Source organism: Triturus cristatus, chromosome 2_2 (genome assembly GCF_964204655.1).
Source record: "Triturus cristatus chromosome 2_2, aTriCri1.1, whole genome shotgun sequence".
In the NCBI taxonomy this organism is placed as follows: Eukaryota; Metazoa; Chordata; class Amphibia; order Caudata; family Salamandridae; genus Triturus; species Triturus cristatus.
The window spans coordinates 450,037,064-450,109,152 of NC_140582.1; positions in this window are offsets into that span (position 1 = coordinate 450,037,064).

Genomic DNA, 72,089 nt, shown 5'->3' on the forward strand with positions numbered 1-72,089 from the left:
TGTGGCATAGGCGTACCCGCCGTCGCCACTACATTTTCCACAGTCCTTTGGGGCAACTTGCTGGTGTGACGAGCGGTGTGCGACCTACTTTTCCTCAATTTAAACGGCTTCCTTAAGCTAACGGGCTGACGAGCCTTGAGTCTGCACCTGCGCGCCAGGAGAGGTACTTGACCTGCTTTTAATTACATTTGGCAGTCCACGCGGCACCCCTTTACATTGACCTGCTCCCTGCTGACGAGAGGCAACTACCTCGAAACACGTGTCCAGGGATGGCTAACGCATACACATACTGTTCTATTTACATTTTGTGGCATAGGCGTACCCGCCGTCGCCACTACATTTTCCACAGTCCTTTGGGGCAACTTGCTGGTGTGACGAGCGGTGTGCGACCTACTTTTCCTCAATTTAAACGGCTTCCTTAAGCTAACGGGCTGACGAGCCTTGAGTCTGCACCTGCGCGCCAGGAGAGGTACTTGACCTGCTTTTAATTACATTTGGCAGTCCACGCGGCACCCCTTTACATTGACCTGCTCCCTGCTGACGAGAGGCAACTACCTCGAAACACGTGTCCAGGGATGGCTAACGCATACACATACTGTTCTATTTACATTTTGTGGCATAGGCGTACCCGCCGTCGCCACTACATTTTCCACAGTCCTTTGGGGCAACTTGCTGGTGTGACGAGCGGTGTGCGACCTACTTTTCCTCAATTTAAACGGCTTCCTTAAGCTAACGGGCTGACGAGCCTTGAGTCTGCACCTGCGCGCCAGGAGAGGTACTTGACCTGCTTTTAATTACATTTGGCAGTCCACGCGGCACCCCTTTACATTGACCTGCTCCCTGCTGACGAGAGGCAACTACCTCGAAACACGTGTCCAGGGATGGCTAACGCATACACATACTGTTCTATTTACATTTTGTGGCATAGGCGTACCCGCCGTCGCCACTACATTTTCCACAGTCCTTTGGGGCAACTTGCTGGTGTGACGAGCGGTGTGCGACCTACTTTTCCTCAATTTAAACGGCTTCCTTAAGCTAACGGGCTGACGAGCCTTGAGTCTGCACCTGCGCGCCAGGAGAGGTACTTGACCTGCTTTTAATTACATTTGGCAGTCCACGCGGCACCCCTTTACATTGACCTGCTCCCTGCTGACGAGAGGCAACTACCTCGAAACACGTCTCCAGGGATGGCTAACGCATACACATACTGTTCTATTTACATTTTGTGGCATAGGCGTACCCGCCGTCGCCACTACATTTTCCACAGTCCTTTGGGGCAACTTGCTGGTGTGACGAGCGGTGTGCGACCTACTTTTCCTCAATTTAAACGGCTTCCTTAAGCTAACGGGCTGACGAGCCTTGAGTCTGCACCTGCGCGCCAGGAGAGGTACTTGACCTGCTTTTAATTACATTTGGCAGTCCACGCGGCACCCCTTTACATTGACCTGCTCCCTGCTGACGAGAGGCAACTACCTCGAAACACGTGTCCAGGGATGGCTAACGCATACACATACTGTTCTATTTACATTTTGTGGCATAGGCGTACCCGCCGTCGCCACTACATTTTCCACAGTCCTTTGGGGCAACTTGCTGGTGTGACGAGCGGTGTGCGACCTACTTTTCCTCAATTTAAACGGCTTCCTTAAGCTAACGGGCTGACGAGCCTTGAGTCTGCACCTGCGCGCCAGGAGAGGTACTTGACCTGCTTTTAATTACATTTGGCAGTCCACGCGGCACCCCTTTACATTGACCTGCTCCCTGCTGACGAGAGGCAACTACCTCGAAACACGTGTCCAGGGATGGCTAACGCATACACATACTGTTCTATTTACATTTTGTGGCATAGGCGTACCCGCCGTCGCCACTACATTTTCCACAGTCCTTTGGGGCAACTTGCTGGTGTGACGAGCGGTGTGCGACCTACTTTTCCTCAATTTAAACGGCTTCCTTAAGCTAACGGGCTGACGAGCCTTGAGTCTGCACCTGCGCGCCAGGAGAGGTACTTGACCTGCTTTTAATTACATTTGGCAGTCCACGCGGCACCCCTTTACATTGACCTGCTCCCTGCTGACGAGAGGCAACTACCTCGAAACACGTGTCCAGGGATGGCTAACGCATACACATACTGTTCTATTTACATTTTGTGGCATAGGCGTACCCGCCGTCGCCACTACATTTTCCACAGTCCTTTGGGGCAACTTGCTGGTGTGACGAGCGGTGTGCGACCTACTTTTCCTCAATTTAAACGGCTTCCTTAAGCTAACGGGCTGACGAGCCTTGAGTCTGCACCTGCGCGCCAGGAGAGGTACTTGACCTGCTTTTAATTACATTTGGCAGTCCACGCGGCACCCCTTTACATTGACCTGCTCCCTGCTGACGAGAGGCAACTACCTCGAAACACGTGTCCAGGGATGGCTAACGCATACACATACTGTTCTATTTACATTTTGTGGCATAGGCGTACCCGCCGTCGCCACTACATTTTCCACAGTCCTTTGGGGCAACTTGCTGGTGTGACGAGCGGTGTGCGACCTACTTTTCCTCAATTTAAACGGCTTCCTTAAGCTAACGGGCTGACGAGCCTTGAGTCTGCACCTGCGCGCCAGGAGAGGTACTTGACCTGCTTTTAATTACATTTGGCAGTCCACGCGGCACCCCTTTACATTGACCTGCTCCCTGCTGACGAGAGGCAACTACCTCGAAACACGTGTCCAGGGATGGCTAACGCATACACATACTGTTCTATTTACATTTTGTGGCATAGGCGTACCCGCCGTCGCCACTACATTTTCCACAGTCCTTTGGGGCAACTTGCTGGTGTGACGAGCGGTGTGCGACCTACTTTTCCTCAATTTAAACGGCTTCCTTAAGCTAACGGGCTGACGAGCCTTGAGTCTGCACCTGCGCGCCAGGAGAGGTACTTGACCTGCTTTTAATTACATTTGGCAGTCCACGCGGCACCCCTTTACATTGACCTGCTCCCTGCTGACGAGAGGCAACTACCTCGAAACACGTGTCCAGGGATGGCTAACGCATACACATACTGTTCTATTTACATTTTGTGGCATAGGCGTACCCGCCGTCGCCACTACATTTTCCACAGTCCTTTGGGGCAACTTGCTGGTGTGACTAGCGGTGTGCGACCTACTTTTCCTCAATTTAAACGGCTTCCTTAAGCTAACGGGCTGACGAGCCTTGAGTCTGCACCTGCGCGCCAGGAGAGGTACTTGACCTGCTTTTAATTACATTTGGCAGTCCACGCGGCACCCCTTTACATTGACCTGCTCCTTGCTGACGAGAGGCAACTACCTCGAAACACGTGTCCAGGGATGGCTAACGCATACACATACTGTTCTATTTACATTTTGTGGCATAGGCATACCCGCCGTCGCCACTACATTTTCCACAGTCCTTTGGGGCAACTTGCTGGTGTGACGAGCGGTGTGCGACCTACTTTTCCTCAATTTAAACGGCTTCCTTAAGCTAACGGGCTGACGAGCCTTGAGTCTGCACCTGCGCGCCAGGAGAGGTACTTGACCTGCTTTTAATTACATTTGGCAGTCCACGCGGCACCCCTTTACATTGACCTGCTCCCTGCTGACGAGAGGCAACTACCTCGAAACACGTGTCCAGGGATGGCTAACGCATACACATACTGTTCTATTTACATTTTGTGGCATAGGCGTACCCGCCGTTGCCACTACATTTTCCACAGTCCTTTGGGGCAACTTGCTGGTGTGACGAGCGGTGTGCGACCTACTTTTCCTCAATTTAAACGGCTTCCTTAAGCTAACGGGCTGACGAGCCTTGAGTCTGCACCTGCGCGCCAGGAGAGGTACTTGACCTGCTTTTAATTACATTTGGCAGTCCACGCGGCACCCCTTTACATTGACCTGCTCCCTGCTGACGAGAGGCAACTACCTCGAAACACGTGTCCAGGGATGGCTAACGCATACACATACTGTTCTATTTACATTTTGTGGCATAGGCGTACCCGCCGTCGCCACTACATTTTCCACAGTCCTTTGGGGCAACTTGCTGGTGTGACGAGCGGTGTGCGACCTACTTTTCCTCAATTTAAACGGCTTCCTTAAGCTAACGGGCTGACGAGCCTTGAGTCTGCACCTGCGCGCCAGGAGAGGTACTTGACCTGCTTTTAATTACATTTGGCAGTCCACGCGGCACCCCTTTACATTGACCTGCTCCCTGCTGACGAGAGGCAACTACCTCGAAACACGTGTCCAGGGATGGCTAACGCATACACATACTGTTCTATTTACATTTTGTGGCATAGGCGTACCCGCCGTCGCCACTACATTTTCCACAGTCCTTTGGGGCAACTTGCTGGTGTGACGAGCGGTGTGCGACCTACTTTTCCTCAATTTAAACGGCTTCCTTAAGCTAACGGGCTGACGAGCCTTGAGTCTGCACCTGCGCGCCAGGAGAGGTACTTGACCTGCTTTTAATTACATTTGGCAGTCCACGCGGCACCCCTTTACATTGACCTGCTCCCTGCTGACGAGAGGCAACTACCTCGAAACACGTGTCCAGGGATGGCTAACGCATACACATACTGTTCTATTTACATTTTGTGGCATAGGCGTACCCGCCGTCGCCACTACATTTTCCACAGTCCTTTGGGGCAACTTGCTGGTGTGACGAGCGGTGTGCGACCTACTTTTCCTCAATTTAAACGGCTTCCTTAAGCTAACGGGCTGACGAGCCTTGAGTCTGCACCTGCGCGCCAGGAGAGGTACTTGACCTGCTTTTAATTACATTTGGCAGTCCACGCGGCACCCCTTTACATTGACCTGCTCCCTGCTGACGAGAGGCAACTACCTCGAAACACGTGTCCAGGGATGGCTAACGCATACACATACTGTTCTATTTACATTTTGTGGCATAGGCGTACCCGCCGTCGCCACTACATTTTCCACAGTCCTTTGGGGCAACTTGCTGGTGTGACGAGCGGTGTGCGACCTACTTTTCCTCAATTTAAACGGCTTCCTTAAGCTAACGGGCTGACGAGCCTTGAGTCTGCACCTGCGCGCCAGGAGAGGTACTTGACCTGCTTTTAATTACATTTGGCAGTCCACGCGGCACCCCTTTACATTGACCTGCTCCCTGCTGACGAGAGGCAACTACCTCGAAACACGTGTCCAGGGATGGCTAACGCATACACATACTGTTCTATTTACATTTTGTGGCATAGGCGTACCCGCCGTCGCCACTACATTTTCCACAGTCCTTTGGGGCAACTTGCTGGTGTGACGAGCGGTGTGCGACCTACTTTTCCTCAATTTAAACGGCTTCCTTAAGCTAACGGGCTGACGAGCCTTGAGTCTGCACCTGCGCGCCAGGAGAGGTACTTGACCTGCTTTTAATTACATTTGGCAGTCCACGCGGCACCCCTTTACATTGACCTGCTCCCTGCTGATGAGAGGCAACTACCTCGAAACACGTGTCCAGGGATGGCTAACGCATACACATACTGTTCTATTTACATTTTGTGGCATAGGCGTACCCGCCGTCGCCACTACATTTTCCACAGTCCTTTGGGGCAACTTGCTGGTGTGACGAGCGGTGTGCGACCTACTTTTCCTCAATTTAAACGGCTTCCTTAAGCTAACGGGCTGACGAGCCTTGAGTCTGCACCTGCGCGCCAGGAGAGGTACTTGACCTGCTTTTAATTACATTTGGCAGTCCACGCGGCACCCCTTTACATTGACCTGCTCCCTGCTGACGAGAGGCAACTACCTCGAAACACGTGTCCAGGGATGGCTAACGCATACACATACTGTTCTATTTACATTTTGTGGCATAGGCGTACCCGCCGTCGCCACTACATTTTCCACAGTCCTTTGGGGCAACTTGCTGGTGTGACGAGCGGTGTGCGACCTACTTTTCCTCAATTTAAACGGCTTCCTTAAGCTAACGGGCTGACGAGCCTTGAGTCTGCACCTGCGCGCCAGGAGAGGTACTTGACCTGCTTTTAATTACATTTGGCAGTCCACGCGGCACCCCTTTACATTGACCTGCTCCCTGCTGACGAGAGGCAACTACCTCGAAACACGTGTCCAGGGATGGCTAACGCATACACATACTGTTCTATTTACATTTTGTGGCATAGGCGTACCCGCCGTCGCCACTACATTTTCCACAGTCCTTTGGGGCAACTTGCTGGTGTGACGAGCGGTGTGCGACCTACTTTTCCTCAATTTAAACGGCTTCCTTAAGCTAACGGGCTGACGAGCCTTGAGTCTGCACCTGCGCGCCAGGAGAGGTACTTGACCTGCTTTTAATTACATTTGGCAGTCCACGCGGCACCCCTTTACATTGACCTGCTCCCTGCTGACGAGAGGCAACTACCTCGAAACACGTGTCCAGGGATGGCTAACGCATACACATACTGTTCTATTTACATTTTGTGGCATAGGCGTACCCGCCGTCGCCACTACATTTTCCACAGTCCTTTGGGGCAACTTGCTGGTGTGACGAGCGGTGTGCGACCTACTTTTCCTCAATTTAAACGGCTTCCTTAAGCTAACGGGCTGACGAGCCTTGAGTCTGCACCTGCGCGCCAGGAGAGGTACTTGACCTGCTTTTAATTACATTTGGCAGTCCACGCGGCACCCCTTTACATTGACCTGCTCCCTGCTGACGAGAGGCAACTACCTCGAAACACGTGTCCAGGGATGGCTAACGCATACACATACTGTTCTATTTACATTTTGTGGCATAGGCGTACCCGCCGTCGCCACTACATTTTCCACAGTCCTTTGGGGCAACTTGCTGGTGTGACGAGCGGTGTGCGACCTACTTTTCCTCAATTTAAACGGCTTCCTTAAGCTAACGGGCTGACGAGCCTTGAGTCTGCACCTGCGCGCCAGGAGAGGTACTTGACCTGCTTTTAATTACATTTGGCAGTCCACGCGGCACCCCTTTACATTGACCTGCTCCCTGCTGACGAGAGGCAACTACCTCGAAACACGTGTCCAGGGATGGCTAACGCATACACATACTGTTCTATTTACATTTTGTGGCATAGGCGTACCCGCCGTCGCCACTACATTTTCCACAGTCCTTTGGGGCAACTTGCTGGTGTGACGAGCGGTGTGCGACCTACTTTTCCTCAATTTAAACGGCTTCCTTAAGCTAACGGGCTGACGAGCCTTGAGTCTGCACCTGCGCGCCAGGAGAGGTACTTGACCTGCTTTTAATTACATTTGGCAGTCCACGCGGCACCCCTTTACATTGACCTGCTCCCTGCTGACGAGAGGCAACTACCTCGAAACACGTGTCCAGGGATGGCTAACGCATACACATACTGTTCTATTTACATTTTGTGGCATAGGCGTACCCGCCGTCGCCACTACATTTTCCACAGTCCTTTGGGGCAACTTGCTGGTGTGACGAGCGGTGTGCGACCTACTTTTCCTCAATAAAAAATATTTTTTCTATTTTAACGATTTTTTTTTACATTTTCCGAATACTTTACCATTGGGTGCTCTCTGTCCCACTGGTGGAGATCTCTACCTACATGTGAAAAACTACTAGCAGTAACTTTCCACTATTAACTTCATTTAAATTAAATATCTAATTAAGCTACATATATTAAAATCAAATGAATTGTTTATTTATTAAAACAATCACACCTGAAGGAAATTGTTTGTATATACTTACTCTGTATTAAAAATTACAAAATATTATGCATACAACTTATCAAAATAATTAATTTATTAATTATGAATAAAAAGGTTAACACATTTCATCATAATTATAAAATATAAAAATATATTTTTAACATTAAATTAAATGTTATATTTTTTTAAGTTGAAATCTATTAATTTATTTTAACATTATTTGTTTTGGAGTTCACTTTTAAGTCCCGGCTTCTAGTAGTGTCTATGAGAGAGTGTTGCAGTGCCAGTGGTTGGCCATGTGTGGCGCTGGACTTATTCTATTAATTTGTAGTAACTTTACGCTCATAAATGTAGCTTCACCCCCCCCTGTTTCAGGGGGCGGACATGTAAGTCCACAGTTTGTAGTAAATTTACACATAGAAATGATAAGTAGCCAAAAGTAATAAAGGTATCACTAAGTATAAGAGTAAATCTACATGTGTAGATTTACTCATGTAAAAATGTACCTATGTGAACAGTCCCCTGAGTACCCATCTTAGGTTAAACACAATCACTTACACTTCTGAAAACTGTGAATTTTCAAACCCGTCTTCAATTAAGCACTCTTCAATGGGTAACTGTAGAAGGAGGTCAAATAGGAATACTGTCCTCCCAACTTCCCTACAAGGTTCACTTTATCAGCATTGCTTTACTGTACAGTGCAATGTATTTCTAACACTTCGTCCACTGCAAGGTGACAATGTAACACTTTACAAAACTCTGTTTATAGAAAACTAAAATACTTCTATAATGTATTCATGCCAGATAAAACCAAGTGGACCTGCTCATTTGTGGCTGTGTGTCACCACCTAATCTCTCAGCACATCCAGGGGCAAATGTATCAAAGGGTTGTGCTGTCATTGCATCATGCAAAGGGGTGCAAGAGCAACGCAACTCTTAAGTTAGATTTATCGAGTCATGCAAAGCGACCTTGTGTGGTTCTGTGTGGTTTGATAAATCTAGAGAAACATAACACAGCACAAATCTCTGAGATGCATGACTGTGCCCCAGGAGACATTCCATGGGTGGAGCGTGGGTTTTCCCATTCACCACCCATGGATATTTGAGCATTCCCAGATTTACCATTATTGATAGACCTGGGAATGCGTAAAATACTATGCATCCCCAGGAGAGGTGTAACAAGTAGAAATATCTTTAGTTCTCCTAGTTTTTTTCCTCTTTCAATACATGTTGCATTCTGCAGGACACATAGAAAGAGGAAAATGCCTCTGGGAAATGTTTTTGTATAGGAATGTGTCTGTTACCGCACAGAAACAATCCTGCTTACAGTGCAGGCTCCCTTGCGCAATTGTGCAAGGGTGCCTGTATTGGCGGCAGGGCGCACATTGTGCGCCAGCTCTAGGAAATGACAGGAATGTATAGTATAATGCTAAGTACGGCACATTCCTGCACTTTCCCTATCATGCAGCCCAGCGCAGCAAGGTGGCTTGCTGCACTGCATGATTATTTGATAAATATGCCCCATTATACAAAGACACACTGTGCAGACCATTTGACATGTGCCCGGTTTCTATTGGACTCTGTTGGCTTTTGATTAAGCCATAATTATACAACGACGCTTATGTTTTGCAAATGAGAACTTTTTCCATGCAGGCTCATCAGCTTTGTTTGCCTTTTATCTTCAAAGGCATGTAGCAGATTGTACATATGCATAACTGTTGCTTCCTTTGTTCCATGCCATTAGAATTTCATTGCAAACGGACCAGCAGCAGGAATGGGCAGGATGCAAAACAGGAGCCATCATCAAGGGTGGGCAATGGATACGTTTGGCCACTTAAAAGAAAATGTTAAGTCACTAAATTGTGGGCAGGGACAGAATAAGCTGTGAGCATTCACTAATGTGGAGAGGATGTGGCCTCACGGCTAGAGTGGTCGACTTTGAAGCTGGGGAACCGGGTCCAAGTCTCCACAGGAACGCTCAAAATCCTGTGATTCTGGTCAAATCACTTAATGTCCCTGTGCCAAACAAAAATGAATGTGTCCATCGTAACGCAAGTGGTGCTCATGAAAAGTGCTCAGATAACTTCGGGCAAAGTTCGCGATATAAAACAATCCGAAAAAACCCCAAAACAAATGGGTGACAATGTAAATGTCAACTGTTGGTTGATGCATATTTCTGGTCAGATTTGATATTGCAGTAACACAAGGAGATTGTGTCAGCACAGCAAGTGAATTTACTTCACTGCGCTGCGCGAAAGGGAAAGAGCAGAACTGCCATACCTTCAAAGATATGATACGTTTCTGCTCTTTCCTAACACTGGTGCACTTGTGGCTGCCTAGTGCCAATTCAGGAACACTTACTTTATTTTGCAAGGGTGGCTGCATTGTGGCCAGGATGGTTTGTGTGCAGGAAGGAATCCCTTCCTTCACAAAAGCTATCCTTTGAAGCTATTTTCTCTTCGTATGTGTAGTCCAGAAGAAAGCACACAGGTAAAGTGAAAAAAAACAAGTGAAATAAAGATATTTCTTCTCGCTACTCCAGCCTCATGTAGACGCACCATTTTTGGAGCAAATCCATGGTTATAAGTCTTTGTAAGTAAGGGTTTGCATCAAAATACATGGGTGGATGCAGGACACACCATCCACCACCCATGTAACACTTACCTGATGCAAAGGAATGCAAAGCGTTCCTTTTTCTTTGCAAAGCCACATAATTCAGGATTTGCGTGGCTTTGTAAGTCCAAATATAGATTTTTTGTTGGGGCGGCGCAAACCCAACACAAACTCTTAGTAAACCTGAGTCCGAATATTTATGTTCACAAATTTTAGAGGTGGAAATGAAAAATCTTGCAAACGTATTATTTAGGGGTAATATACTCATAAAACTATAAGCTGCTGCAGGTCATGAAAGTGACTTTATGCCAGCTTTGTCTCTTCCTCCAACAGCAATGAGGGCCCGATTCACAAAGACTGGATTACAAAATTGGATAATTGCGGCATTAGTATTACTCCTGTTCTCAGAATACACTGCTGACTGTTTTGGGAAGAGTAAAGAATTCCATGAATACTCCTGGAAAACTATAAGAGTCATTGGGGGATATTTTCGAGAATGTGTGATAACTATCGCAAATTTAGCTTAACGCAACTTTGCATATCGCAGTCTATCGTGGGAAAATAACGCCGTATTAACGTAGTGTTCTCAACCTGGTGGTACCATGCGATAGTCCCACGATAATGCGTCAAATGACCACGTTAAAATGAACGCGATGCCGCAAAAAGGCAAAACACGAACATGAATAAAGTTACGATGAGGCCAACCGCGATACAAAAATCAGCGATAACCAGCGACAGACCTGTAATTCCTACGGGTCATGCGGGAAAATGCACTATAAAAGCTGAACAAGAAAAACACACCATAAACAAAATAAACTGCGTAGCAACATGGATGCACCCGTAACGAGTGCCCAGGTCAACACAAAACCCACAAGCCTCACAGACCACAAGTAAGGAACCTCGGGTCGGGGGGCCAAGTAGAAGAGGAAGAGGAAGACAACCGGATTGTCGTCACGGAGGTGACAGAACATTAACACTAACTGTCCGTGACCTCCACAGTGTCATTGGCAACACAGACAGAAAAATGGCATTCCATTGTGAATGCAGTCGGAGTGTTGAGGAGGCCAAGATGCGCTGGCAAGATGTGAAAAGCCAAACCAAGCAGAACCCCGATGCCAACAGGAAGGCAGCAACGGCGAATGGAGGAGGGAGTCCTGCGCCACAGGAGGAGCTGGAGCAAATGGTGGCCACAGTCATCAGTGTGGCGACGGTGCAAGGAGTCGGCAGTCCGGACACTGCTGGACATGACCTGACACAACATCAACAGTAGCAAACAGGGACTGGGGGGTCGGGGGGGCACAATGGCACACATGCACAATGACGTATAGCACACCGCACACCAACAATGACCCTGGGTCATGTCCCTGATCCCTGTGGCACACTGCAGCACACATACAAACATCAAGTAGGCCCCCGTCCACCATGTGCCCAAAGGGGTCCCACCCCACACATCACCAATTCCACAACACACACATGCACCCGTGCAAAACACAGCAAAGATGCGCATTTGTGAGTCACACTGACAATGCAAGTTACACCTGGCTATTGGTTAGCAGGCGTGCTTACGAGTAGAATGGTGGAGCAGGTTGTGCGCAGCATAATTTATTTTATGGAGCCGTTATTGTGCGCGAAGTGCCTATTACAACCGCTTTTGAGCTCCTTCCACCGCAGGCGAGAATGGTAGGGAGAGAAAGAAACTGAAAGACTGGGAAGTGCGACTGTTCTGTCAGGGAGATGGAGCGGCTGGAGCAGAATATGAGCTGAATCACCTGACAAGTATTGTACATTAACAATCATCTGTGCCATTGACATTTTTCGTTTTCCTAAGTGGAATACAATTGAATCTACACATACTTAACTTTGAGCCCTGAAGAAGTCTCGATAAAGATGAAACGCGTTGGCTAAAAGATTCACTTTTATGGTCTTTGGATTTTAAGCATTTGAATACATTTGAATAAAGAACACTTATTTTCCACTACAAGCAAATTTTGGACCTGCTTCTTCTATTGGTCGCTATGGATGTTCCATGTCCTAATTAATTGCAATGAGACTTTTTCAAATGATGGGTGCTAATTCCGTTTTCTGTCATTGATTCTGTTTGGGTTCACCCAATAGGAAGTGGAGAAGGGTGCACTTCCTGGTTTTTTCAGCACCATCACAATATTATTAGACCACTATTAGTAATAGGTGCAGGATCTTTGCCTTAACCCTTTGTGTGTTTTGTTAATCACCACATGACGAGCAGCATGGCTGGTGTACAATCACCATGACATTGTGCACGCCACAAGACTGAGCTGGCTGAGTGTGGACCACATCCGAAAAGGAGCAGGTCACACTCTGACACATCCACATGCACAAACAACCCTGACGTCAACAATACATCTGCAGAAAAACAATGCACAAGAGTACAAAAACCGCACAAGAGCACAAATGACCCAAGTCAACAACATCTCAGCACCGTAAAGGCACACAAGTCAAAGGCACACCGCCTCAAAGGGATAAGGAGCAGCAAAATCTGAACTGCAGGGGCAACTCTCCCACAATGCAGCACACATACATAGCAATCACATAGCAATCACAGCACATCAACATTGACTACAATGTCGTACGAGGTGTAACTATTTCACTACAGAACAGAGGACACAACTGGTGCTGCTTGTGCGTAGTAACTGGCCAATCACATCTGGCATAGCAGGAAACTGATATAACAATGTACGAGTACAACCTCACATCCGTCATGTAGTCGAAATGTCCACTGTCTCCCATCAAATAGCCAGTTCCTCCAAAAAAGTCACAATGTACAGTGTCATGCTGTTTGTATGTAAAATTGAACAATGCGTCAACATACATGCCAACACAATGTCCACAAGCATCTCCCCTTCACATTGCAGAGGGACAATGAACACCTCCAGCAGAGCAGACCAGACAACTCCACAGTGATGCTGAAGAGGACCTCCACACTTCCGACACCGACGCCCTACAACAGTTTATGGACATCTTAGGCAATCAACCTCCAGAAGCAGGGCAGCCCAGCTGCATTGAGGATACCCCACCCCCTGCACAGACAACTCAGCTGGGCGCCCCCACCACCACGGCTGGCGCCCAGCAGCCCACCGAAGCACACATCGCATTCCAAGGCCAGGTGTCAGACTGACAGAAGGGGGTGGCCGAACAGTTGCGGGTGGGGTTCTACCTCATGGAAGCCAAACTAGATCACATACATGGGTGTCAAAGTCCCATCAGGGACCATCTACACTCCCCAACAGTGACCCACACTGCAACAGAGACACATGCCTTTGCACATTTCCAGTACTGAACCACACCCAGAGCCACCGGATAATCAGCCACACCCCCACGCTGGACTGGCGTACGCTGGCCCAGTTCACTCCTCTTACGTATTGAGTGTGGGGCGACAAAGCTACTTGTGCAAGATCTCATCCGCTGCCTGCGGTGACATGGCTGCGTCCGCTGTACACAGCACAATGTAATGTTGTAGGGCCCGGGGCACTAATGCATACATAATGAGCACACGGACACATTCAGATATTTCATTAAACTGGCTACGGGCACGTGCGCTCGACACCTTTATTGCCATGGTCACATGCACAGTGACACATGTGCTGGATGTGTGTGGGGTGAGTGTAAGCCAGCCTTCATGGAGTTGTTGGGGCTGGCAACAACTTGAACAGTGATCACAATTAAAGCAGAAACAGAAAACACCAGCATAACAGAAACAACTGTGAAGCATCATGGTGGTAGCCGGAGAAAGTACAGTGTTCTCCCAATATTTAAGCAGAATGGTCCATGATTTGTGGTGTACTGAGTTAGTGGCACCTGAAGACCTGAACAGGGTATCAAGATGATGATGGCACCCACGACAGGTGTGAGCACCTGTTGTCTGGAGTTGGTCCTGGTGGTGGTGGCGTGTGCATCCAGCCGTGATGCGACATCCCGGCAGGTCAGGACTCGATTTGATGTGTGAGCCCAGGTGGACCGCAAGTGAGGCTGACGGCAGAGGACAGCGCAGGGCCACAGACATATGGCCTTGATGACCCCCAATCCATTGACCCAGAGGACATCCAATATGCTATCAGACAGGGTCCATGACTTGAGCTGCACAGAGTTAGTGGCCCCGGATGCACTGCGCCGGCATAGGCACCCCGCCACGGGACGATGACTTGCGGTGCAGTGATATCGAGGCACGCGAGGTGAGCGGGTCCTCGTTGATGTCAAAGGTGAATGTAGCGGAGGTTTGCGGTGGACAGTGGAAGGTGTCCTCTGGGGCATGATGCAGAGGGCAGAAGCCGGCCGGAAGTGGCAAATGGAGGAGTGGAATGCTACAGGCTCGTTTTTGCCACAAAGTCAGTATCACCGACATGATGATGAAGACAACCTCCAGTCCATAGACTCAGTCGCCACCAAAGCTCAACTAGAAAGTGTCCATGGATGTCGGGGAACAGTCTTAGTGGGACCGGAGCTGAAAGGGGATGTAGTCTGCGATGAGGCCAGTACAATGAGATAAAATCTACCTTAAATAAATCATGACTGAGTTCCCAATGTGTGACCTACTCGACTGCAGTGTAGGCCCGAGGCAGCAGTCAGCAGGGGCCCACTGCCACGTGTCATTGGCTGGCGATTCACAGAGTTAGTGACACCATAGCAGTTGTTGGCAGTGTTCGATCACCTCCGTAACGATGATCCTTTTTTCCTCCAGACTGAACTGCGTCTTCCTCTTACTCGTCTCCTTGCGTAGAATGATATGTACTCCACCATGCAGATATCAAGACTCAGTTCCAAATGTGTGACCAACTTGACCGCAGTGTAGGCCGAAGGCAGTAGTCAGCAAGGGACCACAGACAGGTGTCGTTAGAATGCTATGCACAGAGTTGGTGGCACCACATCGAAGGGAGTACAGGGAGTACAGGGATATCAACTCAGCCATAAAGTGTGTACTCTGCCATTGCATAATCAAGACTCAGTTCCTAATGTGTGACCTACTTGACCGTAGTGTAGGCCGGAGGCAGCGGTAGAGTAGAGAAAGGAGTACAGCAGGCCTGGTTCGTGGAGGTCGTGATGGTCTGAGGAGGCTGCCAAGGTCGCAGACCTCAGGCTTTGGAGCTTGTGCCAGCAGGTGGTGGGCCCTCTTTGACACACGCCGGTGTCGGCAGGTGAGCAGTGAGGCCTGGCTGCTCAGGGGTGGGTATGACGGGTTCAGGGACCAGCGGCCCAGGGTGCAGCAAGCGCACAGGATCACAGGCAACACCGCTCACGGTGACGGCATCGGCCTCATGGCGGGGTCGGAGGCACCGCCCTGGCAGACACGTTGGGCATTCCGGAAGAGAACCACGGCCAGAGCTACGTGCTTTTTGTTCACACCCCTACACATGCCTGGCGTATGCCGGGCCATCCCACTCCGCACACGCTTACAGGGGGGACGTCACAAGCTACATTTCCGCAATCTTCCCCACTGGCTGGGGTGACATGGTTGCATCCACTGTCCACTACACTCCAAACACCAGTGGTGCATGTAGACATGGATGTGTCTGTGGTCTGCATACTGCAGTCTGTCCAGCACATCTCCGCCACACATGGCATTATGTCCAATCTGATTCATGGGTCACTTGCCTCCTTTGCACATGCTTGGTTCCCACCTCTCCCCACATTCCGCTAATGTGTGGCTGAGGTGGCATGCCGTTGCTGGCTCATGTACATGACTAGCCCAGGTTGCCACAGTAAGTTGTGCTGTCGTGTCTTTAATGTGTGCATTGCCAGAGTTCTGAGTTGCATGATTGTGGAGTTGAGGTGTGTGGTGTGTTCATTTGGTACTTACCAACGAGCAGTGCATTCCCATAGGTGCCATCCTGGAAGCGCTGGTTGATGATGGACTGTCGGAAGATGAAGGAATCATGCACACTGCCTGGGTAGTTGGCGACAACATTGGTGAAGATTCCCCGGTGGTCCACTATTGCCTGCACATTGATGGAATGCGTGTGCTTTCTGTTGCGGTAATTGTGTGCAGTGTTGGCAGGGGGCACAATTAGGACATGTGTGCAGTCGATTGTCCCCAACACGTGCGGGAATCCTGCTATGGCGTATAGTCCTTGCTTGGTCTCCAGCTGTTTCAGCTGTTCCTGCACATTGTGGGGGACGTATAGGTACTGGGGTACCTAGCTGATGATGGCATCCAGGACAGGTGTGAGGAACTTGGATAGGCTGGCTGTGAGACTCCTCCGACTCTGGCAGTTGTTGGTTGGGAGGTACCAGAGGCCAACAGGTGCAACCCAGCCAGCAGCTTTGTCAGAGGTGGGATGTTGGTTGTCCGCTGTGTTGGTACCGTCAGCCTCTGGGCAATGATGGTCAGGATGCGGAGGATGGTTGTCCTTTTGAGCCTGTAGTGGGCTTTGACATTGTCTGGTGTTAGGTCTGTGAGGCTGGTGCATTTCCAGAAGGTCCGCTGTCTTTGACTGCTCTGCATCTGTGGTGGTCTGGGGTGGGTGGGGGGTGTCCAGGGGGGGTGGTATTCCTGGGGGTGGTGGCGGTGGGTTTTGTTGCCCTCTTGGGCTCCAGGATGCATGGTCGGTGGCTCCATAGCATCTGTTGCTCTTCATGTGTGGCTCTGGGCTGGGCTCCCTTTGATGGTGCAGGTTGTCGTCCAACTTTGCACCAGGTCAGAGCAGGTGTTAATTTCCTGCTGCTAACTCACCTTATCACCTGTTTTGTGGTCTTATCGCCGATTTGGGTGGTCGTTGAGAATGTTGAGATGTGGTGCTGTCTCAGCTTTTTGCTCAGGAATGCCTATTCTGCATCTCATTAGCGATAGTTTCCCGGGTCATCTGTGGCGATGTTTTTTGCAGATGCGATCGCAGGTAAACTGGTGGTGTAGGCTGTTAGCACCAGCTTGTGAATGGGGCGATAAATTCATCGCGACTTTGGCTGTGATAAAGTGCCGATAACTCGGCAATAGATCCTTGAGAAAATGCCCCTTCGTTTTTCAGGATTCCTCACTTACGTAACATTTCCAAATTCAGAAATGTCCACAAGGTGGAAGTTATTGTATGTTGAAATGGAACACCACATTGCATTAGTACTTGCAACTCTTTGTTTATCCACACCTAAAATATTTTTCCCTTGGAAAAACCATGGGGCATATCAGCAAGGCGAGTCAATAGAATTATCGCCGCTTTTACGGCCGTTTTCGGCCGAAAAGAGGCGATAATTTTATCGCCTAATTAGCAAGCTCACGCTAACGCGTGAAAACTTGCGTTAGCGTAGGAATTCCTAACGCCCAGCTTTGCATCTCTAATGAGATGCAAAGTGGGCGTTCCTGACCTGACATGACAGGAGAAATGTCGCTAAGCGACATTTCTCCTATCATCAAGCCCCACACTATGAAGCATAGCGGCAAGAAAAGTAGCGATAACCCCTGTTATCGCTACTTTCCTTACGCCTGCTTCAGGACTGACTTAGCCATAATATCCTATGGAAGGTGGATATCATGGCTAAGTTTGTGAGTTCCTATCATCAAGCTAACGCCACATTGCGTGAGATTATCGCTGGGTTTCCAGCGATAATCTCACGTTAGGCAGTTAGCGTGAGGATTTTTATCGCTTTTGAGATAAGCGTTGCTAATAGCACGCTATCTCAGCGATAAAAATCCACACTAGCCGGCGATAATTATCCTAGTGCTAAGTGCGCTTAGCGATAATTATCGCCAGTTGTTGCTGATATGCCCCCTTATACCATGCTGTGGTGGCATTCTCTCTGCAGTGCCATCCTGGAACCATACTTACACTGTCCTTCAGAAAAGGACAGAACTAAATTTGGAATGGTGAGCATATTCTTGCATCTTGGTGAAAAACAACTTACGAGTCTGTGGGTGTTTGGCAACTTTTGCAGGATGAAACCCAGGAATGTCCAGAAAACATTTGCAAATGAGAAAGCGCTGCCATATTGGCAGCGATTCAATATTCACAAGTGCATTTTGTAAAGAGAAAATTATTTGATTCCTTTCTTCCATGATTCCTGATTCTGTGAATGAGACTGAGAATTTTGGTGCACAAAGATAAAACTACCAAAGAATAAACATCGGTGCCCTAAATCATACCATTGAATTCAAGCATCATATTAAACCTTTTGATGTGGCCATTGTCCAAAGGCCGAATGATGCACTCCTTCCTCGGTGCGGCTGTTGTCCATTGGCTGATACTGGGAAGGACTTCAAGGAATCCTCAGGTGATCGCACTGAGGATTCCCTTTTTCAGATCAAAAGGCAGGGCGATGTGGCATCACTTCCCTGTCATCTCTTACCCCTCCCCTCCATGCCCATTGGTGACATCAGGGCGCCATGAGGCACAGTGATGTCATAGATGCCCACCGGCAGCGTACAAGATACAGGTGAGTTCTTCCTCCACTGACCAGTGGGGATTTGAGAGCTGTGATGCCTCCCCAGGTGTCAGGGAGGTACTGTTGCATCAATGCTTTCCGCCATGTTTTCCTGGCTGTAGATCACGGATGCACTCCAATCCACACCTAGGAAGTCACAAGGCCACCAGGAATCGGCATTTGGGGGGGGGGGCTCTCATGGTGACGGGTCGACCCTCAGGGGAGCATAGTAAAAAATAAAAAGTTGTTGTACCACTGGGCGCACAATTGAGCACCCTGGGGTTTAGTAATTTAAATCGTCAGAGGGTCGGCCCCCATGCCATATAGGTGGGCCCCCTGTGGGCCCTAATTTGTTTTCCTAAAAAATACAAAGAAGAAGCAGGGGTCCCTAGGAGATATTTTGTTTTAAGAGATAAATCTGCAGATTATGCAATGATTATAGTTTATGTGGCATTTTTGTTTTATAAATGTTTGTTTTCCCCTGGAGGAGTCATTGCACCTAGAGGGGAAAAAACACATTTATAAAACAAAATGCCACATAATCTATCATCCATGCATAATCTGCACGGGAAAAGTGATTTCAAACGTGCCAGTATGTGTTCACACATAGTGCAACGCTCTGCTCAAAGGATGACTGATCATCATTCAGTTGCTTATTTATAAATGTGGTTGCTATATTGGTGCTATTGAGGTAAAATCTTTGCCCAGGCAGTATTATGTTTTCACATTTTTAATTGGAAATGGCCTGAAGCTCCCCCAACAATAAAGTTTTGCCAATGCAAAAGTATGCTGTGGTGTTGAGTATTTGGCAAGGTGAATTTATCCTGTGTCTTTTTTTTGTTTATTTACTTTTGCACATATCTCACAGATGCACACAACCACAGACTTATTTAGAACACTACTTCTGCCTTCTATGCAGGAAAGTGTTTTTGAAGGAACGTTTTAACCAGTCAGCAAAGATGGCGTCTCGGTGAATGACTGCTCCCCAGGCCCTAACTCATGTTATAAAGGTCAGCTCTGAACCAGGAACAGAGACTGAGACAGCAGATACTGAAAAATGTAAAGATATTTGCCGGCTGCTAGCTGCTAGCGAGTGTGAGCAAGATTTACTGACTGCTAGAGCCGCTTCCCAGTTGCAGCGGTGCCTTCTGCCACCATTTTCGTCAGGCTAGTGAGCACAAGCATTTTTTGGGCAATGACGTCTCAGTGGATGACTACTCCCCAGGCCCTAACTCGTGTTATGGAGGACAGTTCTGAGGCAGGATCAGAGACTGAGACAGATACTGGGGAGTGCAAAGAGATTTGCCAGCCAGCGGTTTGCTGCCCGCTAGCATGGCTTCCACTTGCCACAGCGCCTTCAGGTGCCAATTTTGAGAGGCGCGTGAGCGGCTGCGACTGCTCGAGCAGATTCTCTACTCAAAAAGCAGCTAAATCTACTCAAAAGTACTTTTTTGAGTTATAATTCTATTCCAACAAACTGTTCAGGATGTTTTTTAGTGTCAGAAGCAGTTTTTTATTTAACTTTTTTTTCCAACAGGAAGGAAGTGCCCCAGATACTCCAACTTCCTGTTCCTGTCCAGCCAGCTCCTCTCAAAGCTTTGTCCATCTCCTGGTCACTTTTCATTTGGATTTCGATGTAGAAATAGCACTCTCTTTTATTTTGCTGAATATATACCATTGCATTTAAAGACTTTGTTTATGAGATATCACAAGTAAGTTCAAAAACCTTTGTATAAGGGTGTTGTTTGTTTGATAGAGGGCTTGCACCAGTATTTATTTGTACTTTTGTTCAATTTTTTAATTTTGCTGTGGTGAGTGGCATGCAGTTTCTGTAGGGGCCTAGTTATTTTTTTCATTTAATTTTTTTATCTTTTGTAAGGGAAAAAGGTTGCACAGTTCAGAACATTTTCTCCATGTGTATTAAATTTACAATATTAATTTATTTTTCTATGTGGCCTAGTCTGCCCACGGGTTATCCAGACAGTAGGCCAAGTACTAGTCATGGGTACATGAAACAACTGTTTCTGTGGTATATGTTGTTTTAAAACATAATTTAGGGAATGAGATGCCATTCGATTTAATTACAAATTAGTGTTTTTTTGTATTTCACTTTTTGTCCACAAAATTGGTGGAGTAATATCTGATGCCTGGGAGTGTGTGTGTTGTTGTACATTTTTTATAGCTCACTTAGTTTTCATTTTTGGCATTGCTGAACGAATGGTAGTGTTTTCTTCAGTGTTACCATGCCTCCTTTGTCTGGCCAGTCTGTGTATGTGTGTGTGTGTGTGTGTGTGTTTGCCATAGGCCATGTGGCGGTGGGCCATTTTGTGTAGTCAGTGTTCATAGGCCTGCATGTGTTCTTTGGTGTCCAAGCCTCCTTGCTTGTAGGTTTACCATGTGGTTGGTGGCCATTTGTCTAGCCAGACAGTGTGGTTTTGCCCTAGGCCTTCATGTGTGCTTTGTTGGGGTCATGCCTCCTTGCTAGCTGATGTTGTTTGACCATGTAACCGGATACCATTTTGTGTAGCCAGCCAGCATGCTCTTGCATAGGCCAGCATGTGTTCTTAGTTTGGGCCATGACACCTTGCTTGTTTTTTTTTGTTTGATCATTTGGCCAGCGACCATCTTGTGTAGCTAGCGAGTGTGCTTTTGCCATAGGGCTGCATGTGTTCTTTGTTGGGCCATGACTTGTTGTTGTTGTTGTTTGACCATGTGGCCAACAACCATTTTGTGCAGCCAGCCAGTGTGCTTTTGGCATAGGCCTGAATATGTTCTTTGTTGGGGCCATGCCTCCTTGCTTGTAGTTGTTGGTTGATCAGGTAGCCGGCAAACATATTGTATAGCCTGCCAGTGTGCTTTTGCCATAGGCCTGCATGTGTTCTTTGTTGGGGCCATGCATCGTTGCTTGCTGTTGATGTTTGATCATGTGGCTTGTGACCACTTTGTGTAACCAGCCAGTGTGCTTTTGCCATAGGCCTGCATTTGTTCTTTATTGTTGCAATACCTCCTTGCTAGTTGTTGTTGGTTGACCAGTGCAGCCTGCCACTGTGTAAATCCTTTTTTCCTGTTTTCAAAGCCATTTTCTAGGGAGATAGATAGGAGAGAGATGTATGCTTTTTTGTTTTGGTTCATTTTCTTTACTTTTCCTTTATATCAGTTTAATATGCTTGAGGATCATTATAGTTCATGTATATATGAACAATGTTTAATATTAAATGGATTATTTTTTACATTTTTCCCCTGCACCTCCTTGCCTCCCAATGGGTTTCTCATAGTACTCTAGTACAACAGCGATTATTTTCTTTTATTTCTTTTAATTTTTTAACATTTTTGAATGGATACACTATTGTTGTTAACTATTGAGGATAATGAGTAACCACACTAAATTATATTGTCTGTACTATGAATAAATCAAACTGCAAAAATGCTATGTCTCACTAAATGTTTTTCTTGCTTGTTTGCTTTTAGGTGCACAAGAGACATCACCCACAGTCAAGTTCAGGTTTATTAAAGTTTAGACAATTGTCTTTAAAACAATAGTTACAATAATACACTTTAAAATTGTACATTTAAAGACTCCGACCCTTCAAGCCCCCCACCAACCAATCCAGATTCCAAGACTAGCCTACTGGCAAGACCCCACAGAGTCGGCTAATACAGGCAAGAATGGGTCCGCATGCATCACCATATCCTACTTGCACTCTAACCCTAGGATATGACAACAGCCCGTCTAACATGACTTAGAACTACAATGCATGCAATGCTAACCTAAGCTTATTTTTAAATATTTTGCTAGGGCACATGCAACATCAGAAAATTCTAACGTTTATATTATATTTCCTAAAAAGCAGTTTTAAAATCAAACAACAAGTCCACTAAAATGGATGCAATCTATTAAAAGAGGAACATTAACATTTTGGAACCGTAATCCACACGTACAGTTATTCTCAGCATCCAAAAGTGCATCAAATTTCTCAGGCCTTAGATACCAAAGATTCAAAGCAAGCTGAAATTGTAATAATAGTAGGTGGAGCTGGGCATCCGAAAGGGTTGATATATACAGGAACGCCCTCGGATTTTCCCAGGATTCCAAAATATAGTTTGTTGAGGGCTTCCTCCTTACGTACCCTACATCAAACAATTGTGACACTCTTCTGCAGGCCTTTTTTAGTTCAGCTTTGGAGAGAGAGATGCCTTAGTCAACTTAAATTTCTCCATTGTTAGGTCCGCAGTGATTTTCATTAATCTATTTCTGACCTCCGCTGGCCATTTAAGCTCACTCCTTATATTTTGTTATCTCAAAGGTCAGGTACCTTCTGAATCTCTGAGGCCCAGATTTTTTCCCAAAATCGCAGGGTTGATTTGCAGGCCAGGAAATTCCAGGCCTGCAAATACCCCTCCACTCTCATCACCGCGCCCATCACACTTTTTGGGAGACCTAACAATTTCTTCAAGCATTTACTCTCACATTTCTCGCAGCATGCCTCTGTACTCAGGGACAATAACTAATTCCCATAAAGGCATTGTATGGGAACCATCACATTATAGGCAATTAAAAGTGTCCCCCAAGATGGACCTCCAAAGATGTTCTTAAAACGTACTAGTCCTCCTGTAGTTAAAACAGCCCATGTCTTCACTAGTTCTTTATTTAGGGCCCAGTTAAACCTTTTAGAGAACATCATTTCTAGAAATCTGTATGAGGCTACCACCTCCACCTTCCTTTTACCCGGCTGCCATTTAAACAGTTTTGAGTAGTTCCCAAAGGCAACTATTTTTGTTTTTTACAGATTATACAGTTAATGTTCCTCACAATAAGTATTAAATCTATCCAATTTTTTTTGTAGACCCACTTGAGTCACATCTAGAATAGCCAGATTGGCTGCATAGAGGAGGCATGATATGTGCCTACCCCCCATTTTCGGAGAGAAGAAATGTATAGATGCCAGCACTCCAGGGAGGTCTGCAAGGAACACAGAAAACAATGTGGGTACAAAGACACAGCCCTACCTTGGCTCATTTTCTAAAGGAATTATTTTTGATAGGGCCCCATTTAGGTAAAGCTCAAGTTGGCTCAATTCTGTGAGTGTAATTCCTGCAAAATTGCAAGTAAATTGGAAGGTATTGCCTGCTGGTGTTTCTTTGCCCACAGAATTCTTTGATCCACAAAATCACCCGTTCCCTTTGGTGAGGTACTGCAAGTAAGGATGTTTTTAAACCCCAATGGTTGCTACCACTAATTCGTAGGACCTTAAAGCATGTACAGATGTCAAAGAACCATGCCTGTATCAACATGTAATCTCTTGGACATCTCTGATTCTGGTGCAGGAATGTTTGAACAGCTGGAGTGTCCTACCTGAAACAACCATTTAGACAAAAAATATCCGAGTGTGAAGAAAAATTTTATAAAGTGCAAATCATAATTAGTTTGAGTATACTGTGGGGATTCCATAGCTTTCTAGCATATCACTACCATGGATCTTTATCTGGGCGGGGGCTAGCCGATAATTAGAATCCCCTAGTAGGAAAATCAGGAGGCGCCAGGAATTCTGTTAAAGTCTTTAGATCCCTGTGGAAAGCTTCCCACGACTCCTTACTGGTCTCACACTGGTTAACATCAACATTAGCAATTATCAAACTATTTAGCCAGTGGCACCCATCATACAAATCCAGAGAACAAGCTAGAAGCTACTCACTACTCGTTTGTATGGCTCTTGCTCATTTGCTGTACTTGGTTGATACCAGTGTCATCAGTCCACCCTTTACACGCCCAGGCCCTATTTTTGTTCCCCCTTTTACAAATTACATAACACCACTCAAATTAATTTGATCACCTGCCAACCATGTCTCCTAAAAACAGATTATCGCATTCTACTCCCAAATTTTAGTATGAGATACTGTTCTAATTAAGTTCATCGGCCCATGGACATTCCAGGAGACAACTCCCAAGCTGGCGGGTGTGGTACCTACCTAATCCACCTGCCCCCCCCACCCCCCAGAGCATACGCTCTCCCTATCAACACTTAGAAAGGCAAATCTATTTCGAAGTGGGACTGGGTCTATCATTCCTTTTCTTCAGTGGGATAGTAGAGTTAACTCAAGGGTACCCCGATTATAACACACCAAATGGGAGTGGGATGGGATATTTCTGCTCCAATTACCATATTTAATTGCTTCAAATTGAGGTCAGCCTGATTAGCCAATAAAAGCAACTCTAATCGGGGGGTCTCTACCTCAGTTGCAATCACAATTCTTGGCCAAAAATATTAAGCTCATCTCTAGCCTTCAACACGAAGCCCACAAAAAACTGAAGAACTAAAAAAAACTTTCGTGATTTCTCTTCCTGCTTTGGATTCTCTAAAAGCTCCTTGCTCTATATTACTTGTCGTAACCTCCTCCAATGTCTTACAGGATGAGAATACTCTTACTAAGCTTGACCTGTCCAGCGGGTACCATTTACTTACTTTTTTACCCTTACGGGTCACATCCATTACAAAATACTTTGCTCTGGGATCCCTGAAAAAGATTGAAGCCTGTTCATAGGCCAATTCTAGTTCTAGCTGACTGGAAAGTCTTGGCACTTTGTTGACTTAAATCTCGTTTGTGTGTGCGGAGGCGGGTTTCTGAAGGATATATGGACCAATTCTGCTGTTCCATTGGGGCCCTTAATTTGCTTATTTTCGCATTGATTATTAAAACCACTGCTTAGGGACCTCAAACCTGATTGTAATTGGGAGGAGCCCTCTTTAGTCAACCTTTAGCTCATTTTAGCACACTCTTCTCCCCTAAACTAGTTTCCTTTTTTCCCGTTGGGACTGTACTTCTTGGTCTACCACTAACCTAGGATTCTGGTGAAAATTTCACGACTTTTTATTTATGCCTCTGCCTTTCCTCCCATAAAGCTGGCCTAGACGCCAGATACTGGCCCACCCATGATTCCTTCTTCTCACCAGCATTGGTCTTCTAGACACATACTCTCTAGAGCTACCCTCCCAGAGATCCAGAGTTTGCTACGCTACTGGCCTCACAAGTGTAGGCATACAAGAGTTAATAGATTTTAATTCACAGAGAATCTCCTTAAGTATAACTGCTTCTGCTGTTAGAGACTCATTTGTAGCAAGGAAGGATTCAAATAGACTGTGCAGTGTTTTCTGCATCTGAAGAAGAAAACACATCATCAGTGACAGATCTGTCAATATGTAGTCGATATTTACAGCTGAGTTTGCCATTGTCCCTAGGACCCAACTGTGAGGTGACAACCCGGCTATTTCAGGCATAGTCGCCGACACTGTCTGAGGCTGACCATTAAAGGGTACATCCTTATTACTTTTATTCCCTGGTGAAACCCCCGCTATCCCAGACCCCTCTCAAAAGCTTGCAAAACTCAACTCGAAGAAACGAAACAGACAGGGAGAAGAGGAAAGATGTGGTTGTATCCCTCCAACATTTTCAATCAAATCCAAGGCCCTTCTTTTTCTGAGTAGCAAATAACTCCAGGGGACCTTCTACATGGAAGACCACTTGACTCAAATTTGCAGAATCCTGCATCGCAACTGACCTGAAGTGCTTTCCCACAAAGTCCTTAATTGAAACCAACAGGTTGTTTGCTGATGATTGTACATTTCTGAATGCAGAGGAACATTCAGCACCCACGTGGCTTGCCTCATCATGGCGTGGAGACTGAGCAGACTCAGGGCCGTGAGAATTCCTAATTTCCAATGTGTTGACTAACACCTCACTGCCTTTTTTACTTTTTGCAGTTGCCGGGGGCTTGATAGCTTTTTTCTTTAGGGGATGCATCTCTAGTCAACCTTATCATAGGTTGCAAAAGGCTCCAGTCAAATTATAGAACACTTAAAAAATTAAATCAAGAAATAATCAGTCAAGAAACATTTGTATAGCACAGCACTATCACCCCAAGGGGTATCAGTGCTCTAAGGGTGCAACGACTCACTCAAAAAGATAGGTCTCGAAGTTTTTTCTGAACTCCTGCAGGTAGGGTGCTGTTCAGAAATGGAGGAGCAGGTCGTTCCAGGTTTTGGCAGTGATGTAGGAAAAGTAGGGGCCCTTGCTGAGACGGATGTGGGGGTGAGCACACAGGCTAACTTGGCGAAGTGTAGGTGTCTTGTGGGGTGATGGAAATTCACTCGATGGTTGATGTAGGCTGGTCCTAGGTCATGAAGGGCTTTGCAGGTGTGAGTGAGGTGCTTGAACTGGTATCTCTTCTGGATGGGGAGCCAGTGGGTGTGGCTGAGGTGAGGGGTCATGTGGGTCCTTTCAGGGAGGTTGAGTCTGTCTGCCGCATTCTGTATGGTCTGGAGTCATCTGAGGAGCTGGGTGGAGATTCCACAATAGAGAGCTTTTCTATAGTCGAGGCAGCTGGTGATGAGCACCTGAGTGACGGGTTTTCTGGTGTTGTAGGGATCCATCAGAAGATTCTTAGGAGAGTGCGAAGGGTGTAGAAGCAAGCAGAGGTGAATGAGATGACTTGCCGTTTCATGGTCAGTAGGCAGTCCCGTATGATGCCTAGGTTGCTTCCATGGTCTGTTGATGTAGGTTTGGGTTTTGTTTCATAAGCCAACAGCTGTGGTCCTAGATGAATGTGTTTGTCCCGAAGATCAGTACTTCTTTATTGTCAGAGCTGAGTTTGAGGCTGTTGTCCCTCATCCATTTGTCTACATTGATCATGGCGATAAAGGGGTCTTCGGAGAGTGAAAGGATGTGTTGAGTGTCGTCTGCCTAGGAGGTTATGTTGGAGCCATGGCATCTGACAATGTCTGCAAGGGGGTATGTGGGTTTTGAAAAGGGCGGGCTGAGTGATGATCCTTGGGGTACATTGCTTATGATGTCCTTGGGTTCGGAGGTGAAGCCATACAGCAGGATGCTCTGAGTGCGACCTGTCAGGATTGAGGGGATCTACTTAAGGGCGTTGTGTAATTATGCCGATGATGTAGAGTCTGTTGATTAGGATGTGGTGGGACACAGTGTCAAATGCTGTCGAGAGGTCGAGGTGAATCAGGGCTGTGGCCTCTCTGCAGTCAAGGAGAATCTTGATGTTGTCTGTGCCGGCAATCAGAATGGTCTCGGTGATATGGGTTGCATGGAATCCTGATTGGGAGGCATCAAGTAGGTGGTTCAGTTCCAGGTATTCAGTGAGCTGTTGGTTGATTGCCTTCTTGAGTACTTTGGTTGGGTTGGAGAGCAGGGGGATAGGATGATAATTTGGAGTTTGCTGTGGTTGGCGGGCAGTTTCTTTAGGAGGGGTCTGACCTCTGCATGTTTTCAACTGGCCGGGATTGCTGCTGTGTAGATTGAGGAATAGATAATGCTGGTGAGTTCTGGGCTGATTAGGCTGGATTTGAGGTTGAAGAGACGGTGGGGGCAGGGTTTGCTTAGGTGCCCTAGAGTAGATGGATGACATGATGGCCGAGGTAGTCTGGGTGGTGAATGAGGACCAGGTGTTGATCGTTTAGATAGTTTACATTGGTTGGCCAGGGCTGTAGAGGATGAGCGCTAAGGGTCGAAGATGTTATAGATGGTGGAGATCTTGTTGTGGAAATAGTCTGAGAGGGTGTCACAGAGTTCTTGGGAGGAGTAAATGCTGTTCTCTGTGGCTGCTGAGTTGGAGACTTCTTTGACTATCTTAAAGAGTTCTTTTGTGTGGTTGGCTTCTGTGTCCATTCAGGTTCTGATGGCCTCTCTCTTGGCTTCTTTGATACGCTGGTGATAGTTGCGGAAGGCTGCCTTGTAGGTGGTGCTGTACACGGGGTGCCATTGCCTCTCTAGTTAGTAGCAGTCGTACTGAAAGGCTTTGGGGTCTACCAGCTGGCTTGATTTTAGGTTTCGTTGGAATTTACTAGTTTCACAGGGGTGAGTGTTGGCACATTCGGTGATCCACTCGGAGAAATTCTGGATGGCTTGGTTGAGATCTTCTGAGGATTCAGGTAGGGTGGCACTGAGAGCCTGTGTCCACAGTGTCTCAGTTATCTTGCCCCAGATGCAGTAGGAGGCACTGTGGTGCTTCGTGATGGTGCTCTTCTCATTGAAGATGATGAAGCATACGATGGGTGGTCTTTCTTAGTGAGCTCTGAGAAGTGGCTGAATTTGATTTTGTTGCTGGAGGTAAAAATGGTGTTGAGAGTGTGTCTGGCTTTGTGTGTGGGTTTGGTGACCAGTTGGGTGAGGCCAATGTTGTTCAGGTTTTCCAGGAGGGTCATGGAGTTGGCGTCATTGGGGTCATCGATATGGACGTTGATGTTGCTGTGCACGTGGTAGTGGTAGGAGTCAATGGCTAAGGGGGCGATGATGTTTGCAATGCTGTCACAGAAGACCAGTCGATGTCCAGGGGGGTCTGTATATGAGGGTACCTCTGAATGTGGTCTTGGCATCGGTCTGTAGTTGGAAATTGAGGTGTTACATGAGTGGCATGGGATCATCATTGGTGGCATTGCAACAGATGGTTTCCTAGAAGAGGATGGTGTATCATGTTGTAGCCTGCGGGTGTTGCTGTGGTGCTGTCGGGGTTCGAGGATGGGTTGAGCTAGATTTTGGTGATGAAGGCAATATCTGGGGCAAGGGTGTTAAGGATGTCTCATATTTCTGTGGTGTGTTTGCAGAGGGATTGACCATTGAGCAGGAGGCAATGGAGGAGTTCTGGGTGGTTTGTGGTTCTCTAGGTGCGGGGTGTAGATTCAGTGTTGCAGGAGAAGCAGCAGCATCAGGAGGTGAAAGGTCCCTTGATAGATCGTGGAACGGCAGTGTAGTAGTGGCTGTCACGTTGACCGGGGATCAGTGGGAGTTGGGAGGACCAGGGTTCCTGGCGCTGGGCACTTTCCAGGCTCAGACGGGCACAGATGGTCTTACTTTTGATGCACCAGAGGTGTGCCCACTGTGCAAGCTGGTGGTGCAGCCGCGAAGTGGCCTCCAAAAATAACCCTAGGGTGGAAGGTTGCGGGCCTGGCGGGAGAAATTTGCAGCAAAACCAGGGGAAACAGTGAAATGCACTAACAGGTAAATTAGCAATGAAGCAGTAGCACAGACTAATTATAATGAACACACCTGAAGTGAATTAAATACATGACCAATAATGTGCAGCAATAACAACAAGCAGGGGCCCTACAGCGGGCTTGGACCTGCGGTCCAGAGAACTGAGGGTCGGTCAACTAGGCAGAGCCAAGCAGCTGATCTGTGTCAGCGAGGGAGCGACGGGGCAAGACCATGGAGGTCAATGGCTGCAAATTATAACTAAGATTCACTTACCTCCTCTTACTGCATACCAATGATCAAGCTGTGCTGGAGCGCTGCCACCACACTAAGCAGCCTATTTTCTGCTAACCACTTAACTCCAGTTGTACACCTTTAAAGAGTTGCTACGCCTTAAGTTCAGGGCTGTTCAATGCCGCCAGATTCCTCTGAATCTTCCAATGTCATCAACCAGGCTAGAAGCCAACCAGCCAGGCTAGAACCAGGCTAGAACGTCTTACATGGTGTTGTCTTGAGCAGCAAGGGTCTGAGGATCTGCCTATCTACAGGGTTCTCGTGACACGGAAAACAGTGATTATAGACATGCAGCATAGCACATCAAGTTGCGGTCCTGCACGTTATGGCAGTAGGAGGAGGAGCACAGACACTTGTTGCAGAAAAAAGTGGGACTGCTCGCAATTCTACTAGTGGAGGCCCGGCCATGCACGTCACAGTACTGCCAGACAGAAGGCCTGTACAAAGTGATGTGACCACAACATGTGACGGGAGCCCTTCAGTCTCTTCCGCTTGTGCAGCAGCTAAGTGCCACTGCCAACTGACAGATTCAAGATTGCCCCAAAGAAATATATTTACAATAAAGTGGCTTGTGAGGAGGAGAAGCAGAATCAGATTGCCACCACTGGCCCCAAACCTTTTTCAGGATAAGTGTGCCTGCAGCACTGTCCTCCGTGGAGCAAGCTGGGAGCAACACTCTCACATCAAATGCACCACCCCAACCTAAGCCCAAGGACCTCAGTGAAGCAGCCACGGCAATCATGGCGATGAGCAGTGAGTCTGAATTGGATTTGTCTCAGCTGCAAACTGGTACCCAATTGTCGCAGGAAACTGAGCAAATTGGACAACAGGATCCGCAGATAGCAATAGTACATCTTCCTGAAGTAGGATCAGAACAAAAGGTTGAGCTTCCTGCTCAGCAAGATGTACCTGTTGTTGAACCATTGTCTTCCAGAACTCCAGCAAGAAAAAGGAAGGGTACTGCACGATCTTCTCCAAAACCCTGTTCTGATGTTCTGGACAAGGATTGGACCCTTGCTTAGTCCAAGACATGCCAGGAGAGACAAGGGAAAAGGAAAGTTCCTGAAAGCCTTACAATTATGGAAGTGGATGAGGTTGACGAGCCAGTCATTGTCATGGAAGGTGGCTCAGAAGACACCAACATTACCCCTCCTATTCAACCACACTCTAATGGAAGTGGCACTGGCACCACCACCACTGCCAGGTTCCATATTCATAAGGCCCCCACTGAGACCCGCATCCACCACCACCTCAGTTGAAGTACACCTGCAGAGAGGCAAACAACGGCACACCCACCTACCTCCAATTCTTCTTCAGGCATTGGCAGTGGCCCACTAAGAAAGTTCTCCTCCCCAGTTTGGGACTTCTTTTAGACTAGCAAGCAGGTGGATATCATTGCAATATTCTCCATTTCCTGCAAGCCTGGTTCACACTATGGTATTGGAGGCCAAACAACCCATGTGAAATAACATCACATAATCCGGTGGAAGGTGATGTGATGATAAGAAAAGGAAATCAACACTGATCACGGTGCGAGGTGAAGGTGATGAGGAAGAAGAGGGGGAAAACTTGGCGCAAAGCAGCTCTGTACCCACCAGTGCACCAGTATCATCTACCTCAGCAACCTCAAAATGATACGAGTCAGATGGAGACACCACCACATGCAGTGACTTCCCCAAGACATATATTGAGTCTACCACCTTCTAGTTCTCTCAGGAAGCGGCCTGCATCAGTGGCACCATAAAAGAAAAAAATCCAGATTACTATTGTGGGACGATTAGGCAGGAGGGCCTCTACGAACGCAACCACCCATCGGCACGTTTGTACTGCAAGAAGCTGGCTAGAATGTTAGTGCTGGACTGCCTTCCTTTTTCTTTTGTGGTAGGAGTGGAATTTTTAGATTTTGTGGTGGCCATCTGCTCGAAATGAAAGGTTCCCAGTCGGACCTATGTTGACAGAGTTGCTGTTCCAGCGCTCCATCATGATGTGCTGCAATTGCTTGGAAAAGCTTTGCACCAGAGTGCTATTCACACTATAAACCTGATGACAGACATGTGGATTAGTTGTCAAGAAGCTGACTACATGTGTATCACTGCACCCTGCATCTCTTTTGTGGGGGATAGGCAACAGCTATGTACTTGTCGCAGCGCTGGAGAAACATTTAGGTGCACTCGGCGGCATGCAACAGTAGCCATGTTCGCCATGGAGAAATCCCATGCAGCTGCAAACATCTTGGAAGACTTTAAAAGCAAGGTGTTTGAATGTCTGTGACCCAGACGTCTCTGAATTGGATCTGGGGCCACAGACAATGGCAGTAATATAGTTAAGGCCATTGCAGATTGTGGGTATTTCAGGGTCCTGTGTTTGCCACATTGTACCAACCTGATTGAGCAGGACTTTCTCAATAAAGAAGATATAGTTAGCAACACACTGACCACCTGCAGAAGAATCTGCACTCATTTCAGCCATTTTTTTAAAGCCTGAAAGCAGCTGAGGATCACTCAGCATGCTAACAGAGTACTAGTTAAATCCCTCATACAGGAGGTGCCAACGTGTTAGAACTCGACCTATTACATGTTGTAATGTCTGTTTGAGCAGTACAAACCGATCAATTACTATGTCATTCAAAGAGGAAATGCAACTGGGAAAAGCATGAGCATGGAGATGGGCAAATTGACCCTAGTCAAATGCATGACACAGATGCTACTTTCTTTTGAGGTTTTCACCCGGGAAGTAAGCAAGGAGGCCAGTGCGATAAGCCAAGCTATCCTGTTGTGGCATCTGGGACAGGACAAGTTACAAAAGGTGTTGCAAAGGTTTGCAGGTGTGGATGGCAACGGAGAAGCGCATGACTTGGTTGAGAGCTTAATCCTTCGCATGGCTGTTAATCCAAGGCTGCAAAGAGACATCGTGTCATGCAAAGAGTACATCTGTGCCAAAATACTTGCCCCACAGTACAAAAAATATACAAGCCACTTTCATTCCTTTTTCTGAAATGGATGTTTCACTATACAAGACCTGGACTATTGATCAAGCGAGATGCACATTGCACAGCCAACACTGCAGTGCCAAATTGAACCATGCTGCAGTTGGGCGATAGGTGGCGAAATAACCATGGGCAGGGAGGTAATGAATGATGATGGGTGGGATACATATCTGCCTCGGTTAACAAATACAGTGAGTGTACTAATTATTTGTCAATAGGCAAACAAAGTGAATTACCATTGACCGTCCCTATCACCACTGGACTCCCCCTCCAACAGCCTCCTCTGCCTTGTCTGGCACACTGGTGCTGCCACAGGAATAGACACTGGTGGTATGTATGGCAAGAAAAAAATACTAAACATTTTAGATGCCAGATAAGCCTCCCCTTATTTTTTTTTTAACAAAATACAACCGAGATACCTCACTACAGGTCAGTTAGCAGTATCTTCTATCAAAAATATCACTTTGGGCATTTTGTTGGTTGACAATGTTAGAAAAGCCAGGTAGTCAAGCCCGGCAAAAACCTTTCGTAATGGAGGGGCAGAGCTATGATGACTCTGACTCATTGAAGCGCAAAGAAGGGATGGATTAAATTGGCAAATGAAGGACATATGGTCTTGGTTGGCAAGTGCAATTTGACCTCATACTAGTATTCTGCCATGCTGCACTGTCCTGGAAACTGCTGGTATACTGCATAACTGAATAATACACAACACAAAATTGAGGATTCCATCATGATCATGGTTACACTGTCATTTTACTGTCTGAGCATGAGCAAGAAAAAGAAAGTTTTCTCTACATGCGTAGAGTAAAATAGCTTACTTGGGCCTGCAATCGTCACAGTAGAGTACCTAAAATCTGTTCTCTTAGTCTTACAGTACCAATCCACAAGATAAATAAGGGAAAAGCTACAGACTTCTACAGGCAGAAGAAAGTTAGCTACAGAAACATTAAATATAGAAAAAAGATTAATGAATGGATAACAAAAATTTAACAAACATTAGATAGAAGAGAAGTTGAGGATAAAAGAGACAGTATACAAAAGGCAAAATTATTCTAATAGTGGGAAGGGGTAAATGTTAGGGAAATATTCAGGCCGTGGCACTGGTGGTGGTGGTACTTCCACCCGCTACTGCACTGGGGGTGGCAGCCCCTTCACCTTCATCCTGACCCACCATCGATGATGCTCTATTCTTGTCCTTGGGTACTGATGTAAGAAATAAAGAAGTTAACAAAAATAGATTAGTAGTACAATTAATCTCCCCAAAAATATTTTGACAGGCAAAGGCAAACAAATAGCATTGTATTTTTCTAAATCACGTCGCCTATAGTACTAGTATTGAGTTGACCTATTGCTAATTTCCTAAACTACATTTGGAACTACTGATGCATTGTAAAGAAGGACATTGCTTCTCAACCCCCTTTGATCGGCCAACTCAGACTCCGTATTCAACCACACTCTAATGGAAGTGGCACTGGCACCACCACCACTGCCAGGTTCCATATTCATAAGGCCCCCACTGAGACCCGCATCCACCTCTACCTCAGTTGAAGTACACCTGCAGAGAGGCAAACAACGACACACCCACCTACCTCCAATTCTTCTTCAGGCATTGGCAGTGGCCCACTAAGAAAGTTCTCCTCCCCAGTTTGGGACTTCTTTTAGACTAGCAAGCAGGTGGATATCATTGCAATATTCTCCATTTCCTGCAAGCCTGGTTCACACTATGGTATTGGAGGCCAAACAACCCATGTGAAATAACATCACATAATCCGGTGGAAGGTGATGGTGATGATAAGAAAAGGAAATCAACACTGATCACGGTGCGAGGTGAAGGTGATGAGGAAGAAGAGGGGGAAAACTTGGCGCAAAGCAGCTCTGTACCCACCAGTGCACCAGTATCATCTACCTCAGCAACCTCAAAATGATACGAGTCAGATGGAGACACCACCACATGCAGTGATTTTCCCAAGACATATATTGAGTCTACCACCTTCTAGTTCTCTCAGGAAGCGGCCTGCATCAGTGGCACCATAAAAGAAAAAAATCCAGACTACTATTGTGGGACGTTTAGGCAGGAGGGCCTCTACGAACGCAACCACCCATCAGCACGTTTGTACTGCAAGAAGCTGGCTAAAATGTTAGTGCTGGACTGCCTTCCTTTTTCTTTTGTGGTAGGAGTGGAATTTTTAGATTTTGTGGTGGCCATTTGCTCGAAATGAAAGGTTCCCAGTCGGACCTATTTTGACAGAGTTGCTGTTCCAGCGCTCCATCATGATGTGCTGCAATTGCTTGGAAAAGATTTGCAGCAGAGTGCTATTCACACTATAAACCTGATGACAGACATGTGGATTAGTTGTCAAGAAGCTGACTACATGTGTATCACTGCACCCTGTAACTCTTTTGTGGGGGTTAGGCAACAGCTATGTACTTGTCGCAGCGCTGAAGAAACATTTAGGTGCACTCGGCGGCATGCAACAGTAGCCATGTTCGCCATGGAGAAATCCCATGCAGCTGCAAACATCTTGGAAGACTTTAAAAGCAAGGTGTTTGAATGTCTGTGACCCAGACGTCTCTGAATTGGATCTGGGGCCACGGACAATGGCAGTAATATAGTTAAGGCCATTGCAGATTGTGGGTATTTCAGGGTCCTGTGTTTGCCACATTGTACCAACCAGATTGAGCAGGACTTTCTCAATAAAGAAGATATAGTTAGCAATACACTGACCACCTGCAGAAGAATCTGCACTCATTTCAGCCATTTTTTTTAAAGCCTGAAAGCAGCTGAGGATCATTCAGCATGCTAACAGAGTACAAGTTAAATCCCTCATACAGGAGGTGCCAACGTGTTAGAACTCGACCTATTACATGTTGTAATGTCTGTTTGAGCAGTACAAACCGATCAATTACTATGTCATTCAAAGAGGAAATGCAACTGGGAAAAGCATGAGCATGGAGATGGGCAAATTGACCCTAGTCAAATGCATGACACAGATGCTACTTTCTTTTGAGGTTTTCACCCGGGAAGTAAGCAAGGAGGCCAGTGCGATAAGCCAAGCTATCCTGTTGTTGCATCTGGGACAGGACAAGTTACAAAAGGTGTTGCAAAGGTTTGCAGGTGTGGATGGCAATGGAGAAGCGCATGCCTTGGTTGAGAGCTTAATCCTTCGCATGGCTTTTAATCCAAGGCTGCAAAGAGAGATCGTGTCATGCAAAGAGTACATCTGTGCCAAAATACTTGCCCCACAGTACAAAAAATATACAGGCCACTTTCATTCCTTTTTCTGAAATGGATGTTTCACTATACAAGACCTGGACTATTGATCAAGCGAGATACACATTGCACAGCCAACACTGCAGTGCCAAATTGAACCATGCTGCAGTTGGGCCATAGGTGGAGAAATAACCATGGGCAGGGAGGTAATGAATGATGATGGGTGGGATACATATCTGCCTCGGTTAACAAATACAGTGAGTGTACTAATTATTTGTCAATAGGCAAACAAAGTGAATTACCATCAACCGTCCCTATCACCACTGGACTCCCCCACCAACAGCCTCCTCTGCCTTTTCTGGCACACTGGTGCTGCCACAGGAATAGACACTGGTGGTATGTATGGCAAGAAAAAAATACTAAACATTTTAGATGCCAGATAAGCCTCCCCTTATTTTTTTTTTAACAAAATACAACCGAGATACCTCACTACAGGTCAGTTAGCAGTATCTTCTATCAAAAATATCACTTTGGGCATTTTGTTGGTTGACAATGTTAGAAAAGCCAGGTAGTCAATCCCGGCAAAAACCTTTCGTAATGGAGGGGCAGAGCTATGATGACTCTGAGTCATTGAAGCGCAAAGAAGGGATGGATTAAATTGGCAAATGAAGGACATATGGTCTTGGTTGGCAAGTGCAATTTGACCTCATACTAGTATTCTGCCATGCTGCACTGTCCTGGAAACTGCTGGTATACTGCATAACTGAATAATACACAACACAAAATTGAGGATTCCATCATGATCATGGTTACACTGTCATTTTACTGTCTGAGCATGAGCAAGAAAGAGAAAGTTTTCTCTACATGCGTAGAGTAAAATAGCTTACTTGGGCCTGCAATCGTCACAGTAGAGTACCTAAAATCTGTTCTCTTAGTCTTACAGTACCAATCCACAAGATAAATAAGGGAAAAGCTACAGACTTCTACAGGCAGAAGAAAGTTAGCTACAGAAACATTAAATATAGAAAAAAGATTAATGAATGGATAACAAAAATTTAACAAACATTAGATAGAAGAGAAGTTGAGGATAAAAGAGACAGTATACAAAAGGCAAAATTATTCTAATAGTGGGAAGGGGTAAATGTTAGGGAAATATTCAGGCCGTGGCACTGGTGGTGGTGGTACTTCCACCCGCTACTGCACTGGGGGTGGCAGCCCCTTCACCTTCATCCTGACCCACCATCGATGATGCTCTATTCTTGTCCTTGGGTACTGATGTAAGAAATAAAGAAGTTAACAAAAATAGATTAGTAGTACAATTAATCTCCCCAAAAATATTTTGACAGGCAAAGGCAAACAAATAGCATTGTATTTTTCTAAATCACGTCGCCTATAGTACTAGTATTGAGTTGACCTATTGCTAATTTCCTAAACTACATTTGGAACTACTGATGCATTGTACAGAAGGACATTGCTTCTCAACCCCCTTTGATCGGCCAACTCAGACTCCCTATTCAACCACACTCTAATGGAAGTGGCACTGGCACCACCACCACTGCCAGGTTCCATATTCATAAGGCCCCCACTGAGACCCGCATCCACCACTACCTCAGTTGAAGTACACCTGCAGAGAGGCAAACAACGACACACCCACCTACCTCCAATTCTTCTTCAGGCATTGGCAGTGGCCCACTAAGAAAGTTCTCCTCCCCAGTTTGGGACTTCTTTTAGACTAGCAAGCAGGTGGATATCATTGCAATATTCTCCATTTCCTGCAAGCCTGGTTCACACTATGGTATTGGAGGCCAAACAACCCATGTGAAATAACATCACATAATCCGGTGGAAGGTGATGGTGATGATAAGAAAAGGAAATCAACACTGATCACGGTGCGAGGTGAAGGTGATGAGGAAGAAGAGGGGGAAAACTTGGCGCAAAGCAGCTCTGTACCCACCAGTGCACCAGTATCATCTACCTCAGCAACCTCAAAATGATACGAGTCAGATGGAGACACCACCACATGCAGTGATTTTCCCAAGACATATATTGAGTCTACCACCTTCTAGTTCTCTCAGGAAGCGGCCTGCATCAGTGGCACCATAAAAGAAAAAAATCCAGACTACTATTGTGGGACGTTTAGGCAGGAGGGCCTCTACGAACGCAACCACCCATCAGCACATTTGTACTGCAAGAAGCTGCCTAAAATGTTAGTGCTGGACTGCCTTCCTTTTTCTTTTGTGGTAGGAGTGGAATGTTTAGATTTTGTGGTGGCCATTTGCTCGAAATGAAAGGTTCCCAGTCGGACCTATTTTGACAGAGTTGCTGTTCCAGCGCTCCATCATGATGTGCTGCAATTGCTTGGAAAAGCTTTGCAGCAGAGTGCTATTCACACTATAAACCTGATGACAGACATGTGGATTAGTTGTCAAGAAGCTGACTACATGTGTATCACTGCACCCTGTATCTCTTTTGTGGGGGTTAGGCAACAGCTATGTACTTGTCGCAGCGCTGAAGAAACATTTAGGTGCACTCGGCGGCATGCAACAGTAGCCATGTTCGCCATGGAGAAATCCCATGCAGCTGCAAACATCTTGGAAGACTTTAAAAGCAAGGTGTTTGAATGTCTGTGACCCAGACGTCTCTGAATTGGATCTGGGGCCACGGACAATGGCAGTAATATAGTTAAGGCCATTGCAGATTGTGGGTATTTCAGGGTCCTGTGTTTGCCACATTGTACCAACCAGATTGAGCAGGACTTTCTCAATAAAGAAGATATAGTTAGCAATACACTGACCACCTGCAGAAGAATCTGCACTCATTTCAGCCATTTTTTTTAAAGCCTGAAAGCAGCTGAGGATCATTCAGCATGCTAACAGAGTACAAGTTAAATCCCTCATACAGGAGGTGCCAACGTGTTAGAACTCGACCTATTACATGTTGTAATGTCTGTTTGAGCAGTACAAACCGATCAATTACTATGTCATTCAAAGAGGAAATGCAACTGGGAAAAGCATGAGCATGGAGATGGGCAAATTGACCCTAGTCAAATGCATGACACAGATGCTACTTTCTTTTGAGGTTTTCACCCGGGAAGTAAGCAAGGAGGCCAGTGCGATAAGCCAAGCTATCCTGTTGTTGCATCTGGGACAGGACAAGTTACAAAAGGTGTTGCAAAGGTTTGCAGGTGTGGATGGCAATGGAGAAGCGCATGACTTGGTTGAGAGCTTAATCCTTCGCATGGCTTTTAATCCACGGCTGCAAAGAGAGATCGTGTCATGCAAAGAGTACATCTGTGCCAAAATACTTGCCCCACAGTACAAAAAATATACAGGCCACTTTCATTCCTTTTTCTGAAATGGATGTTTCACTATACAAGACCTGGACTATTGATCAAGCGAGATACACATTGCACAGCCAACACTGCAGTGCCAAATTGAACCATGCTGCAGTTGGGCCATAGGTGGCGAAATAACCATGGGCAGGGAGGTAATGAATGATGATGGGTGGGATACATATCTGCCTCGGTTAACAAATACAGTGAGTGTACTAATTATTTGTCAATAGGCAAACAAAGTGAATTACCATCAACCGTCCCTATCACCACTGGACTCCCCCACCAACAGCCTCCTCTGCCTTTTCTGGCACACTGGTGCTGCCACAGGAATAGACACTGGTGGTATGTATGGCAAGAAAAAAATACTAAACATTTTAGATGCCAGATAAGCCTCCCCTTATTTTTTTTTTAACAAAATACAACCGAGATACCTCACTACAGGTCAGTTAGCAGTATCTTCTATCAAAAATATCACTTTGGGCATTTTGTTGGTTGACAATGTTAGAAAAGCCAGGTAGTCAATCCCGGCAAAAACCTTTCGTAATGGAGGGGCAGAGCTATGATGACTCTGAGTCATTGAAGCGCAAAGAAGGGATGGATTAAATTGGCAAATGAAGGACATATGGTCTTGGTTGGCAAGTGCAATTTGACCTCATACTAGTATTCTGCCATGCTGCACTGTCATGGAAACTGCTGGTATACTGCATAACTGAATAATACACAACACAAAATTGAGGATTCCATCATGATCATGGTTACACTGTCATTTTACTGTCTGAGCATGAGCAAGAAAAAGAAAGTTTTCTCTACATGCGTAGAGTAAAATAGCTTACTTGGGCCTGCAATCGTCACAGTAGAGTACCTAAAATCTGTTCTCTTAGTCTTACAGTACCAATCCACAAGATAAATAAGGGAAAAGCTACAGACTTCTACAGGCAGAAGAAAGTTAGCTACAGAAACATTAAATATAGAAAAAAGATTAATGAATGGATAACAAAAATTTAACAAACATTAGATAGAAGAGAAGTTGAGGATAAAAGAGACAGTATACAAAAGGCAAAATTATTCTAATAGTGGGAAGGGGTAAATGTTAGGGAAATATTCAGGCCGTGGCACTGGTGGTGGTGGTACTTCCACCCGCTACTGCACTGGGGGTGGCAGCCCCTTCACCTTCATCCTGACCCACCATCGATGATGCTCTCTTCTTGTCCTTTGGTACTGATGTAAGAAATAAAGAAGTTAACAAAAATAGATTAGTAGTACAATTAATCTCCCTTAAAATATTTTGACAGGCAAAGGCAAACAAATAGCATTGTATTTTTCTAAATCACGTCACCTATAGTACTAGTATTGAGTTGGTCTATTCCTAATTTCCTAAACTACATTTGGAACTACTGATGCATTGTAAAGAAGGACATTGCTTCTCAACCCCCTTTGATCGGCCAACTCAGACTCCCTTTTCAGTGCATAGATGCATGCTGCACATCACTGGGAGATTAGGACTAGGTGAGCTACATAAAGAAAGGTACAGAGAACGCTAACTCATTGATTATTCTACTACCACTATCTTAGTGAGAGGACAGAGGAGTCTGCATGACTTCTTAAATAATCAGCCCAAGCAAGCTCCGTCGAGTACGATAAGGTATCATTAAGCCCCTGGCTAGCTCAAACCGGATCACATAATAATCATACCAAAACTTAACTTACCTCTTAGTGTGAGCAGCTTGCTATTTGAAAAAATATATTAGCAATGTAGAACAGAAAATATAAATAATTACTCACTGAGCCCAACTTCAACATCCAGCAGGTTGAGCAGGTCCTTTTCACGTTCGATTACGTTGGCCAAGTGGTGTGTCAGCTGCTACATGGTGCGTTGGACCCCAGTGCTCCAGTGCACTCATTAGTGCACTCTCCCCAACAGCAGCCGACATTCCTGCATGGAGTACCTACTCCCAGACCTGCTGTCTGCTGTCAGCATGGAGGGGAGGTGGTGCTGCACATAAAAAATAAGTGTGGTCAACTCCACCTCAAAAACATGGGGTGGTCTGCACCCCTTGGCTACACCTGTGACCACAAGGAAGAGGAAAAGTAGGCAGCGTGGAAGAAGAGAGAGAGAGAAGCAGAAAGGAAGAAATAAGGAAGTAGAAAGGAAAAGAAAAAAAAAGTACAAAAAGTCATGGAAAAAGACAAAAACATAAAATACACAAACACGAAGACACACACCGTTAAAAAAAAGGTTCATGAGGGGTGGATGAAAGGGATGGGGAGGATTAATAAGATATTAGAGGGATACAAAAAATCAGGCCGACACCATACAGAGAACAGACAGCTAATAAAACAAAATGACCATACCCATGTGGATAGCGTGGTGCCTTTCGTCCTAATTTTTCAGCATAGAATGCACTACTGGCACAAAAAAGCAGTGCGAATGGGCAGCTGAGCATTCTTCTGCCTGTTCACGGAGTTCCACGGAATCTCGCAGAATCTTTTGGGAACTCTGCGGAATTCTGCTCAGCATAACTCTGTGAGTTACACCCAAGCCTCGATGAGAGCACTACTCACATCATGGTTCGGGGTCAGATGGCCAAACTTCACAAGCACACCTGTATACATGATTACAAGAAGTACATGGTAGAGTGATAAGAATGACCAGGTTCATCAGCCATACAATGTGAATCGTAAAACTTTCACTTGGTATAAAAAGCTGTGCACCTACCTGATCCAGATAGCAGCATATAATGTGTATGTTGTTTATCGTCAGACCACCATGGGAAGACTTATGTCTTTCCTTGACTTTTCGTTGACCGTCATTGAAAGCTTTACTGCTACAGAAGCCGCAGCCTCCACTTCATATACTCTGGAGGACATGGCAAGGCTGCAGGCTCAGTATTTTGCCGACCTCATTCCTGAAACAGCTAAAAACTAAAAAGGCTCTACCATGTCTCCACTTTGGAGTCTGCTGTAAGCAAGAAAAGAGGCAGGAGAGTCATGTTTACTATCCCCAGTGCCCATCTCATCCAGCCTGTGTTTTCCTACTTGCTTTATGTTGTACCATACAAAAGTGAAGTATTGGGAAATTGACTGAGGTGGAACTGCAGTAAGATAAACCTCTCAATGGCTGCGCATGGATACCTACCTTCCATGGGCTACTGCTTCACTGGGAAAGAAGCCGTAGATGTTTTTTTCCTTTTATCCACCTTCAGAACATGGTAGAGAGTACACCTTTGGATACCTAGACAAAGCCAATAATGCAAAACGGGCTGCTGGGCAGAATCACACCTTTGCATTGTGTCACGCCGCCACCTGGTGGTGTGACACAATGCAAATGTGTACTTTTCCTGAGCAATCCATTTACCTCTATCGGACCGTCTAAGGAACCAAGCGGCCAGTTTTGCATTGTTGGCTTTGTCTAGGAACACTCTTGTATATGTAGGTGTGACCACTTTCTCCACTCAATGCAAAGGTCTACTTCTCCTGAATAATGTGTTTACCCCACCGGAACTGTCTGGCTAACCACATGGCCCATTATACATTGAAGACTCAGTCTTGAAGTATTATTGCACGTATTGCTTACAGGATGCATCTGTGGAGGTCCCAAGATTTAACGGTTTCTAGGGAACTTTAGTCAGACGACTTTTATTCTGATGAGATCTGAAGACTAACTGCAGGTCAAAACGTTGACATCCCCTCCCTAAGTTGCTTTTAAAACATGTTATGATTTACCAGGAGATACCATATATGAACAGACAGAATATCCGCTTACTTTTGTTTGATGTAAAATCCTATGCAACCTCGGGATTTGTTTAGTGTTTTGTTCTATATTGTATATATATTTGTTTGTTGTCTAAGCACTGCACTCTCTGCACTAATTTGAGTACATAATGAAATGTGTGTTGTCTTTATACTAAAAAAGGGAAAATCATCATCATACAATATATTGTGTCCTATACCCTTGTTCAATAACATTGATTATGATACAAGTTACTAATTGAGTTTTCACACTTTCAAAGCAAAAGCAGAAGCGTCAGTGAATGAGTCCCACAGGAAATTTGTTTGGCTTTTTAGGGAACTACTAAGGCAGTATTCCCCAGCATGGTTGCCTTAATTACAAAGGTATATATGCTCACTCAGTTCACGGAATGTAGGCCTTGGAGGCTTTCTTGGACACCCCCAACTTGCGTCCACAATGTGGAAGGAGTTGGATTTAGCACAGTGAGTACACTGAAGGCTCATGAAAGACACGTTTTCTTGAACTTCAAGTAGCTAGAGACGGAAGGCATTAGTATAGGTTTACTTGGCAAGTATACAGGATTAGTCAGTACTTTGATGAGGACAGAGACATGAACGGGAATGAACAGCTTAGGCCAGGTGTACTTTCACATGGATATTGCATAGGTAGAAGGGAGATAGTAAAGGTAGTACAGATACCCATGCCATCATTTCTTCTTCACCTACGGATCCATACCCATTGGCGCCGCACTCACCCATATACTGAATTACTCCCTCACTCAACTAAGCAGATGACTCTAAACCATACAGAATGCAGCAGGCAGCCTCCTGCATCAACATCCCAATACATACACCCTGCACCTCAAACAGCTCACTGACTCCCTACACACAGCTTTTTTCAAACTTTGAAACACACATTCAAAGCCTTACACAGCACTGGTCCAGCATACCTCAAAACCGCAGCAGATTTCAGAAACCTTCCAGGAACCTTTGCTCAGTTGGACTCGTACTGACACACATTCAATGCATATGCAGCACCGAACAAGGAGAATTGACTTCTCCTAATTGGTTTGACAAGGGCAGAATAACGTACCTCTACACATATGCGCTGTCTCTACAATTAGTCCCTTCCGCACAAACCTGAATACTTGGCTCTTCGACATGATTAATCCATGGATCAGGCCTGACTGTTTTGCGGTGATGACAGGATATTATCTGGGGTGATAGTGCGCTTAACAAAAAAATTATAACATTACAGAGAACTCTGCACCCAATGCTACACGTATGAGTAAAATGTTTGTCTTGCTTGGCATGTTCATCCTCTGTCAGAACTTAGTATATGTTCAGTTTACTGTATGACAGGTGCATTACAGTCACAGCACTGCACATAACAATAGAGGTGACATATGCTACGTTCTCACTGACTACCCTGTATGTCCAAAACTAACGCTCTTAGTAGTTTATGACATGCTCTTTAGGGAACTTAGGTAGTATTCCCCAGCATGTTTGACTTAGTTTCAAAGGTATATATGCCCACTAAGTTCGATCAATGTGGGCCTCGGAAGTCATTCTTGGACATCTCCAATTTGCATCCACAAACTGCAAGCAGTTGGATTTCCCACAGTGAATGCACTAAAGACGCATGTAAGACATGTCTTCCTGAGCCTTATGTGACGGTCATGGGAGCCATTAGTAAAGGTTCACTAGGCATATGTTAGGTAATGTTTAGAATGGAGGCGGTTAATTGACAGGTGATAAAGATTTAGTCAAACTGTTTATTCATACGTGAAACTTATGGATGCACCAACTGTCAACATGTCTGGACATATGTGTTTAGAGAGGTTTGTTTGTGGTGTGCTTGTGTGCAATTTGGTTGATGGCTGGTTGAGAGGATGTCTTGAATTGAGATTCATTCCACGGCGTATGAATGTCTGTAATTGTGGATCTTAGGCCCTTTCAGGACACACGCACGCCACACTTTCAACCGGCAACTCTATCCCCCAGCAGCCTGCAAGCGCCAGGAGGTGCCAACGTGATCTTGTTGCGCATACAAATAGCTCCCTTTCAGGACCCACGCACGCTGCACTTTCGGCTGGGGACTCCATTCCTCAGCAGCCCGCAAGCATCAGGGGGCACCAACGTAATGCATAAAAATAGCTCAGGGCTCCCGCAGCGCGAAAGCCCTTTCAGGACACACGCATGCCGCACTTTCGACTGGGAACTCCATTCCTCAGCAGCCCGCAAGCGCCAGGAGGCCCCAACGTGACATTGTAGTGCCCGGACACACATAAAAACAGCTTGGGGCTCCCGCAGTGCAGGACGCGCCGGGGCCGCGCCCAGGCCGCACCCGGGCCCGACAATGCCTGGAGGAGCCCAGAGGAGGCTGGGCTGGGCCTACTCTCTTGGCTTTCCTGTCTGGATTCTGGGATAAACACGACAGGATGCAACTGGTTGAAGCTGTGTTAAGGTAACACAGATCTAAGCTCTCCCAATTATAAAGCAATCACCAGTATGGGGAAAAGAAAATCTATGCCAGCTGCAAAACACACTGACACAACTTTAGATGGTTTCCTCCAAAAGGCAGTTGGGGATATCAACAAGGAAATAGAACTAGCTGAGCGCAGACTCTCATCAGCCCTACCCCCTGACCTACCAGCTCCAGGCCTCTCTGATTCTTATATAGCGGTGACTGACACTGATGTTGGTCAGAGGTTACAAGTCCTTCTTTCGCCAAATGTTGTAATTCTGGCCCAGAAAGAATTATGTACCACACAAAATGGAGCAGAGCCTTTCTCCCTCCCACTCGCAATAGAGACTGGGTCCAAGCTCGCAACAGGAGGAAAAAGGAAGCGTACCGTATTCGCGGGGGCAGGGACAGGGGATGACCAAAGGCTGAAGGGCCATTCACCAAGGGTTAAGAGACCTAAACAAACCCTCCCGTGTAAATCTCAGGTTGGAGGAGGAAGAATCACATAGGATGAAACAGACATGTCCACTGATAGACTCAGCAAAGTAGTACAGGCGGCCTTGGCACCCATTTTAGTCCGTCTACTTTGCATAGAAGAGCACCTTGCCTGTCTGTCGAATAGTTCAGGGAAGGTAATGATAACAGGAAATCAAGTTGTTATGGTCACCCGACCAAGCTGTATTAATAAGAGGCTAAATGATGTAAATGATTTAAATGATGTTACTTTTAGTGCCAATCTGAGAGGGTTTCCCCCTACAAGTGACCTACTCATCACAAATAACCAATGTTCCCCTAAAGAGCCCGTCCCCATAAATGTCAACAATAGTCCAAATGCCTTTGCTATCTGAGGTTGTGGGACGGGAAAGGGCTTCCGTTGGAGACAACCGAGCACAGGGACATGGGGCTATTATTCGAGAGAACTCTGGCCCCCTAAGTTGCGGGAGACACCCACAAAGCTCCACAAATATAAATGGCGCACCACATGTCTCTCAGGGTGGGCGGGATGCAATCGATATTTTAGATCTACCCCCAGATTGTACACCATATACTCTGTTCTTGACAGGAGTCCCCCAGCTCCCCCGGGGCATCAAGAAAGCTGCCAGAGCCTAATCAATAAATCTGCCTATTGGTTTTCAAGGAAAATTTCCTTAGAAAACCAACTGGCCTGAGCATATTATTATGGCAAAGAGGGTGAGCTGGCTGGGCAACATGGCTAAATGCGTGAAAGGGGACTGTGTCATGCTTAACTTTAGTAAAGCTGGGTTTGTGCATTTTGCCCTGACACATCTTAGAAATTCACCGAATGAAACAATTAAGGTACGTGCACTTGGCTTCTTATATCCCCCCAACCAGGAGACTTATTCGAGACAACAGCCTGTATTTAGACGACAGAGTAGATTCCCAGTTCCCAAGTTCACGTCATTTATCCACCCCAACTGTTTTGATACTCTCTCCGGTTTGAGTGAAATTGGCTGACTGTCCTAATGTGAGGGCAGTACAGCCGAAAAGAGAAGATCTAGCTTGCACTGCATTAATCTTGAGAGAGCACTTGAAAATGTTACTATTGGCAGAAACCCGCCTGCTGAGCCATCTGGTACCGCTTCGTCCAATCTTATTAGCACCATTAAGACTAGAGTTTATTCTGGAAAGTGCTCTTGGTCTCTTACCCGTATCCCTGATGATAACCTTAGAGATGAGGGGTCTGTCCAGGCAACTACTGTTGCCATGCCTGTTATTAATTCCACACTGGGGAGCATGGCGGATTAAGAACACACTACTCACCAATTTAAAATTATTTCCTGGACTATTGCAGGCATTCGTGCAAAGTTTGCAAACGAGGAGTGGCTAGAGTATATCAGGGGCTTTGACATCATCTGCCTCCAGGAAACTTGGTATTAGGATGATATTGTGATGGACGGCTATCGTTCTTTTACCGTCCACGCAACACCTTCACTGGCAGGGAGGGCTAAAGGAGGGCTGGTGATGTTATTTTCCGTAAAATATGGGTCTGTACAAACCTCTGTTGTTAACTCCTCGCTCTGGTACCAACTAATCTTGTTTTCTAACCTGATTTGGGTCAAGCTATTGTTGGTAAACTGGTATTACAACATCTTTAACCATAACAGTTGTCATGGGTTTGAAGCCCTTCAGGCAGAAATCAGTACTATTTCAGGGAAGTGTCAGCCTCTATGTATCCTCTGGTTGGGGGATTTTAATTTTACTACCTGCACGCATAGTGCCAAACGTGTCTGTGGGCTATTGGACCTAGAGGACCAGCCTCCGTCGCGCTTTATTCCTACACCACAGGGTGAGGCCCTCAATTCTATCATTATTGACAATGACCTGGGCCGTATCTATGATTTAGCCTCTAGCTTTGGAGCACAGTGCCCCACTTACACTGGAGGAGGCAATGGGAGTTTTATAGATTTTATATTTATATCAAGGAGGTACTCGTCGCTTGTTGGCGTTTTTGAGGTAAAACCAAACAATGATAGTGACTATAACCCCCTTAACAATTTCCCTGAGGATAACTGCCCTGGCAGGGAAAGATGATGGTTGCCTCATTCAAAATCATCGCAACAAAGTGGTAAGAATAAATTGGGGAAAATAAACCCTATAGAATTTGAGGGGAAAATTGTGGCAGCGAATGTGGACTCTATTATGAGATGCCTCCAACTTGACGCTGCCTCTAATGAGGTAATTCACGACTTTGAAATTGTCTGTGCAGACATGGCTAAAATACTTACTAGACCCACACAGATGAGGGAATCCCGAGAGAAGAGGTGCAGAGTGTTCTAGAGCCCATAAGAAACTTAAAATGGCCCTTCGTGAAAATCCTCGTGACAGGACTCCAATTAAAATTGTAAGTCAGGCATATAAAAATATCATTAATCTAAGAAAGGAGGAATTGAGTTAACTTGCCTGGGAAGATTTGGAGAGAGCCAGTGCCCTTAAAGGTTCTAAAAGGTTCTGGAACATCATTAATCGACCTTTCTTTACAGAGGAGGTTGGGTAGATGGACTCTCTGATTATGGGGGACTCGTGGGAATCCCACTTTTCCACTATATATAATCCAAATTGTGCTCAGTTAGAGGAGGACAGGTAGGATCCACCGCCAGACCTAACCATGGCCACCTAACTAAGCGCATACCTTACTGTTGCCGAGGGTGAGGAGGCTCTAGAAAAAGGAATTTGTATGAAAGCCCCAGGCCAGATGGGGTCCCTTTAGATTTGTTTGAAAGTAATCCCAACCTCTGGGCACCCCTGCTGACCAATGTTTTTACATCGGTGGTCACTGGCCAAATCCCAGTGTCTTGGAAGAAAGTCATCGTGGTTCCTGTATTCAAAAAGGGAAATAGAACCGATCCAGCCTGTTTTAGGCCAACTTCCCTTATTGATGCTACGGCCAAGGTCTTGGGGAGGATCATTCTTGCATGGCTCGAAACCTGGGCGACTAATACAGGATCATGTCTAGGACGCAATATGGCTTCAGGAGGTTGGGCACCACAGAGCAGTGTCTTAATGTGTCCCTGATTATGGGCAAGTACATGAGGGCCAGGAGGGTTCTATCCACCTGGCCTTCATGGACTTGTCCAGTGTTTTTGATACTGTTAACAGGGAGAATCTGTGGGCCCTAATGGGGACAATGGGTGTTGAGGAGGCTCTTATTTCCCTCCTACTCAGGCTTCACGCCTCCACTACTGTTGTGGAAATTTAGCTCGCAAACTGAACATTATCTGCGCCATCTTGCCCCTCCCCAGCACCACGCGCAACGAATGCACGGCCGCCATTTTAGGCACCCCGCTCTCTCCGCTCACTCTCGACCGCCAGCGTTTTCCCTTGGCGCTGCAAGCATCCCCCGCGCGCCGGCCACCCCCGCTCTCTCATACAGGCCATAAACCCTCTCCTTCTGCGCGACCCTGCTACGGAACCACTTCCAACCGACAACCCATACATGGTCATGCCTCTCCTTTGATAACCCCCTTCCTCTGCGCCCCATTGTCTGAACTGGTCCCAGGCCATCACCTAGCCCTGCGGATGCAGTTTACTGCCCCTACTGTAAGGGAAACACCCCACATCAAAGGGATTACAGTAGATCAAAGCCCCTACCCCCTGAGACCCGGCCAGTTGCACACACCCCGGGAATTAGCGGAATTCCCTGCTGCGCGATAGCCATCTCCCACTGCGGGTAGGGTGGGAACTTCTACTGTATCTATGTGTGGGATCGGATCTGAACCGGGGCTCCAGGGGATATTCCCCCGTACTTCAAAAGAATCTCAAGAATGTACTATGTGTAATAAAGCAATAAACCAGTGTATAAGAGACCAGGTCTCAGAGATGCGGTTAGAGCACCTCGTGACGATACCTTGCTGTCTGATCTGATGTGTTCTGCTCCGACGGAATAAAACCTTGTTTCCTGCCTTCCAGTCTCCGGCGCCTGCCTCTTTTATTGGTAAATTACCGAGTGGTATGAGAGGCGATTATCGCCGGGCAAATACTTGGAAGGTTATCGACTGAAACTGCCGCTACCATTTAACAATTGGCGTCCCAAACGTGGGGCCCATCAGCGACACGTGGATCCAGTGGGAGAGGTCCCGACGACAGAGTGAACGACTGCAACGATCGGGAGAGCTCCTGCCCAATAGACCCTCGTCTGGCAGCCGATCATCCGAACTTCACTGGTTCCGAGCAGACCTCTCTCGAGTGATCTACGGTCCTGACTGGGAACCATCAGGAGTGCCGCGGCAAATACGGAGAATAGAGGACGATCGGGCGCTGGAGGCGGAAGACGAGAAACTGTCCATGCGGTCCGGGTAAGGTCGTGAAACACGACAAAAGTGCGAAATAATTGATTGATTGTTTGAATACTAGTATTGCTCATTGATTGTTCTTTTTGAGATATTCGCTGTCTACAAACGGGGAGGAGTAGAAATACTCTCTCTCTCTCCCTTTGCAGATAGTGAAGGGTAGGTAACGCAGACTTTTGTCCCCATTGAAACCCGTCGTGCCTATCTTTATCTCCCCATTGATTGATTGTCCGAACATTGATTGTTTTGAAGAATAGTGCTTTTTGAGATATTCTCTGTTTGCAAATAACGTAGAATAGGAATATTCTGTCTAGTCTTTGCAAATAGTGAAGGGTAGGTAACGCAGACTTTTGTCCCCATTGAAACCCGTCGTGCCTATCTTTATCTCCCCATTGATTGATTGATTGATTGTCCGAACACTAGTTGTTCGATATTGGTTCTTTGGAGGTATTCTCTGCTTACAAATAACGAGGAATAGAGATATTCTGTCTAGTCTTTGCAAGCAGTGAAAAGATAGGTAGTGCTGACTTTTGTCCCCGTTGAAACCCGTCATGCCTATCTTCTCCCCACTGATTGGTAGTTGGTTCTGCCCGGACCGCTTATTAGAGGTGAACCACCCGGCTCCACTGGAAGGCACCCCTAATAAGGACATGTTCACTAAATATGGACTAGTCGCCGTGGCTTATAGCAAGCTGTGGCATAAATATACCAAGAAGGAGCCCGAAAGTCAGTGGCCACTGATGGGATCCTTCGACGACCGCAAGATAGAAGCGCTAGAAGTAGCTCTGCGTAGCAATAAGACAACGCCTACTATGCTTGACAGTATTGGCATGTGGCGCAAAGAAGCGACGCAACGGAAAAAGAGGGAAGAAGTAAAAGCAGAAAAGGAATTACGAAAGGCAGCTCACCTTGCCGCTAAAAAGTTAGAAGAAGACATAAAGGAGAGAAGGGAAACTAAACTAAGACAGGAGCCCGAAACCTCAGACCAGTACGCTGTTAGGACCCCTTCTTTGCTCTACCCTGTGTTGTCCTCCAAGCAGCAAACGAATGACGAATTACTGTTAGGTCCCCCGACCATTTACATGCCCCCTCCGTATGCACCCTCCCAACCAGTAGTGCAACACCCACAACCCCCGAACACGAACGAAAGCAGTACAGGGGCCTCGGCCCTCACGGCCTCCGCGCCGGCTGAGCCTCTTGTACTGAACCCAACGTCGGCTATAACGCTAGATGACCATGAGATGAGGAAGAACGATTCCACCAGAACGAATCGATTAACTAAAGATGAACGAGCAGGAATTGACAAGATAGTAGGGACGCTGGTGGAGCGAAAAGAAAGTGAGGAGTATATAACGGATGCGTATAAATCGTATGCCGACAACCGCAGACGACACTTTGTCGTACGGCTCTGTTATCACGCCCTGAATGCATATGAGGATAGGTACCACGATAAAGGTCCCGAAGGCTTAGCGGCCCTATATAGAAAGGTAGACATCGGAGAAGAAAGAGAGGGCGATGTAGCGAACCTCTTCACTCGTACACTCGAGGTCTACCGACACCTTAAAGAACATGGACAAACAACCAAAACAGAAACCCCCATAGCAACTAAACCCCAGGGAGGAAGGGCCGATGCCATGATGCCCATTAAAGAAGCTGCCCCCTACTGGGTCCCCCCACGGGGTCAGGGAACACACGACGACATCAACCACCAAGATGCGAAGGGAAGGGTTGTATATAACTGGGTCTACCAGCCGTGGGACCGGCAAGATATTTTGACCTTTAGAAAGACCCTACCCGACTTGAGAAAGAACCCGACTGCCTTCTACACTGAATTAGGTACAGCCTTAGGCTCAACGATAATGACGCTAGCAGATATCGACTTGTTCTTTGGGCTATGTCTGCCGGCTGATGTGTGGAAACAAATCCGGAAAGTTGACCACGCTGAGCCGTTCGGATATACCTGGGTACAACTCGATACCATAGATAAACAGCGAGAACCAGGACAGAAACCCCCGAAAGCCATCCTAGAGCTCCCAGATAAGATTGTACAAAAGCTGAAGACTCTAATTCCTGAAAGAAAGGTAGACTGGTCGATAGTGACGGCTTGCCGCCAGAAACCCCAGGAAGACGTGTCTGAATACTTCTCCCGATTCGAGACGGTGTTTTCCGACTACAGTGGCCAAGACATGACCACCGCAACCGGACACCACCTCTTTGTCCAGAATTATGTAAAGGGTCTGTCGCCAGAAGTTTCCCAGAAACTACAGACCAGCGAGAGTAGTTGGGCAGCCTCCAAACCTGCAGCAATTCTCCAGATGGCCCAATACTACGAAAACCAGAAAAACGAGAACGATAGGGCGTCAGAGAAGAAGAAAAAGGAATTAAAGGAGAGGGTGATGATGGCACAATTGCAAGGGGTGACAATAGGAAGGGAACCCCCGAAGGAGAACTACCAACCAACCGCCCCTAGAAAGCTACCCCCTAGAGACCATACACCTACACCCTACAACGGACGGAGAGACTTAGATGGGAACCAATGTGCGTTCTGTAGAGGGTTCGGACACTGGAAATCCCAGTGCCCGGTCCTTTTGGAACTGAACAAAAATAGGGACCCCAATAGACACAACCGGAAGTTTGTGGATACCCACCATCAACGCCACCACACTTGATTAGGATCACGTGCAATCGAGCAACGCCGAATACGCTAACCAGATCGCTGATACGTACAACGCTCCAGCAAAATAGTATGGTCAAACATTTTTAATAAATTATAAGTATAACAACATTCCGGCAAAAATGAACAGGTTAGAACATGTTTTAAACAACTATTTACATGACAGTCTGCTGCAACCTCCATCCCAAAGCCTTAACGTCCACGTGACACCGTCCTCGCCTCTCCTTCCTCGAAATTGCAACATTGGCCTGTTTTGGGCGGTCCCTCTTAGTTGACTTTGGGCTATAAAAACCATGCAAAAATCCATTGACATCAGTGGCGAGCGATTGTGCGAATAGGCCGGAGGCTATACGGAGCGCCGAAGTTCTGGCAACACCAAGGCGGAGCCCGCCACGCTGTGCGGACCTTCCCGTTTTCTTTCTTCTTTCTTCAATTATGGCTGCTGCCCTGGCGGGGGGAGGCGACGCGGACGGACCTCCCCCACCTCCCCAGGTGGAGGCTTGCCAGGCACCCCAACCGTCCTTCACTCACCGGCCAGCTAAGCTGCACCTAGCCATCTTTTTCATCGGCCTGCTGAATTTCACCCTGGCACGCTGTGCGGGTCTTCCCAGTCACTTCTTCCTTCAATAACGGAGGGTGCCCTGGCGGGGGGAGGCGACGCGGACGGACCTCCCCCACCTCCCCAGGTGGAGGCTCGCCAGCAGATGAGGGCACCCCAAACCACACCTTTCACACGTCGGCCAGCTGGGTTGCGCCCTGCCACTTCATTCGCCGTTCGGCTGAGCCGGCACCCCTGCACGCGGCCGCCAGGCAACCACCCAAGGACAGGGTTCACCAGGACTGCCGCTAGCACCCGACGCGGGGAGTGGGCCCCCGCAGCCAAGTAAGTAGGGGCCCACTCCGATGATGATGTCCTCCGGACTGCTGTTGTCGCTGCAACTGATGCCACTCCGGTGGCAGCACCACCCGAACTGCTGCTGTTACTGCTGCTGGCTCCTCTCCGGTGACTGTACCGAAGAGCTGCCGCTACTGCTGCCCTTGAACTCCGGCGGTCGACCCCTCCGGTTCCAGGCCTGGCCCACCGTGAGACAATTCTGGACTCGAAAGCTTGTTTGCTAGGGCATGGGCCCCACCCTTGACAGAACGCTCCCCTCAGCCTTGCAGAATTGGTTGGAGTCATTTGACGTTCGACTCCTGCGGACTTCCGGTAAGGACAGAACCACCACCATTGCCCTTTTTGCCCCCGGGCGGCAGCCACCTTGCCTCCGCTTGATACAGGGAGACAGTAAAGCGTCGGCGGAAGAACCCGCCTGCTGCCCCGCCCTAAGAACAAACCGTGGCATTGCTACAAGGTTGCAGTGACGCAAAGTTGACGCTAACGAAAGTTCTCGAACTACCGAAAGGGATTCTGGTTCAACTGCTAATTCATGGAAAGACTTAGACTGTGCACTAGCCCGACCCCGCCCTAAGATGGCGCTGATGTAGGAGTGGCCTACAACTCCTTGTGGCGTTCCAGTCACGTGACCTTCGTGTTAAAAAGAGATATATATACATGTATGCGATGCTTCCACACATGGCGGTGGGGGAGAGGGGGGGGGGAACCGATTTTTATGTTAATCCAGTGTTGCTCATGTTGCTCGACGCCTCTCACACTGTGGCCGGTCTATGGCGGCTGTAGGCCCGTATTTCCATACTGACATTGTTTTAAATAAAGGGCTTCTTAAAAAGGAATTACGAAATCAGTGTCATGACTAATCATCTAGGTTGTTGAAGGTTTTTTCTTTTCAATAAATGATTGTTACTCCTAAGCGAAGGCATACAGATAATACAGACACAATTTGCCTAAAAATCTTTTTGTTTAACGGAATTTGTACCCATCACGCCTGCCCTTTTTCCAAGAATTGTCAAATCAATAATGAACTATAACTTAAGGTATATGTCGCATGCAAGGTATGGTATCCTGCACCATAATACACGACCAATTGAGAAATACATGCACGACCAGGGAACGCGAATTTAGGAGATGAATGAACTAGAGCATCTTTGCCTCAAACTAAAGAATAATGGGTCCGTGGTATTACCCAACCCTGCGGCTAGCCTGGTACATGGTAGGTAGAACCTTTCGTGTCTGCGCGCGCTGGGGTATTTTGAATACTGCACCTCCCCTCCCCTCTTATTTCCCCTCTATAGGTCACGACGAAGTTCCGACTGAAGAGTGGAGTGGACATGGACCGCACCAAGTTCAACATCAGGGAAAACATAGACAAACGTTGTGAGATAGTGTGTAAAATTACAGACCACCATTGAGAACATGAAAAACTGTATGATATGATTGTGCGTGTGTACTACGATTATACGATATGAATGTGTATGCATTTCATGTTCGGATCACTTGAAGAGAGCGTCATTGTATGATTGAAGTGTGCGTCCACCGATCAAAGGGAAGGAGAGGTCCCCGTGCTCGACGCAGCCCTGAGTCTCCGTCTTGACGCATGTACTGCCACACCCTATCCGACATTTGTGTGTACGTGATCATCGAATTTATGTCTTTTCCCCGCTTGTGTTTTCTTACATGGAACAGACCCATGCTACTCCATGTTGTGTGTGCACCAAGTGACCTATTATCTCTCTCTCTCTCTCTCTCTCTCTCTCTCTCTCTCTCTCTCTCTCTCTCTCTCTCTCTCCCCTCCCTCGCAAAAGGCTCTTTCTTGCCCTCTTTCTTCTTGAATAAATTAACGACATACACCTCTTTGGTAAGTGTATAATTGGCCTGAACACAGTGGTGTTCGAACAAATTGATAGAAACAAAAACGACCATACTTTACCACGTTACTACCTCTCCTTTTTACAAACATTAAATCGGCTGAGAAGGAAAGGACAGGTAAGACGACTGATGTCTCCCAATCTGACCCACAACACGGGGACTATATGTCAGTGGTTTTTGTTCTTAACGGACACCATCTCCACCACCCAGAATTACCCCTGACCAATTGGCCCGGAATAAAATGTCTAAAGCACCCTGTTCTCCCAAAGATAACTCCAGCCCTATACTAGCCGTCTCAGAAGTATCCCGAATAAAACAGCTGATGGCCCCTGTTTTAAACTGATAAAGGGTCACCTACTGTATGAAAAGGATGCTCGTGAACGCATGACCATAGCACCTCGCACTTACAGGTATTACCAAACCTTGCATTATAGGGCGCAGAAACTGACACCTAGAAGGCCAGACGATGGACAGGGACACCCACAGAACCCTGCACCACAGCAGTAATTAATAGATTAGTAACACGCACCTTAACATCAGAAGTTAATAGACACCAATCATATAGTAACAGATAAGAGCATTTCCGCAACTACTCGGTGGTTGGGAGAGAGAATGAAGTATGTAAATGTCTTCCCTGCCAAGATCTCTAAGACTTTCGTTTCTTATAACCTATTCAAGGATAACCTGCAGCCATCGGAAGAGAGGGGTCGGATGTGACGCACAGTCTGGCTGCGGATCATAAAACATCTATGACATCGACCAAGGGGGAAGCGACGAAGCAACAAGAGCGTGAGACGAGGCACCATTATCAGAACGATGAGCGCGAAGGGCTACATCGAGGCCCCTGCTCACTGACCAGCGTGCCTGAAGTCTTAACCCGTCGGGCCCGATTGATGGGCCCAGTGCTGAAAAGATTCTGCTCTCCTTGGTCCGCATTTTTGATCTGATCCCATGCCACCCCATTCTCTCTTCCTCTTTCATTTGGACTATGACTTTGACCTACTACCGAGGAACAAAAGGCCGGCACCCTGTCTCAAAAGTACCTGTGGTGAACTGTGTTAAGGAACAGGACTGTGATCAAAGAACAGTGAGTGGTCACACCCTGCAACGTGAAGAAATCGGATTTGAGCTGGACCTTAGTTCCACCGCCGGTGCTCAACAGTGCCAACGAAAGAAGAACAACAATGAGAGCTTACCAGTGATAGCTCTTTATAAACAAGGACACTGGAAAGAAGAACCCATGTCAAAGTTGAAAATCCTCTCCCAACCACCTTATTATATTAACTATCTTCTTATCAAGTTTTCATGATGTTGCATCAATCACTTCCGACTGTACACTGAGAAGTTAAGAAAATGTAACTTTGTATAGTAACCTTCATACAACACCAGCCATATACACAACTATACTGTAACTTTGAATGTACTTCCTCCTCGCCTGCTTCATCAAACTGTATGAGACAATGTACAAATGTGTCAGATTACTCCTGCCTACCCTAAAGACTCTGTATCTTTAAATGTGTGACGAACATTGACGATACTGTAACTGAAAGGCTAACAAAGGCGAATATTGGCCGGACAAGCTGGCGAGATATGTTAAAAGGGAGGACTGTGGAAATTTAGCTCGCAAACTGAACATTATCTGCGCCATCTTGCCCCTCCCCAGCACCACGCGCAACGAATGCACGGCCGCCATTTTAGGCACCCCGCTCTCTCCGCTCACTCTCGACCGCCAGCGTTTTCCCTTGGCGCTGCAAGCATCCCCCGCGCGCCGGCCACCCCCGCTCTCTCATACAGGCCATAAACCCTCTCCTTCTGCGCGACCCTGCTATGGAACCACTTCCAACCGACAACCCATACATGGTCATGCCTCTCCTTTGATAACCCCCTTCCTCTGCGCCCCATTGTCTGAACTGGTCCCAGGCCATCACCTAGCCCTGCGGATGCAGTTTACTGCCCCTACTGTAAGGGAAACACCCCACATCAAAGGGATTACAGTAGATCAAAGCCCCTACCCCCTGAGACCCGGCCAGTTGCACACACCCCGGGAATTAGCGGAATTCCCTGCTGCGCGATAGCCATCTCCCACTGCGGGTAGGGTGGGAACTTCTACTGTATCTATGTGTGGGATCGGATCTGAACCGGGGCTCCAGGGGATATTCCCCCGTACTTCAAAAGAATCTCAAGAATGTACTATGTGTAATAAAGCAATAAACCAGTGTATAAGAGACCAGGTCTCAGAGATGCGGTTAGAGCACCTCGTGACGATACCTTGCTGTCTGATCTGATGTGTTCTGCTCCGACGGAATAAAACCTTGTTTCCTGCCTTCCAGTCTCCGGCGCCTGCCTCTTTTATTGGTAAATTACCGAGTGGTATGAGAGGCGATTATCGCCGGGCAAATACTTGGAAGGTTATCGACTGAAACTGCCGCTACCATTTAACACTGTCGCCATAAGGTATGGTTCCCAGGGGAAAAAGACTACGCCCATTGTTTCTACAGAAGGTGTACGGCAGGGGTGCATTTTAGCTCCATTTCTCTTTTTGATTTATTCCAATGGCCCGAGGCATTTTTTATAGATAAGAATTTTGACTTCCCCCGAATAGGTGACAACCCAGTTCCGCTATTATCATATGCGGATGATACTGTGCTAATGGCTTTGACAGCAAACAACCTTTAAAAGTCACTCAATGCTTTTACTGATTTCATGTCGGCCCTTGACTTAAAAGTCAATTTTATTAAATCTTATATAATGGCGCGTGGTCCTAAATCTACCAAAACAAGAAAGTTTACTGTAAGAGGAAAGACTATTGATAAGCTGACTAATTTTACCTACCTGGGGAATAATTTTAATAATACTATGAATTGGGTTCCCCTGGTCATTGCCAGGGTGCAACATACCAGCAGGTTTGTGGAGGGGCTTTTTCATTTTGCCGGAAAACTAGGTCATAAACCGGTTACAGAGCTGGTTACTTTATACAAAGCTAAATGTGTATCCGTCGCATCCTATGGCGCAGGAGTTTGGGGTTACCACAAAAGCCGCCAACTTCAGGTCACGGAAAATAAATTTACTAAAAGGCTATTGATGACTCCCAATAGTGCCCCCTCACTCTTTTGTCATCAGGAGTTGGGACTGGAATTCTTACAGATTCGAATAGACACCACCCCTCTTCTTTTATGGGCCAAAATCTGTCTGTCTGAGGATCTAACATTTACAAGGGACGTTATCAAGGATTGCACTCAGCTAGACAGTGCTTTGTCGATCCCCTGACTTCGTTTTGTAAGAGATAGACTCTATGAGATAGGCTTGGGACACTACTACTAAAACCCTGCTAGTATTAATTCAAATGCGAAAACAATCATAAAAAAGGCATACTATTCTAGGGCAAGCGAGCTTCGCTCACATGGGGAGCTGCCAGGACCTTCAGCAATGTTATTTTACTTTTACTACCAATGCTCGGGTTCGATTTCTTTTAACTAGACTTTGCTTACACAACTTGCACTTTCTAGTGGCATTCCCAAAATGTCAGGATGGATCAATAAACTCACACCTTGCCCTTGTGACAATATGGCAGTACAGAGCACCCTGCGCTTTATGTTGCTCTGCCCCCTTTACGCAGAGCCGAGAAGAACATTTTTGGCTCCACTCTTGACGGTAAACCGATAATGTACCTATATTGAAGGTTTTGATGTTTTGCACTCCTTGGCTCCACTTTATATTTGCACTGCTGTGACTAATTTTTTTTTAAGTTGTAATGATCATCAGAAAACGTTATGAATTACAATAGTTGACTGCGAATGATACAACCTTTTAAAATTCTATGTATGTAGTAACAACATTTTAGGATTTATGTCGTACCAGGTTGTATTGTGGATCTGATATTAAGGAGATTTATATTTCTTTGTTAACTGTCTAAATTCCTGAAAATGAGTGCACGGATTTTACACTTGGTATTGCCCAAATATGCTATGTAGAAATGTTTAGACTGTATTGTATGTCTGTTTGTTCAAACTTTTATGGTCTTTTAAGTTGAATAAAGTTTATTTGACTTGAATTGATAACCCAGCTTCAGGATTTTGTTTCTGAAAATTAAAAAAAGAAAATTGATGGATGTCTCTGTCATGTTGATGGAGTAATGCGTCAAATGTAAAACGGCATTGGCAGGAACGGCTGTGATGGCAGATCCTGTAAATGTTTTTGATTTGACAGCCAGGTTGGTGCTCATTCACCTATAATTCTAATTTGTCCTTGTTGAGTTTGTATCCTGCAACTAAGAAGTAGCCGTTGATCTATGTATTAGTACATTGATGGAATGATGTGCTTTCTCAGTCACAATGAGGATATCACTGGTGGCATTAAAGGCAATACTGGAGCTCAAGCCATTTGATTGGATGTTATGGAGCAAGGTTTCCAGGGCCAGGATGATAAGGAATGGAGATAGCGGACAGCCCTGCCTTGTTCCTCTTTCTAACGTGAAGGAAAGGGACAAGAGACCAGCAGCCCGCACTCTAGCACAGGGATTACTGAAAAGTACCATCACCATTCTGGTGAAATCATCACCCAGAATTTTTTTTAATAGTGTTTCTCAGAGATATGCCCATGAGACCCTATCAAATGCCTTCTCGGCATCTAAAGTTATTGCTACAGTATCAGAGGAAGTAGTCTTGGCTTATGCTAGGATATGGCATAAAGGGCCAGATGTGCGACAAGCAATTTTGCGACTCGCAATTTGCGAGTCGCAAAACTGGATGTGCAACAGTGTGTTTAACACTGTTTGCGATTCTCAATGGAATCGCAAATTGCAAAGCTCATTAATATTAATGAGATTCTCGCAATTTGCAAGCCCATTGGGAAATGCAGGCGCTCCCAGGTATGGTTACCTGCTGGGCTCAGCAGACCACCATGTCTGGGACTGCTTTGAAATAAAGCTGTTTTTTTTTTTAATGCAGCGTGTTTCCCTTATAGGAAAACTGGATGCACTTAAAAAAAAAAATTAAACGTTTTCATTTCATTTTTTAAGTGCCGGTAGTGGTCCCTTAAAAAATATTTTCAGAGCCTGTCACAAAGTGGAAGGGGTCCCCTGGGGACCCCTTCCCATTTGCGACTCCATTACCACCCTCTTGAAGAGGGTAGTAATTTGCGACCGCAGTTGCGGTCGCAAAACATTCGTACATGGGTTAGAGAGTCGCTATTTGGAAGGGAACGCCCCTTCCAAATAATGAGTCTATAAACACTTTTTTGCGGGTCGCAATTAATTTGCGACTCGCAAAATTGTGTTAGTACATGGCCATTCCAATTTTAGCATGCGCAAACGGGTCACTAACCCGTTTGCGCATGCTAAAATTGGTCGTATATCTGGCCCAAAAGGCATGTGTTGTCATTGGACATACGATTCTTCATTAAGCCTAGCTGGACACGACTAGTTAAGAGTGGTAAATAAGGTTCAAGTCCATTATAGAGGATTTTAGCATAGATCTTTGCATCTAAGTTTTTTTGTGAAATTGGTCTATAGTTTTTAGCAAGTGTTGGGTGCTTACCCTTTTTTGGGGAGCACCACTATAGTGGCTTCACTTGTAGCACCTGAAACAGCTCCTAAATGTGCAAAGTGTTGGGAAAGATCCTAATAGTGTGGGGGTAAGAGAGGACGCAAAAGACTTGTAGAAGTTTGCAGTAAAACCATTTGGGCCCGGAGCTTTGTTAGGTTTAAGGGCTTTAATTGCTGCCAAACTCTCATCTGAACTAAATGCCAAACTGAGGGTCTTTTCATCCTCCTCGGTGATGCAAGTTAGGTATATACTCTAAATGTATGCCCTGCACATTTCGGTTGACGAACAGGATTCATCCCTATAGAACGAATCCTAAAAGTATCTGAAGACCTCCAGTATCTTTTGTGGATTTATTTGTGTCACATTTGAGTTATCTTTGATTGCGGCAATGGCCGTTTAGTTCTGTTTGTGTTTTAGATAGGATGCCAGCATTTTTGCGCCCTTATTTGCTTCCCACAGCTTCAAGCTCTTGTATTTAGTAAACCGAACCCCTGCTTTCTCACTCAATATACTGTTGCATTCATACATCTTATTTGTTACAAGAGTTAGTGTGGGGGCATCCAAATTGGACATATGCGAGTCTATAGGGTCTAGATTCTTTGCTCTAACCCTGATAGTTTGCAACTATGTGCTTTATTTAGTTTAGCTTTATGTCTATTAGAGTCCCTTTAACGGTTGCCATAAGTGCATCCGAGTAAGTGGCAGGGGAGACATCTGCAGACATTTTGTCATTATTGTAGTTAGGAATGTTTATTTTATATTGTCCATGGATGTAGCATCTTTAATGGATTCAATTCAATTCAATTCAATTCAATCCAATTCAATGGATTCATCATTGACACACCAGATATTGCAAGATGGTTTTGTGTTAACACCTGTGAGGGATAGGGAGATACAAGAGTGATTGGAGACCATCCTAGGGAGAATAGCTGTTTGGTCGATGAGATGTATGTGAGTTGGAAATGAGGAGATAATTAATTCCTGAGTATGATTTGTGTGGTTTGAAAAATAGGTGTAGTCCATGGTGTCAGGGTGTTACAGTCTCCAACAATCATGTAGGTTGAATCTTTAACATAATTTGAGGAGAGATTTGTGGGATCTTGGAGCCTGAAATGAGGCTCTTGAATGCGGGTCCAAAGTTGGATCTAGGGGGAGATTAAAGTCACCACCCATAATAATCAATCCGTCTTATCGTGAAGAAATTCCTGAAATAGACAATAGTACTGAACAGTAAACAAAATATCATTACAATGTTGAGTGAAACAGGTGCATTGGTCCACCCATTTATACTATCATAGGCACTGACAGAGGTCTATCCATATTGATACCCACTTTATTTAAAGCTCCTGTGACACATGTAGTATTGGTAGCTAAAGGTCTACAGATAATTTGTCTCGTAATGACTTTATTTGAGGGTTTAAATGAGGGGACTTGGCATGCTCTCGCTCTCTAGTTCAAAGCCCTTATTGAAGGACAGGCCACAGCAAGTAAGGAGTTAATAAACTGTTTAAGCTAAAGTTATAATACAGGCTCTGTCATCCGCATGGCATGAGGCCATATCTCAGAAGGCATGTCTAGAAGCAAAAGCATAGAATCTTCTCATGTATGCCACGCCCTGGTGCCTGGAATTTTGTAATCAACAAAAATGCAAATTCTCATTGAGCAGGCTCGTAGGCCTTCAATTAATTGCTAAACAAAGAACCTCCGGGGGGTCTTGAAGGCCAGTTTCCCAGCTCAGAAACAGTTTGAGGCCTTGGGGAGTAATATTTTGTAGCCCATAAAATAGACCACTTTGATTTCAGGCAATATTCCAAGTCTGGACAAACAAATCCCCTTCCACTCTGTCGCTCACATTTGTGCTTTAAACAATATTACAGCGCAACGGCTCGGCGTGTATGGCACAGAGTCCTGAAAGCTATTCCCTGCACTTTTGACCTGATAAAAATGTTGTGTATGTAAGGACCTTTATCCTCAGAGGCCCTGCTTTCTCAGCTCTGCCTCTGTGCCCCGCGCTGTCCAAGCAATGCGCAGCTGGCCTTGCTTGACATTTCATCTTTCTCCAAACAACTCGAAATTCTCAGCGGCTTTCTCCAGCGGAGAGAGTATGAAATAGTTTCCACTGCTGTGAACTGAGCTAACTGGCACTCATCTGGGTTTATGTCATGGAAACGCGCCGAGTTCTCTGTGGCCCTGCCTGGCTTTGCAAGCTTGAGTCGTGATTTTCATAAAACCCATGCTAAATAATGACTTTATTCGGGCTGCTATTCGCACTTCATAAGTTCTGATTCTGAAATATTTTAAGCCCAATAAGCAAGGAGGGCTGACTTGGCGAGTGCACGCGCCCGTCCAGTAGTCCTGAGGGCAGGTCATTGTTTTTCGACTCGACAGGACTCCACGGGAATCGAGAATTCACAAAGGTCAACACTTTCCCCCGCCTGAGTGCTGCGTGGCGATGAAGGAACAGATTACCGAGGGGACGTGAAATCTCTTTTCCTGGGATCAGGTGCCGTTTTCACGGTAAAGTGAGAGGTGAAGTCGTGATCCCGCAGCAGAGGGTTTGCTGGCTTCAGTTCCAGGCTATCAATCCGCTTTGTGGCTTCCACCAGGGAGCCTTGCCCGCAGGGTATCGGGTTGTCTGGCAGACAAACCCAAAGATTGTTCCCCCTTCTGGCTTCTCACTGGAGGTTGCCACATCAATTTGTGTAAGAATGAAAGGTCGCCGTGCGGGTGGGCACCTCAGTGTGCCTGAGTTTTGAGGAAACTGTCAATCACCGAGATTTTTATTTTTATTTTATGCGTTTTTATATAGCGCGGACTTTACCCGAAGTTGTCAGAGCACTTCACAATAGGAACAGTAACGTTACATGAGGAGAGTGGGCATGTTACAAAAGCAAACGTTACGTTACATGAGGCAAAGGTGACAAGTGTGCAAATAACAAAAGCAAACGTTACAAGAGGAAAAAGTGACAAGTGAAGCATACAAGATACATGTAGAGGTATAATACTGCAATAAGTGGCAGTCTCTCAAAACACAAGAACTAGGAAGGCACTTCGATAGGCATGGAGTACAGAATTTCCTATAATGAAAGAACTTCCTTGAGGGAATAGAGAGGGCATGAATTAGATTTGAAAGTGTCTTTGAAGGAGGAGAAATTTGAGGTAAATTTTGAAGGACCGGGAAGAGGTGGTGGTCCGGAGTTGAGGCGGAAGTGAGTTCCAGATTCTCACCTCGTTGCCTGAAAAGGATTCGGCTATCGATCTTTCCTTTTTGAAAGTGGGAGGTTCAAGCAATAACTTTTCCGCATTACGTGATGGTCTAGAGCCTCCAGAGAGTTTCAGTTTGTTAGCCAAGTAGCGAGGAGAGGAGGAGTGCAAGGTTTTGTGGGTGATACAGGCAGTCTTGTAGATAGATATTGCCTCGATGGGAAGCCAACGGAGGGAAGATAAAATGGGTGTGATGTGGTTGCTTCTTTTGGCCCCATATATGAAACGAGCTGCTGAGTGGAGAACAGATTTAAGGGGGAACAGGTGGGATTTGGGGAGGCTGGTAAGAAGAGAATTGCAGTAGTCCAATCTAGAGAGGACCAGGGTTTTTAGGTCTTGCTCCGGGAAGAAGCGACGAATCCCCCAAAGAAGGCACAGTTTGTATCGAGCAGACTTTGCAATGGAATTGATGTGGGGGAATAGATTGAGCTTTTTGTCGAGTATGACACCAAGGGATTTTGCGCTGTCGACAATGATGGGTTTATTTTTAAGTAGATTCATCTGATCCATCCATGGTTGAACCGGAGGAGGAGACAGTGAGGAGGAGCGGAGGAGGAATTCAGTTTTGGAGGGATTCAGAATCAGTTGATGAGTTAACATCCAGTTTTGAATGGAGTCGAGAGTACAGTTTAGGATGGAGAAATCGTGTGTGGAGGACACCTTAAGGTAGATTTGAGTGTTGTCTGCATAGAGATGATAGAGGATCCCAGGTTTACTTAAGATATTTCCCAAGGGTTCCAAATAGAGGTTGAACAAAGTGGGTGCAAGTATAGAGCCCTGAGGAACACCTTGACCTACCGCCAAAGGAGATGAAAGACTGTTCGCTATTTTGATCATTTGGGGTCTATCAGAGAGGAAGGAAGCAAACCATTTAAGCACTGTGCCTTCCATGCCCATTCTCTGTTGAAGAGTGTTAAGGAGAGTGTTGTGATTGACAGTGTCAAAGGCTGCAGAAAGTTCAAGGAGAATTAGAAGACAAGACTCCCCTGAATCGAGTATCCGCTGTATCGAGATCTATCGCTGTATCGAGTCTCGAGATGTTTTTTCGTTGCCGTTTGTGCTCCTTTTGGTTAAGTGTGAACACTTTTTTGCGTCCATTTCTCATGTTATAAAAACGGCAATACTCTTTCTCCTTCATTCTTATCCCTCAAGTATTTCAGTACACAGCAGGCAGGATTTTGCAAACATGGACCATCTGCAATGTTCATTGATAAGAATAGACTGAAAAATGAAGTGTAGTTAGGCAGAAAACTGAACCCACTGTGTGAATGCCACACAAGCATTGGCAAGGGCAATAGTTCTGACCTTTAATTAGTGAAAGTGCTTGGTAATTAATGGGCACGTTTGTGTGTGTTTGGGGCTGTATGTATGGTGGGTCGATGATTGTAGGAGTATGTCACTTGGTGAATGGGGGTGATTACTAGGTGCATGGATAAATGAATGGTTGAGTGCTTGATTGAGCAGGAGTGGTTAGCATCCCATGGAATCAGTCATCGTCTTACCTAATCATACATCCATGCACTTACCCTTTGGTCAGTCCTGACTCATCTATTCATCCAGTCATCTGTCCATGTATTCATTCATCCTTTGATCCATTCATCCATCCAATGACTCATCCATTCATGTGTCCACTCATCTACCCATTGATTATGAAAATGGTATTCACATACCTACATGCAGAGATCTACACATCAGCCTCTCCTGTCTTTAATATGCCCAGATCTCAGCCTGACTGCGCAGAGCTCTGCACATATTAGTGTATGGTGTAGCTGTAAATGTGAGAAGGATGGAGGGGAGTGGTTGTAAAACAGAGAATACATAATACTACCCTGGGTGGGCTTAAGGGAGGAGTTGGGAGTCGTTTATACAGTGGCTTGCACCCACCCTGAAAAAAATAAGCCCTTCGCTATTCATAAACTTCCCTTTTGCAGTTACTACAGCCAAAGAGGAAACAAAAACAGCCATAAATGTTCTCCAGCTGGAGTAAGTCCATCACCAGACATTGCCATCACACAACAACAGCAGGACCTTTCCATAGGAAGTAATGTTCAAATAAATTCAATGATTTAACATTTTTTAAGATATAAATAAATTTAATTTGATGTTTAAAAAATTATCCATAAATTAAATATATATATTATATTTTAAAATATTTTAATACTCTTTTATTTAAAAAAAAATATGTAACACTAATTACATTAACAATAATTGAATTAGTTTTAGTAATTCTATATATCACTGTGACAGGGCGTTCGACACTGTAGGACCGCCCTCCCATAAACAGAACTGTAGTACACCAGATGCCTCGTTGACCCCTTCTCTCCCCCTGCAGCAACCCGAGGTGACAGGACCACTGGAGGAGAGATATCCCTATGATACGCAGGACTGGCCCGTGGAAAGGGGACAGGGCTCCTTTAACTTCGCCTTTCAGAATGACGAGACCACTCCCACCGATGACGTCGCGTTGCTAGGATACACAAAAGCGGTAGGATTCCGGAAGACAACGGACGGCGTTTCCCAGGAGGCGGAAGGAGATTCAGTGCGGAGAAGGAGGACGATTCGGGAGCGGAGAAGCGGAGGTAGCAGTACGGAGGAGGAGAGACCGGACGGAGACGACAGCGACAAGCCAGGAGGCCACCGTTACCACGAAGCGCCCGGCCACGTTCCCAGGGGAGGAGCGTGGCTCGAGCAGGTACGTGGAAGGGTAGCGGGTTGGTTGGGGAAAGCCACCTCACCTCCATTGATAAACCCAGACCCGTAACACCGAGACCGTATCCAGTACCCTGCCATAGTCTCCCCCTCACACGTGCACCCCCCTCACAGTCACGAGAGAGTGAGAGCACTACAAGCACTTGGTTTCCCTCACTCCCGGCCCTACCTGTGTCCCGGCGCACGAGATCCCCGACCTAACCAGTACTTTCGTCTCTTTTGTCCCATACGACGGAGGGAAGACTCGGAGGGAACCAGACCGCGGAGTCAACAGCAACTGGCCAGACGTTCGAATAGGAGCTTGCCGCCCGGAGTGTCAACCAGACAGTCCAAAGACTGAAGAGCCAGAGACATTCCATCCGTGTACCGAACATTATTGGGAGAAGCCCTGTACCAGGTTGAGAATAAAGTGCTCGACCAAACTGCATTCGCTTGTTTGTCGTCTCTGCCGCCCCTGCCCCGTCACACTGGTGTCAGAAGTGGGATCCAGTCCGTCTGTACGACAAGATGGATGCCCTCATCCAGCATCTCGTAAAAGGACAGGAAAAATTTGAATGGGCAGTACAGAGGCAGATGACGTCAGCCCAAGCCGACCGGGACCTTTTCCAAAACACTATCGCGGCCCACATGGAGAGTCTGCAGAAAAGTCCTCCGGTCGCAATAGTACAAACAACCCCGGAGGCGCGACCCCTTCCCGCTCCTCACCCCTCAGGACTGGCCTTACAGAAATATATGCCGGGGGAGGACCCGGACATGTTCTTGATGAACTTTGAGAGGGCTGCCAGAGCGATGGGATGGCCGGAGGACAAGTGGCCCTTCTTTTTGGCGCCGCTCCTGTCAGGGGAGGCGCAATTTGCATATCAGGTGGCCAACCCCATGGGCACCACGCCCTACCCAACCATAAAAGAGGTCATCTTGGACCATTTAGGGCTCGATGGAGAGGCATACAGACTCCGCTTCAGGAAAGAGAGGGGTATACCAGGCGAGAACCCCAAAACTCTGTTTTTCCGATTGAAGTTCACTGCGGACAAGTGGCTACGACCGGCCACCAGCACGACGGAGGAAGTAATGACCAAGATATACTTAGAACAGTTTATGGAGGCCTTGCCGTACGCCTCTCAGAGGTGGCTCAAACAACACCAGGGATTGACCTTGGAGCAAGCCATTGAAATGGCTGCTAATTATGCCCGTGCACAACCTAAGGTCACAGGGTGGGACTACGAGAAGGGGACAAAGATACAGACTCCCGTCAAGACCGAGAGAAAGAAACCGGTACCAGACAACCCGAAACCCAGGCCCCTAAGATTTGAGGGAACACCGCTCCGAGGCCCCCAGTGCTTCGAATGTGGAGAGTGGGGCCATATAGCCTGCCTGTGTCCCAAGAAACGAGCGACCGAGGAGCCCATGGAGGTTGGGTATCTCCCTAAGACCATAATGTATGCGGCTGAAACAGGTCCCTCGTTTTATGTGAGTGTGTCGCTGAATGGTAAAAATGTAAAAGCCCTCTTAGATTCGGGATGCCGACAGTCGGTGGTCCAGAAAAAACTGATACGTCCAAACCAATATGTCCGGGACGTTCTGGTACACATAAAATGCGTCCATGGGGACGTTAGGCCCTACCCACTGGCTCAGGTCACAATAAAACCCCATGAAAAAAAACCGTGCACAGTAAGGGTTGGGGTGGTTGACTCCCTGCCAGAGGAAGTGATTTTGGGGGTGGATAATCCGGAATTCTTGGCCCTCTTTCATAGATCAATAACTACTACAACAGCCCCTAGGATAGTAACTACCCTTATCTCTCCCGAGCCATGGGTCACGGACCGCAGTTTTCGTTTTGCACAAGCCAATGACTCCACCTTATTAAACGCTTGGGAGAGTGCACATATGTCCCAGAGCCTAGACACACCGCGATATCCTAGATTCCTCATAACCAAGGATCTCCTATACCGGGAGGGGGTTGAGGGAGGGGACCCTCAGTTAGTGGTGCCTCTCTCTTTCCGAGACCAGGTTCTCTTCTTCGCCCACACCCATCTCACAGCCGGACACAGTGGGACCGAGAAAACCACAGACAGTATACTACGGTATTTTTACTGGCCCGGGATTTATAAACAGGTGAAGGACTATTGTACGAAGTGTGAAGTATGCCAGAGAAGGAACCTACACCGCCCCCCAGCAGCACCGCTGGTTCCATTACCAATCGTAGGACGACCCTTCGATAGAATTGGCATGGATTTAATCGGACCGCTACCCCGTTCATCTAAAGGCAACATGTACGCGCTGGTACTTGTTGATTATGCCACCAGATTTATCGAGGCTTTTCCCCTAATAGCCCCCACAACAGCTAACATAGCCGAAAGGTTGATTGAGCTATGCCACAGGGTCGGATTTCCGAAGGAGGTCTTAACAGACCAAGGTACCCCGTTCACTTCGAAATTGATGCAGGAGGTCTGTAAAACCTTAGATATAAAACACCTACGGACGTTGGTGTACCATCCGCAGACGGACGGTCTCGTCGAGCGGTATAACCAGTCTCTGAAAACCACCCTAAAGAAGATGCTGTCGGCTGAAGGGCCTGAGTGGGATCGCCTCCTCCCATTAGCCCTCTACGTCTTGAGAGCTCAGAAACAGAGCAGTCTGGGATGTTCAGCCTTCAAACTCCTTTATGGCAGACATCCGAGATCCCTGCTGGAAATGACCAAGGATGCGTGGGAGATGGAAGGGGAACAAGAACAAAGGGCCCTCCTTGACTACACACAACAACTACGGTCCAAAATAGGTAAACTAAGGAGCTTGGCCTATACCAATTTGGAGATGCAAAGACAGAAGCAAAAACGATGCTATGACAAAGGAAAAAAACTCCGGACCTTAGCGGTCGGCGATTGGGCTTTGATCATGCTCCCGGCCTGCGCCAGCAAAGAAAGGAGTGAGTGGAAGGGACCTTACGAGGTGGTTGGTACGATCGGAGATACCACCTACCGATTACGCCTTTCACCATCAAAAACCCAAACATACCATATAAATTTATTGAAGAAGTGGATAGGGCCTCCCCCAATAAGTGCCCACTTGCTCCTACCTCAACCCCAAAAGGAACCCTCCACCCTGAACGAACTGGTCATAAGTGAAGAACTTCCACGAGTTCGACAGCAACAGTTACGCGATGTTCTCCGTCCCTTTCAAGACATCTTTTCAAATAGACCCGGGAGAACATCGTTAGTGGAACATCACATTGAGACCCCGACGGGACAGAAGGTAAAGCTGAAACCGTACCGCATACCGGCCGCTCGGAGAGAGGCCATCAAAAAGGAGGTCAGAGAGATGTTGAATCTTGGGGTGATTCGGCCCTCGAATAGTGACTGGGCCTCGCCGATTGTCATGGTGCCTAAACCCGACGGTTCTCGGCGTTTCTGCATGGACTTCCGAGCCCTAAATGCCATCTCTACGTTCGACGCCTACCCCATACCACGCGTAGACGAGTTGATTGAAAAACTCGGAGAAGCCGCCTTTATAACAACGCTAGACCTGACAAAGGGATATTGGCAGGTGCCCCTCAGGGAAGCCGATAGGAAGAAAACGGCCTTCATCACGGACGAAGGATTATTCGAGTTCACCGTGCTACCGTTTGGCCTTCATGGGGCCCCGGCCACTTTTCAAAGACTTATGAATGCGATCATACAACCCTTCCCGTCATTCAGCTCAGCTTACTTGGACGACATCGTCATATACAGCGACACTTGGGAGGAACATTTGGGGCATCTAAAGACGATCCTCACTGCCCTGCAAGAAGCTGGACTTCACATAAACGCCAAGAAGTCCAGAGCGGCGTTTACAAAGGTCAATTATCTTGGCTTTGTGTTAGGTGAGGGCTCTATCACCCCACAAACCACCAAAGTCCAAGCTATACAGGCTACCCCCTTTCCTTGCAATAAAAGAGATCTGAGGGCGTTCCTAGGCCTTATCGGGTACTATCGTAGATTCATCCCCAACTTTGCAGACACTGCTGCCCCTCTTACAGACCTGCTACGCAAGGGGATTAACCAAAGGGAATTCCTACAGCCCAGTCCTAGTGCCCTGCGCGCCTTCTCAGATTTGAAAGATACCATCACAAACCAGCCGGTGTTGTTATCCCCGAACTTCTCCAAGCCCTTTATCTTAGCCACCGACGCCTCGGACATGGGCATAGGAGCGGTGTTGTCTCAGGAGGGGGGGGATGGGCTAGAACACCCCATTCTATTTGTAAGCCGAAAACTGTTCCCGAGGGAGGCCAAGTACCCAACTATTGAGAGAGAGTGCCTGGCCATAAAATGGGCCATAGAGAAGCTTCAATATTACCTGGAAGGTAAACCATTTATCCTATATACTGACCACGCGCCCCTGCAATGGATGTATAAAAATAGGAGCCAAAACCCCAGAATCCTACGATGGTTCCTCACCTTGCAGCCGTATGCCTTCACCATCAGACATAGGAAGGGCAGGGATAATGGTAACGCTGATTTCCTCTCACGGGTCTTCCCTCTCCCCGAACGGGAGAATCCAGGGGGGGAGGAGTGTGACAGGGCGTTCGACACTGTAGGACCGCCCTCCCATAAACAGAACTGTAGTACACCAGATGCCTCGTTGACCCCTTCTCTCCCCCTGCAGCAACCCGAGGTGGCAGGACCACTGGAGGAGAGATATCCCTATGATAC